The sequence below is a fragment of the Rutidosis leptorrhynchoides genome, chromosome 4 (genome assembly GCF_046630445.1).
Source record: "Rutidosis leptorrhynchoides isolate AG116_Rl617_1_P2 chromosome 4, CSIRO_AGI_Rlap_v1, whole genome shotgun sequence".
Taxonomy (NCBI): domain Eukaryota; kingdom Viridiplantae; phylum Streptophyta; class Magnoliopsida; order Asterales; family Asteraceae; genus Rutidosis; species Rutidosis leptorrhynchoides.
In genome coordinates, this window is record NC_092336.1 from 149,006,632 (window position 1) to 149,078,720 (window position 72,089).

General features: G+C 33.6%; 3 protein-coding genes across 5 annotated transcripts; all 3 read right to left on the bottom strand.

Moving 5' to 3' along the window:
* Positions 1 to 13,642: 13,642 nt before the first annotated feature.
* Positions 13,643 to 14,170, bottom strand: LOC139841120 (uncharacterized). Its single transcript, XM_071831353.1, has one exon. It carries the CDS (start codon positions 14,168 to 14,170, stop codon positions 13,643 to 13,645), a length of 528 nt encoding a protein of 175 aa, XP_071687454.1.
* Positions 14,171 to 14,422: 252 nt separating this feature from the next.
* On the bottom strand, positions 14,423 to 15,792 carry LOC139841121 (uncharacterized). Its single transcript, XM_071831354.1, has 2 exons — positions 15,309 to 15,792; positions 14,423 to 15,207 (listed from the first exon to the last, which is right to left on the bottom strand). Exons 1-2 carry the CDS (start codon positions 15,790 to 15,792, stop codon positions 14,423 to 14,425), a joined length of 1,269 nt encoding a protein of 422 aa, XP_071687455.1.
* LOC139840267 (uncharacterized) lies at positions 15,443 to 52,078 on the bottom strand. 3 transcript variants are annotated; one of them, XM_071830523.1, is made up of 6 exons: positions 51,951 to 52,078; positions 51,411 to 51,803; positions 51,264 to 51,330; positions 34,200 to 34,231; positions 16,873 to 18,227; positions 15,443 to 16,177 (listed from the first exon to the last, which is right to left on the bottom strand). In XM_071830523.1, the coding sequence occupies exons 2-5, from the start codon at positions 51,607 to 51,609 to the stop codon at positions 17,452 to 17,454; spliced, it is 1,074 nt and encodes a 357-aa protein (XP_071686624.1). In that variant the 5' UTR covers positions 51,610 to 51,803; positions 51,951 to 52,078; the 3' UTR covers positions 15,443 to 16,177; positions 16,873 to 17,451. The 3 variants fall into 3 exon arrangements, with proteins under 3 accessions (XP_071686624.1, XP_071686625.1, XP_071686623.1); XM_071830524.1 differs by lacking the exon at positions 34,200 to 34,231 and adding an exon at positions 22,504 to 22,535 and having other exon boundaries at positions 51,411 to 52,072; XM_071830522.1 differs by having other exon boundaries at positions 51,411 to 52,072.
* Positions 52,079 to 72,089: the final 20,011 nt, after the last annotated feature.

Below are 72,089 nucleotides of genomic sequence, written 5' to 3' on the forward strand. Positions count from 1 at the left end.
TCTAGCAGTTCTCAACCTTTCTTTAATTTGAACAATCTTCTCAGTAGTCTCGTGAATAATCTCTGGACCTGTAAGTTGAGCATCCCCAACCTCATTCCAACAAATAGGAGATCTACACTTCCTACCGTACAAAGCTTCAAACGGTGCGGCTTTAATACTTGCGTGATAGCTGTTGTTATAAGAAAACTCAGCTAACGGCAAATACTTATCCCACCCATTTCCAAAATCAATCACACAAGCTCGCAACATATCTTCTAATGTCTGAATGGTCCTCTCACTTTGACCATCCGTTTGAGGATGATAAGCGGTGCTCATATCCAATCTAGTGCCCAAGGCTTCTTGCAACGATTGCCAAAATCTCGATACAAATCGACTATCTCTGTCGGAAATTATAGAAACGGGAACACCATGCCTCGAAACAATCTCTTTCAAATACAAACGGGTGAGTCTTTCCATGGAATCGGTTTCCCTAATCGGCAAAAAGTGAGCCGACTTAGTGAGTCGATCTACAATCACCCAAATCGCATCGTAGCCACCCGAAACTCTTGGTAACTTAGTAATAAAATCCATAGTGATACCTTCCCACTTCCACTCGGGAATTTCTGGTTGTACCAACAACCCGGACGGTTTTTGATGTTCAGCTTTGACCTTAGAACAGGTCAAACACTTAGCCACATACGTAGCCACATCACCCTTCAAATTTGGCCACCAATACAGCTCCTTAAGATCATGGTACATCTTCCCTGAACCAGGATGAATAGAGTACCTAGACTTATGAGCCTCATCCAAAACAAGTTGTCGCAGTTCACCAAACTTCGGAACCCAAAGACGTCCTACAAAGTACCTAGTACCATCTGCTCGAATCTCAAATTTCTTAGCCATACCTCTTACGTTTTCTTTCACAAAATTCTCTTCCTTTAAGGCTTCTTGTTGTGCCTCAAGAATCTGCCTTGCGAGGTTTGATCTAACTGTCATATTCAAGGCCCTAACCCTGCGAGGTTCAGTCCTTTCCTTACGACTCAATGCATCAGCCACAACATTGGCCTTACCCGGGTGATACAAAAGGTCACAATCGTAATCATTCAACGTCTCAATCCATCTTCGTTGTCTCATGTTCAACTGTTTCTGATCGAGGATATGTTGAAGACTTTTGTGATCTGTGTACACAGTACTCTTGACCCCATACAAATAATGTCTCCAAATCTTAAGTGCAAAAACAACGGCCCCCAACTCTAAATCATGAGTTGTATAGTTCTGCTCGTGAATCTTCAACTGACGTGATGCGTACGCAATAACCTTCTTTCGTTGCATCAAAACGCAACCATAGCCTTGTCGTGATGCGTCACAATAAACAACAAAATCATCATTACCCTCCGGTAGAGACAATATCGGAGCGGTAGTCAGTTTCTTCTTCAAAATCTGAAAAGCATTCTCCTGTTCATCCTTCCACTCATACTTTTTCCCTTTATGCGTTAAAGCAGTCAGAGGTTTCGCTATACGAGAGAAATCCTGGATGAACCTTCGATAGTAACCTGCCAATCCTAAGAACTGACGAATTTGAGTAGGAGTTTTCGGGGTTTCCCACTTTTCAATCGCCTCAATTTTAGCAGGATCAACTTGTATTCCTTGTTTGCTAACAATGTGACCAAGGAACTGAACTTCTCTTAACCAAAAAGCACACTTAGAGAACTTAGCGTACAACTCTTCTTTCTTTAACAAATCAAGCACTAACCTCAAGTGTTCTTCGTGCTCTTCATCACTCTTAGAATAGATAAGGATGTCGTCGATGAAAACAATAACGAACTTGTCCAGATAGGGTCTGCACACACGATTCATGAGGTCCATGAACACAGCAGGTGCATTTGTCAATCCAAACGGCATAACAAGAAATTCAAAGTGACCGTAACGGGTGCGAAAAGCAGTTTTCGAAACATCAGATTCTTTAACACGCAACTGATGATAGCCAGAACGAAGATCAATTTTTGAATAAACAGAAGAACCCTGAAGCTGATCGAACAGATCATCAATTCTCGGAAGAGGATAACGATTTTTAACAGTGAGCTTATTCAGTTCACGATAATCAATGCATAAACGAAAAGAACCATCCTTCTTCTTAACAAACAGAACAGGAGCTCCCCAAGGGGACGAACTAGGACGAATAAAACCCTTGTCTAACAACTCACGGAGTTGACTTGACAATTCTTGAAGTTCAGAAGGCGCAAGACGATAAGGAGCACGTGCTACAGGAGCAGCGCCGGGAACAAGATCAATTTGAAATTCTACCGCGCGTTGCGGCGGAAGGCCAGGTAAGTCATCGGGAAACACCTCGGGAAAATCCCTAACAATATGAACGTCATCAACGTTCTTTACTTCCTTACTAGGATCAACAACATGAGCAAGAATAGCATGACAGCCTTTGCGAAGATGTTTTCGAACTTTCATACAGCTAATAAGGTTTAACTGTGTGCATTTCTTATCTCCAAAGACCATCAGTGGCTCTCCAATCACATTAGTAATACGAATAGCCTTATCATAACAGACGATCTCGGCACGGTTCGCGGACAACCAATCCATACCAATAACAATATCAAAACTACCAAGTTCAATCGGTATCAAATCTATCTCGAAATCCCTACCACCCAGATTAATGTTACACTTACGATGTACAGTCTTAGCAGTAAGTTCCTTACCATTAGCTACTTCAATAACATAAGTATTGTCTAAGAGAGTTAACGGCGTTTTAATTCTCGGACTTAATTTACTCGACACGAAACTTAAATCAGCCCCTGAATCAAATAGAACATAAACTGATAAATCGTTGACTGAGAACGTACCAGTAACAAGCTTAGGATCTTCCTCCGCATCCTTAGCATTAATGTTGAACGCTCGGCCGCGTGCAGTCTCTGCAGTCTTCTTGTTGGGACAAGCATCTCGGAAATGCCCCGGCTTCCCACACTCATAACAAACCCTCGGATTACCTCCATTATTCGATTTCCCATTACCGTTACCGTTACCACTTCTATTACCAACATTATTATTATTACCACCAGTCGCGGGAGTAGCAGACCCCGGCAAAAGCACTGTACAATCTTTAGCAATGTGCCCTTGCTTAGAGCACCTCTTACAAGTAACTGTGCAGTATCCATCATGAACTTTATAGCAACGAGGACACACACGCTGATTCCTGTTGTTAGCACCTGAGGTATCCTGTTTCTTCTGCTGATTTTGGTTTTGATTGCGGTTGTTATCCCACTTTCGTTTCCCATTATCAGCCTTCTTGACAACCTCCTCACTACTTTCAACAACTGTAGTCTTGCTTCTTCTCAACACCTTGTCATTAAGTTTGTGGGCCATAGTCATAGCTGCCTCAATAGTCTGGGGTTCACTGGACTCAACCCCGTGTTCAATCTTCTCGGACAAACCATCAATGTAAGCCTCAATTTTGCGGTCCTCATCCGCATAAACCCTAGGACACAGCAAAGTTAACTCGAAAAACCTTCGTTCATAGGCATCTAACTCGGTGCCATGCATTTTCAAATTCTTGAGCTCAACCTCTAGCTTCTTAAGCTCACCCCGAGGTCTATAGCGGGTGATCAATCTTTCCTTAAAATCATTCCAGGCCAAACCATAAGCTACATCGCTTCCCAAACTACTAACCAGATTGTTCCACCATGTCAAGGCACTATCCTTGAGAGTGCAACTAGCGAAACTAACTTTGTCCTCTTCACGGACCCGACTGACCCTGAAAATAGATTCAATTTTCTCGAACCAACGAGTAAGCCCTATTGGTCCTTCCGTACCACTGAATTCTTGAGGTCGACCAGCCATAAAAGTTTTGTGGGAGCATCCCACGTTGTTGTTCACATTGGCGTTAACATCAGCATTTGCTGCCATAGCAGCAGCAATTCCTTCATTGATCAGACGTTGCATACGCGCTTCAGTGGACTCTCTTGGAGGCATGATCTTCAAAATAGAATAACACATCCGTTAGTACCAAGAATAATACTAGTGTCATAAAGGAATAGATCAAAACACGAAAAGACTAACCATTAAGATATTAGTCAACTAACACTATGAGTAATAACATGACAGTTATGATTGTTATAGAAATAACCATCACATGCATACATATTTTATGATAACATCATACAACATACATAGCACCTAACATACATGAACATATATTACGCATAATATAACATGCCAAGAGCCACAACATCAGAAATAAAACATGATAATGATAATAGATGTCATAAAAATAACCATCCATACATAATGAAAAATATCCCATAACAAAATCTTAATAAAATCCTCGGCAAAACGCCGTACATAACCCAAAATGTATGTATAAAAAGGACATTAAGTCTGATGAAATAGATAATCAATATGAATAATCACATCACATTCGCTTAGAGCGGGTGTGATAAGCTGGTCCAGCATGAGTCTCAGCAGGATCCTCATACTTACGCAACTTCCCTTTCACAACATCCGACTCTTCCTTCAACACACGAACAGTGCTCTCGAGAGCCTCGAACTTAGCATTAACTTCTCGATCACGCTTGCGGTTCACATCCTCAACCCTATGCTTGAAAGTGATAAAGCTTCTCATGTCGGCACGAATCTCGTCCATAACTTCATTATGTGGCAAGGTGCGCAAACAATCACTAAGGGCGTTAATACGTGTCACCTCATTATAAGCCCGGTTCATATGAGTAATGGTAGAAAAATAGTAATGAACAGGATCATCGATCTCCGGTTGATTAGCACGACGTCTAGCAGGAGACGGTGGAGCAGGAGCAGCAACAGAGTTATCGCTCGAAGTCGACATCTGCAAACAGCAAAACCGCAAACCATATACCAAAAGATATGAAAGCTAATAATATAACTTATACGAAATGAAATGCATATTAATGCTATAGCAAAATGTTCGGGCTGTAGACTAGACTCTAATGCACCCTAATAACCACGGGTTGACCACATTAAGACCGCCTAGTTCCCTACAACCAGCGCTCTGATACCACATGTGACGACCCCGTCAAAACACTTAACGGATCCGTCAGTTGGTCCCACAGCTTGATCGGACTTAAATGAATTAAATAAACAAAGTTGCATTCTTTTATTTAAAAATGTTCCCCAAAAAGGAAACAAACCAAATTAAGTAGTTTGAAAACCAACCAACCATAATATTAAACCAAAAGTTGACACAAAACGTTGCCAACAAACCCACAATTTAAATTATCCAAAATAGAATGCAAACTTAAGTTTCTTAAATAGTTTCATAAAATCTGCCCAAATGCATGCAGACTCTTCTAACGACAGCGGAAGCATCAAATAACTCAAGTACCTGTGAAAACATGCAAGTAAACTGTCAACACAAAGGTTGAGTGAATTATAGGTTTAAATAAATAAGTAAACTTTAGACCACAAGATTTAAAAATGTTAGAAAACATTAAACATTATTCCATTATCAATGAGCCACCTGGTAACCACTTAACCCTTTATTTACCCTTGCCAAACACAATAAAAATATACACTTGGACAGTGTATCTACAACAAATTACGAAGTACTAAACATTCCGATTATAAATTGCTAGCGCGACTAGCTCGAAATGGGGTTGTCAAACCCGATAGATCTATCCGTAGGATTCGCGTTCACCGGTAGAAACCAATGATTACAGTTACCAGACTAGGGAATATTTTTGTCCAACTCACAATGAATAATTAAATTTAACTGTTACTTGTGTCTAAACGTAAATAAAAATCTGCATGTAATCACATCCCAAAAATATACTTTGAAAAGTATGTAAAAACGGGACTATAACTCACCTTAAATAGCAACTGAAGAAATCTCACAAACAAGCGAACAGCACGTAAAGTAAAGTGATCAAGAAAGATCACAACGCCGACCTATAAATAAAGCAGGTCGAAATAAATAACTAACTTAGGCCAAGTCTTAGTATGATAGCTATTGTACATGTTGCAAGTAGACATAGAACATTACTCAGCAAGCATCGGTTTGATTGGAACAGCATAAGGACACACACTTTCTATTTTTAGAAAGTTTCTATTTTTAGCAGGTTTCCATTTTTGGAAAGTTTTCTATTTTAGGAAAGTTTCTATTTTAGGAAAGTTTCTATTTTTGGAAAGTTTCTATTTTAGGAAAGTTTCTATTTTTAGAAAGTTTTGAAGTTAGGAAAGTTTCCTTATTTAGAAAGTCAACAGAAGTCAACTGAAAGTCAAAGTCAACCGAAAGTCAACTCAAAAGTCAACCTTGGTCAAACATAGTCAACATTAATTTTAAAAGTGTAAGTTATAATAATAACATAGGTTATAATGTTATTTAAAGTCAAAAGTGTATAATAATGTCTTAACATAAGTTTAATTAAATAAAATGAATTATTAAAGTTAATATAAGTTGAAATGTTATAATTAGTATAACATAAGTATTTAATTAATTAATTAAATGTCAATCATAATATAAATATTATTAATTTATAATAAATTTTAAATCATATCATAAGTATTATTAATTAATAAAGAATTATTAATCATATCATAAGTTTCTAATTAAAATTATTAAATCATAAGTATTTAATGATTAAGTCATAATTAAATAATAATTAAGTCTTATAATAATTAAATAATTATTTAACATTTATTATAAGTCTTATAATAATTTCTCATAATTAAATTTAATACTTATCATAAGTATTTTCCTTTAATAATAAAAGTATTACTAATCATAAGTTTAATTAAAATGTTAATTAAATTATAATTAATAATTAATTAATATAATAAATAATTATATTAAAACTCTTAAAATAAAATAATTACTTCTTTAACATAAGTAATTTATTTAATAATGAAATCCATAAATTTTTATCATAAGTTAAATCCTTAACCATAAGTATAAATTTAAAAGTTCGCCGGGTCGTATCTTGAGCCCCGAGCGTCGGTTTCGGGCAAGCCACATATGTAACTTCACCTACTCAAACCACCCGACACATTTATGAACTCAAGAACACACCAAGAACAGTCCCTAAGTCGTGCATATCAGCCCTGACTTCAATTGGGAAAACATTTTACTCAAAACCCTAATTCGGGCAAAACGGGTGAACCGTGGCTCGGATTTAGGTGACCCGAACATGAATATTCGTCCCACCATCAGTCCTAACCATATGAGACACCCTAAAGACACCAAGGATGGTCACAAAGTCAGACCCAACCTTGTTCATGCCAAGAACACCTTTCAATCTTTAACAAAAACCAAATTAAGCGTATCTAGGGCTCCGGGAATCGAAACGACATGAATCCGGAGTCTAAAGTTAATGTCTTGATGAGAGGAACTCATTTATGTACTTTATTTTAACATTCATATCAGTTATTAAGTCAGAATATACGTTTCAAACTGCTGTCCAAAATTTACAAACCGAAAACATGAACAAACGAGTAATTCTACGCATCCAAACAACATTACAACAACTTATACATATCATACTAATCATATAACATCAAAATACAGAAAAATAAATAAATATGAAAAGATCTAGGGTTAGGGTTTATACCCTAATCAAGAATCAAAGTATATGATCGCGTAGAGAACGACGAGAGGAATCCGATTATGCAAGCCAATTAAAGATCCAAGCAATAAAATTGATGAAGATGATGAAGGTTGGTGGTGGTGGTGTCGACAATGGGAGAGGGAGAAGAGAGAAAAAGATAAAATTTAGGTTTTAGGTTTAGGGAATAAATTAGGAGATAAAATTAAATAACCTAAATATGGAAACAAGGAAAGGCTCCCCCCCCTCCCCATGGGGTTCGGCCGAAAACTGCATGGGGGTGGGCCCCATGGGTCCAAAATTGTTAAATGTTAATTTCCTTGTGGCCCGGAATCCCGAACGAAGCCCGAAACGCGAAAACGCACTTACGCGATTAAAAATCCGGAAAGATAACAAACGCGCGAAGAAAAATAAATATAAATACACCTATTAATAATATGACCTTAAAATATCATATTTAAAATATTTAGGATTTTAAAATCCCGAAAGCTCGACCGTTGGTTTAAAAACCGAAAAGATTCGCCGGATGGAAATCCGCGGAACGTAGAAACGTATAAATTAAAATATGAATACATATATTCACATAACACATAATAATTATTATATATATATTATTACAAAAATAATAATATAGGTCATGGAAATGACGTGGCACACTAACAGTTAACGGTCGTTAAATAATTAACGGAAAAAGATAACGGAAAAAGTAGGGTCGTGACAATATCCTCCATATTTCTGAAGATATTTTCATAACTATTCTTATCTGAAATCATTAATCTCTTCGTGCTATCAGTATTACATCATATAGAAACTGTTAGTTTCTATATTCTGTAAACTTTCGAGCTTAAAATATGAATGTTATTGAAGTAATGTTGGGAACTGAAGCATGAGTTAGTATAATATAATGACACTTGATCAACGTGATTATATTACAGTAAGTTATGCTGAGTTTCTTATGGGACATGATGATTCACAGACCATAACGTCATCACGTGTCATGTTACATAACTCTTTCATTCTGCTTAACTTCGGAACATATCAATAAAGTATGTTCTTGATAGTTCTATTCTCAGTGACTCAGGTAGTTTGACAAATCAAATCGTGATATTATGTTCTTTCTCGTTTAGAACATTAAGTTCATTTGAAACTCCATACTTACGAATTCTGGACCGTTACTCGCTTTACTAGAGGGCGAGAAGATAATAAAAAGACAAAGAGCTCCAAAATATAAGAGAAAATATAAAGTCCAATAACAACACGGAGGTCACAAACCATGGATATTAATACGAATAGCAACATAAAGACACGATAGAATTAAGAATAGTATCACCCCAAGGTAATAGTAATAGTAAACAGATTTTTCTGATAGAAGATGGAAAGAAAGAATGACAGGAATGATAATTAGGAAAATATCAAGGATTAGATCTGGATTAAGCATTTTCACAATCTTCTGGATGAATGAACTAAGAAAGAAAGTATTGAGGTGGTGAAAATTAATGGAACGTAAAAAGTGAATTTATAATGGAAATATCTAATAGAGCAATCGAGACAGATCACCGTATTTAATTATAGATATCTCAATTTCTTATTCGTCGAAGAATCAAATCTTTTAGATTTCGAAGATTTTCTTTATATCCCTTGAATTCCGGAATTCAACCAAGACTACGTCAAAAGTTAACACGACACTTTATCTCTTCAATTCACTCTTTTGTGATAGCTTCACTCGTACACTTCAAGTAACCGAATTGTTTTATCTATATTATTCAATGATGATAAAACTTGATTTATCGACTCATATGCGTCATGAAAACATTCTTAGTGTTAGCTATGATGACCTCACTTAAATTTCGGGACAAAATTTCTTTAACGGGTAGGTACTGTGATGACCCGGAAATTTCCGACCAAATTTAAACTTAATCTCATTATAAATCCGACACAATAAGCAAAGTCTGTATTGTTAAAGTCTCATGATTTTGAACTCTTTTATATATTAGAAAACCCTGTGACTATTTCCAACGATTCACGAACAACTAATTGTAAATAGATACATGTATTATTAAATATATATATATATATATATATATATATATATATATATATATATATATATATATATATATATATATATATATATATATATATATATATATATATATATATATATATATATGTAATAATTTGAAATATTAATTGAAATAATATATGAGTTAATTTTTGGAAATAAATATGTAAAATAATATGCGATATAATGAAAACTATTATTACAAATGTATATATATATATATATATATATATATATATATATATATATATATATATATATATATATATATATATATATATAAATGTATATAAATACTACTTGTAAATATATAAAATAATATTAAATCTATTTGTTTAAAAATATATAATATATGTTTATGTGATAAAACTTGTTATTTAACACTGATTATATTTAGAGAGAGAGTAAATGAAAAATGATTGATTTCAAGCTTAATTAGTAAAAGTCAGTAACACTCAGTTGATGTTTTGTTAGTTTTAATATAGATATTGTACATGTTCATGAAGGATTGAAATAAAAGTCGGACTGTAAATTGATTACGAAGATTTTAGATTTGTCAAAAATATTTTTACATTTTTAAGATTAAATATTAGCACTCCGTACATATAAATTCGAACAGAAAATAAATAATTATTGAACCTTTTTGACCAGGTTTCAAACAGTTAATGAGTGAAATAATTAAATATATTTAATCTAAAAATTTGAGATTTTTAGGAACATTTTTATCCGTAACTGTTTAGCAATGGACACACCCCATGAAAACTATCGGCACATAATTACATATATGAGGCTGCTTTAATGTTGATGATTGATAAATTACTATTATGATTGATAATTGTCTCCACACGTTTAATCACATTGGAATAATTATTATTATTATATTATGTAGACTAGGGTTTTTATTTGATGTTTGTTCCTTCAACTGCATCTTGAATCTGAATTCTATATATATTCTTATAGCATATTAATGCACACATATACTATCACATATCTATCTTCTATAACATATATAAATATATGCATACTTATATGCTTGTCCATCTTCAATCGAGAACACCTTAACCCGCCATTCTATCACCATGAACGATCACCGAGAACCACCATCGTTTATGTTTTTTTTTTCCATCGTGAACTTCCTCGCCGGTTGTCACTATGAACGACTGCTCACCCGTATCACCACCATAAACCGCCACCATGAGACCATCTTCATAATCATCTCACTAATCATCCATTACCATACCTCACGGCTACTGTTCCTGTTTGATAATCATCAACACACGATCACCACTTCGAACTCAAACACCCCATTCTTTTATTTACTGCTACAGCTATTGTTGTTGCAACCTATATTTTTTTTTTCTTTCTTTCTTGTCGTTTCATTCACGCCAAAAGAAAAACCAAAACCCAAAAGAAACCTACAACTATCCCTCTCATCTCTCTCTCCCAAAACTCAAACGAAATCCACTTGCTCTACAGTTTATATTCGTTTCTATTGCTAGCCGAGTGTCATCTCAAAACGCCATGGCCTTCTGCCATTATTCGCTGTAGCTATACTCAATCTTCTCACTTCTATATCTATTATTCGAACAACTCAAACCCTCATATTCATAATCCCAGGTGTGATGTACGAAAGAGTGCTACAACCTTCTCTTGTTTCCACTTGTCATTATAGGATACGACCAACACGATTCGTTTACTGATATTGTTGATCATCTCCTTGTTTCGAGAATCTGCAACGGTTGACGATGATGATGATTCGATGATGATGATCCACTGATGATTCACGATGATGATAATTAAATTATGATGATATATGGGTGATGATGCCATTGATAATGATGATGATGTTAGATGAAAAAGATGATGATAATCGATGTTTGATGATGTTAGATGATTAAGATTAATGATGATATAATGATGATGAAGCGTGATACATTGGAACGATAAAGATGATGTTGATCGTGTTATGGTAATGACGTTTATGAATATGATTGAATTGTTGTTATGGTTATTGGTGGTATACCCCTGGTCGATTACATTTTAGAAGAAAATGAAACAGATACTTTATAGTTTATATGATTTATAATTCGATTTAAAACAGAAAGAATCAAGTGGCTAGATGGTTTAAGGTTGTGGGTGTTAACCAAGAGGTCACGTGTTCGAAACCAGGCTACAGCAATTTATTTTATTTTTTTACAATAGAAACTGTTGGGCCACTTAGGTTTAGATGGACTCGAAGCTTGGGCTTTGATTTGCTGTTGGGCTGCAAGATCCTAGTATCTGAGTTGGGCTGTGAATTGTTTTAACATGGGCCAAAAGCCTGCTGTTGGGCCAAAAGAAACCAAAGAAAGACGTGTTATATAAAAAAAGATTAGATCCTAATTCAGAAAAAACGTGACTGTTCAGATGGTTAGGGGTGTTTATGTGTATTGAGAGGTCATGGGTTCGATTCTGGGCAACAACACTATATTTTTGTTATGGTACCATAGAAGTTACACACTTAAGGTTCGTGAATCCGAGGCCAACCCTGCATTGTTCAATATCGTTAAATGTATTTTTACTACAAAATACAGTATGGTGAGTTCATTTGAATCCCTTTTACTGTTTACATTTTTGGGACTGAGAATACATGCGTTAATTTTACAACTGCTTTATTAAATGCTTTTGAACTACATTTTGAACTGCGAATACATGAAATGCTTTTATAAATGTTTGACGAGATAGACACAAGCAAAACCTTCCTCGAATGAATTATTATACAGACAGAAGTTCTGTTGATTATTATTGAATTATGTGGACATGATAATTGCCACCATTGAATTATGTGGACAGGATAATTGCCACCATTGAATTATGTGGACATGATAATTGCCACCATTGAATAATGTGGACATGATAATTGCCACCAATTGATATGAATGTTATGTATCGAGAGAATGATTTTTATACACAAGTTATGTGTATTAGTTTTTGTGCACGAGATATGTGTACGGTTACTTTGATTTATGAAAATGGTTTCGTACACAAGAAAGATGTACTGTATTTAAAAGATATAGCATGTACATTACAGGTGGGTATAGGATTCGGGCCCATTTGTACCATGCAGCATTTAAATTTTGTGGTCTATCAAAATGATGAATTTTATTGTTTTATGTTAAACCTATGAACTCACCAACCTTTTGGTTGACACTTGAAAGCATGTTTATTCTCAGGTATGAAAGAAACCTTCCGCTGTGCATTAGCTCATTTTAAAGACATTATTTGGAGTCGATCATCGCAATGGGACCAGATGTTGGTGACTTCGTCCAGATGGATTAGGACGGGGTATGACATTTGTTACACATAATAATACATAATATATACTTAAATAGAAATGCTAGTTTTCGGGGATGTAAATACCATTTCGTCTATCAACATGCAGCAATATCCATTGGGAGCTTGAGTATGGTAATTATAAGTTACCCTTTTGCAATAGATTCTTAATGCAATTGTTCGGTTCCTGTCACCGGGCGCTAGTTGTGCCTGTGGAGTAATAGCTGCCATGCTGCTAATATTAATAAATAATGATTAGTACTATATATACAAATATACAATTACTAATTGCTGTTGGTTGCTTTAATGGGTAGCATGGACAGCCGGTGCTGCCTCAAAATCGATTATCCCTGATAAGAAATCTCTGTATACAATGTTCTTGATCACATTCGGCCCATAGTTTTCGTGTTCCCTAATTAGCACTCTCAGACCCTCCGGTGACGTGGCTCTTGATAGTGCAACATACAGTTGACCGTGACCGGATATAGGCTTCGGCAGGTATATTCCAATCTTCTTTAGTGACTGCCCTTGGCTTTTGTTTATCGTCATAGCGTACGAAACTTTAAGTGGAAATTGTTGCCTTTTTAGATCAAACGGTAGTGTTGGTTCTTTATGGATGAGGTTCATTCGTGGTAAGAAAACTTTCTGGCCGATTCTTGTGCCCGTGATTATCTGAGCCTCGATTGATTAGTGAACAGTTGTGTGATAATCATTCTAGTGCCGTTGCATAAGCCCCTGCAATATTAATGTTCCGCAGTAAAATAGCAGGGATGCCTATTTTTAATTCTAATAGATGTGGTGGTAGGCCCGGGTAGTTAAGTGTGTTCAAGTATTCTGCAGGATACAACATCTCTGATTCCCCGCCATCGTTGCCATGAGGTGTTGCGCTATCGGAGCTGCTGTAAGTTATAACCGACCCTTCCACCATGTCTACTACAAGTTTGTTTATAGAGTCTACCGCATCGTTTTTTGGGCAGACTATGGCTTTTTGTTGAAGTTCTGAGGCGGTTGGTTTTTGTAGGGTTTCATGTAGGTATATGAAAGATATAAGATTTGCGAGCCCATTTTCGTTATCTGGAATGCAAAATCTGTCGAGAATATGAACCCACCGGGTATTAGTTGGATCATCTATATCGGGTGTCCCTAACTCACCGTTTCCAACACTGAGGATCCAACTTGAGAACTCTAAAATTCTTTGTTTTTGTGGGACTGTCAGATGTGGTTTCGAAAGACGCATATTTTCTGTGAGTGTAAATACCCTGAAACTCTGCCATAAATAAGAAGTTGTAATACATGAGGCTAGTATTTCTGATTTAGTCCCTTTTTTAAACAGGTAATGTTTTCTTGAAGTCGCCTCCTAAAATGAACGATTTACCTCCGAACGGCTGGTCGTCGTGACCTAGAATATCTCTGAGTGTCCTGTCTAATGCTTCAAAACAACGTTTATCATTCATCGGTGCCTCGTCCCAAACAATGACGTTGGTATTTTCTAACAGCCTCGCCATTTGAGTGTTTTTTTTATGTTACACATTGTTTCATCAGTCAGTACCAACAGAAGCTTAAAACGGGAGTGTGCGGTCCTCCCTGAGGGCAGCAGAAGGGATGCGATTCCGGATGACGCAACAGCTAGCACAATTTTGCCCCTTGCTCGTAAAGCCGTTATTATGGCTTTCCATAGAAATGTTTTAACCGTGCCGCCATGACCGTAAACGAAAGTTAATTCGCTTTTATGATTATACGATGCTGATGTTACGAGCTCGTATATTTCCCTCTGCTTTGCATTCATTTTACCCTCCAGCTCAATTAGTTCATTGTTTAGAGATTGACGATCATAGTTCCTCTCTTCCATAATTAACCGGTTGGCGAGATCTAACAACAGATTCGGTGGTAAGCCTGGTAAACCGCAGTCGGAAATGGACTTTGAACATTGGTTCAACTGTATTTCGATCTCATAAAGAACATAATTGCGGAGTTCTTCGTCGTTTATATGTAAATTTGGGATGTTTAAAGACTTAGAAGCCCGTAAAGGTATATCATCAGAAATTAATTTCCAATGTTCATTCGATAGCGCTAGCGGGTTCGTCACATCACAGTATGCTAAGATATGTGCGAAAAGTGACCGTAGTTCGGAACAGGTGGCTGATACCGAACATTCTTGTAGCACGACCGCCCATTCTTTATCATCACCAAGGAGACCAATAGCCTCACAAGCGCACCGGTATGTTTGGTGAACGATCTCGTTGACCGTTCGTATGTCTTCAAAGCTACGGCAGCCTTTTTGATGGGAGAGAAGCATTCTAAGCAAGAACGCCTCTCCAAATGCAGGATGTATGTATGATAATCTTCCGACAGAGGGCTTGTTGATATTAACACACCGCCTCCAACTTTTATTTGCGTTGTACCACAAGAATTCGGACGGGAAGTCAAGGTATGTGAGGTGACTACCGACAGAAGACGATGCATTATAGTGGAGCCATTCAGTGAGGGTTGTTTTTTTTTTTTTTTTTTTTTTTTGGCATTTTCGACAATAGATTGAAGGGGTTGTCGTTCGTGAAATTTAAGAAGTTGCATAATTTCTAGGTGTACGGCTAGGATTTGGACCGCTGGGTCACGGTAATGGATCGGGAAATTCAGAATGCGCCAGCAAGCCTCGTGTGGGCAAATAAATAGGGCGTCAATGAAGTTTTGTATTTCATCAACTGGTTGAGAAAGTTGAGGTGTACGTTGGCTTTTGCTATCGACAGGCCTTGAAATACGAGCGGCGACACGATCTGTGCCCTTTGAAATATACTTGAATAGATACTTGATTAGCATTGTAGCGCCGCAAAACTCAACATTTATATGCGCTTGGAACGTCATACATAGTAATCGATTATAAGGGACCACATACTATTATCAAGGTTAACCCCGGAACGGGTTGTATATATGTCGGTGCTGCGTCGTCGGTAGTGGGCCCTACCATCATAATCGAAGAACGTCTTTTCGTTGTACAACTTTGGGAATTTTTTTGAGCAATTGAAACCTTCCATACAAGGCGCCTTAAAATTTGGCAGACTGCATGGACCATGCATCATAGTTGCAGAAATAACCGCGTAACCAGCTGGATTGACTCTGGGATCAGGTAACTCGGCCGATATGTAATCGTCTAGATGATCGGTAATTGGATCTGCAGTTGCTGAATAAACCCACAACAGCGTATGGCAATGAGGCAGGCCCCGCTTCTGGAATTCGATCGTGTACAATACTGCAAGTCAGAAGGAAAAAAACGTAAGTACCATGAATCATTTATTGATTTTACGGAGTAGTATACATAAAAAATAACACTATACAAGGATAATGGAATTTGGGGGGGGAAATGTATACAAAGTTCGTTTTTTCGGTCACGTTTCCACAGTTTTACAAATTTTATTTTTGTGTCTACATATAAAATATCTTTTAGGTAATCATCACAAACAAAAACCAGAAAGTTCACTTACAAATTTAACCATTGGACTTGAAGTGTAAGAGCTTAAATCAGAATCCTAAAAAGTTATAAAATCACAAAAGAAAATGGAGCACAAATAAACAAACAAAAATAGATTATTGCTTACGTCGGTACCTAAAAGGCTAAAACATTATAGCCGAATCTGTTTTGCATTTATCATATTATGAATCGCAACATGAAGAGGAAGCTACATGTACGATCAAGAAATGCATACGGTACCACTACGAGTGATACAACAAATTTCCGCCATTAAAAGATCTAAAATCAGAACACCATAGTCCTCGTATCGAGAACCTCGTCTAAAATAACGCTAACAATCATGAAAAAAAGAACTCAATTTCCAAATCAAAAAAATTGTATACATATTATTATCAGGTAACTCTAGTATCATACACAAAACTATTGCTTTTTTTAAAAGTACCATGTAAATATTTTAAATATAAAACAAAGATTACCTCTTCTATAAGGGCCAAGCGATTTTTCTTCTTTCAAGAACGCTACGAATTCTATGACTTTTACATGGAACACGCGTGCAACAATATCGGCTCTATCTGAAGGTGTTAGGTGAGGAAAGGGCGTAAATATCGAGCGATTTCTGGCCACTTAACATTACAGGTAAAGGTGATGAAGAATAGTGGGTTACCGAAAACCTGAAAAATCGCGAGAGCGTCCAAATAATGGCTATACATGTAACGGGGGCCGCCAGTGAAAGCAGCGGGTAGAATTGTTCGACTACCGACATTGGCGCCAGTTTGATCGCCTCTGTTAATAACGTCTTACAAACCGGATATATACTCATTTCGTATATCTTTTCGCTTTTTCCTAATGTAATCCATCCGATCAAGTTCTATGCTGCAATAAATTGTGACAACATACTGCTGGAAGAGAAGACCCATACGTAGCATCAAACTGTAAATACCGCTCCTATCATGAATCTGGTAGCTGTAATACATGTTCATCGTCATTTTTTCGATCTCTGACTCTGTGAACCAGGTGTATCACGCAACATGAGGCCTGGACGAAACCCTGGTTCATCATAAAAAAAACATCAGCGGGAATTGTAGTGATATGTAGGAAGGATGTACTTTGTTGATTCGCCTAAGTCGATCAGACCGTGGTTCAATTATGACATCATAGTCAGAGATAGCCTCTGGACCACTATCGAATACAATGTCTCCTACTGCGTCAGAGGTCGGCAACGCATGTTGCTGAGAGCCGGTAAGACTAAATAAATGAACATTGAATGTAGGAACTTCAACACCGGTACATTTATCTCTTGCGGTGCGGAAAAGCTTTACCAATTCATTGTGTGTATCTAGCAAGCTAATCAAGCGCGAAACTACATCCTGACACAAACTACCCGAATCCAACCCGCCAAAATGAGCCATTCTGTTTTCGACCTCATGTTCAGTATCATAGATATAGAGCTGTAAGAACCTAGGAGGGGTTCCTTGTTGGGGACACAAGGAACCAATCCAATGGTAAATTTGTCCGGATATTTTGAAAACATAAGGACCACGAACATCATTTATTATGTCATCAATTCGGGCCCCAAAGGAAGTCATGCTAAACATCTGGTTGTACGCACGAATGTTGTTTTGAAACACAGCCGTTTCCAACAGCTGTTTAAGCAATACAGGAGGGTCCTCATAATGCGGTAACGAAACATGCCCGTTTTCACAGCAGCGATGATAATGTATTTTCTTGTCTTTAAAGCTAGACTTGATACGTTCAGCATGCCAGAAGAGAGCACCACATTGCGTGCAAATGCAGTCACACCCGACAGAATCACGATACAACGGTGAAAGAGCTGTTACAAAGCAAAAACATTAGGTATTAATGACAAAGTAAACAGACTGAAGATGATCAATGTACATGACTAACAGTGATGATGCGTAAACAGAGAAAGTAGCACAGTGGTAAAAATGTCACAAAGTCTTAAACTTATGTATTGATATCACATACACATTATTTTGATTTCCAAAGAAGAACTGGTGATTTGCCTGTACATAAGGAGGTTAGTTTGCAACTCTCTACATAAAGCTAATATTTTTTTGTCGTATTTTCTTCTTGTTAATTTTAAATTAGTAACTTTTAGGTGTATCAACGACAGGGTGAAGAGGTAAACTTACCTTGGATCAACTTAACATTTTTATCTATCGATTGATTCTTTAAAAATTAACCTCTTGCATTCCTCCTGTTTTATTTATTTAATTTTTTTTTTTTGGCTTACAAACACCTGAAATCTTTTATAGATTGGTAGCAACAAAACTTGTTCTTGAGATGCCATTTAAGGTTTGTACATATTATTGTTATTTTAAATCAGGCGTTCAAACTTTTTACACGAAAAACAAAAAAAAATAAAATAAAATAAAATAAATTGAAATTTAAGCATACAATACCTAAAAGAAGGCTAGTGGTATGTAAAGTTGCAACACAACAATAGCACAACAGACCCCTAAGAATAGGGCGTTTGTTACATGGGAAACAAATAGACTCGTTGTTCATGAAGATGATTGAAATGTCCCGTTCTTATTGATTAAAAACGTTCCATATTAATTGATTTCGTTGCGAGGTTTTGACCTCTATATGAGACGTTTTTCAAAGACTGCATTCATTTTAAAACAAACCATAACCTTTATTTCATAAATAAAGGTTTAAAAAGCTTTACGTAGATTATCAAATAATGATAATCTAAAATATCATGTTTACACACGACCATTACATAATGGTTTACAATACAAATATGTTACATCGAAATCAGTTTCTTGAATGCAGTTTTTACACAATATCATACAAACATGGACTCCAAATCTTGTCCTTATTTTAGTATGCAACAGCGGAAGCTCTTAATATTCACCTGAGAATAAACATGCTTTAAACGTCAACAAAAATGTTGGTGAGTTATAGGTTTAACCTATATATATTTCAAATCGTAACAATAGACCACAAGATTTCATATTTCAATACACATCCCATACATAGAGATAAAAATCATTCATATGGTGAACACCTGGTAACCGACATTAACAAGATGCATATATAAGAATATCCCCATCATTCCGGGACACCCTTCGAATATGATATAAATTTTGAAGTACTAAAGCATCTGGTACTTTGGATGGGGTTTGTTAGGCCCAATAGATCTATCTTTAGGATTCGCGTCAATTAGGGTGTCTGTTCCCTAATTCTTAGATTACCAGACTTAATAAAAAGGGGCATATTCGATTTCGATAATTCAACCATAGAATGTAGTTTCAAGTACTTGTGTCTATTTTGTAAATCATTTATAAAACCTGCATGTATTCTCATCCCAAAAATATTAGATTTTAAAAGTGGGACTATAACTCACTTTCACAGATTTTTACTTCGTCGAGAAGTAAGACTTGGCCACTGTTGATTCACGAACCTATAACAATATATACATATATATTAAAGTATGTTCAAAATATATTTACAACACTTTTACTATATTTTGATGTTTTAAGTTTATTAAGTCAGCTGTCCTCGTTAGTAACCTACAACTAGTTGTCCACAGTTAGATGTACAGAAATAAATTGATAAATATTATCTTGAATCAATCCACGACCCAGTGTATACGTATCTCAGTATTGATCACAACTCAAACTATATATATTTTGGAATCAACCTCAACCCTGTATAGCTAACTCCAACATTCACATATAGAGTGTCTATGGTTGTTCCGAAATATATATAGATGTGTCGACATGATAGGTCGAAACATTGTATACGTGTCTATGGTATCTCAAGATTACATAATATACAATACAAGTTTATTAAGTTATGGTTGGAATAGATTTGTTACCAATTTTCACGTAGCTAAAATGAGAAAAATTATCCAATCTTGTTTTACCCATAACTTCTTCATTTTAAATCCGTTTTGAGTGAATCAAATTGCTATGGTTTCATATTGAACTCTATTTTATGAATCTAAACAGAAAAAGTATAGGTTTATAGTCGGATAAATAAGTTACAAGTCGTTTTTGTAAAGGTAGTCATTTCAGTAGAAAGAACGACGTCTAGATGACCATTTTAGAAAACATACTTCCACTTTGAGTTTAACCATAATTTTTGGATATAGTTACATGTTCATAATAAAAATCATTTTCTCAGAATAACAACTTTTAAATCAAAGTTTATCATAGTTTTTAATTAACTAACCCAAAACAGCCCGCGGTGTTACTACGACGGCGTAAATCCAGTTTTACGGTGTTTTTCGTGTTTCCAGGTTTTAAATCATTAAGTTAGCATATCATATAGATATAGAACATGTGTTTAGTTAATTTTAAAAGTCAAGTTAGAAGGATTAACTTTTGTTTGCGAACAAGTTTAGAATTAACTAAACTATGTTCTAGTGATTACGAGTTTAAACCTTCAAATAAGATAGTTTTATATATATGAATCGAATGATGTTATGAACATCATTACTACCTCAAGTTTAGTAGGTAAACCTACTGGAAGTGACAAGAAATGATCTAGCTTCAAAGGATCTTAGATGGCTTGAAAGTTCTTGAAGTAGGATCATGACACAAAAACAAGTTCAAGTAAGATTTTTACTCGAATTAAGATAGTTTATAGTTATAGAAATTGAATCAAAGTTTGAATATGAATATTACCTTGAATAAGAAAGATAACCTACTGTATATAACAAAGGTTTCTTGATCTTAGATGATTACTTGGAATGGATTAGAAAGCTTGGAAGTAAATTAGTAAACTTGAAGGGATTTTTGAAGTGTTCTTGAAGTGTTCTTCCTATGATGATTATAGCTTGATTCTTGAAGTGATTTTTGATGAAGATGATGATTAACTACTGGAAAAATACGTTCATAATAGTGTGGGTGTGTTGAGAGAGAATTAGAAAGAGAATTGGAAGTGAAATGGAGTGAATGATGAGTGGTAATTGGTGAGTGGTGAGTGGGGTTAAAAGGAGTTCTAGTTAGTTGACTAGCTCATGGTAGAAGTTAAAATTGATTAGTCATACATGACATAATCAAGAGTGGAATCCCATGCTAGTTCCTATTGGTATATACCCATAGTAAGTACGTTTTGAAGCTGTGTATAATACGGGTAAGAATACGACTAGAATTCTTGATGAAAGAAAAGAATGGGAAAGTAACTGTAACCATTTTCGTTAAGTATGAGTGTTTTGATATATGTCTTGAAGTCTTCCAAAAGTATTTTAATACATCTAAATACACTACATGTATATACATTTTAACTGAGTCGTTAAGTCATCGTTAGTCGTTACATGTAAGTGTTGTTTTGAAACCTTTAAGTTAATGATCTCAATTAATGTTGTTAATCCATTGTTTATTATATCTAATGAGATGTTAAATTATTATATTATCATGATATTATGATATATTAATATATCTTAATATGATATATATACATTTAAATGTCGTTACAACGATAATCGTTACATATATGTCTCGTTTCGAAATCCTTAAGTTAGTAGTCTTGTTTATATGTATATAACTCATTGTTAATATACTTATGGAGATACTTACTTATCATAATCTCCTGTTAACCATATGTATATCCATATATATATCGTCATGTCGTTTTTACAAGTTTTAACGTTCGTGAATCGCCGGTCAACTTGGGTGGTCAATTGTCTATATGAAACATATTTCAATTAATCAAGTCTTAACAAGTTTGATTGCTTAACATGTTGGAAACATTTAATCATGTAAATATCAATCTCAATTAATATATATAAACATGGAAAAGTTCAGGTCACTACAATGATAGTATTTATATGGATGATCATAGACGAGGTAGGTCAACGACGTTCATTGAAAAGGGAAATTAAATAAAGTTACACATGAATAAATCTTGGTGTACTTTAAACTAAAAATTATATACTATCTTCATATATATCATAATCATATATACTATCGTACACCCTACAACAAATTAGATTACATCAAATCCTATATCATATATGTACAGAAAATTAGTTCCAGCATATAATCATCTCAACCATATACAAGTCCATCTAGTAACTGGTGATTACCAATACAAACTATACATGCGAATTAGAAAAATACGGAATATCATACCTGAGCAATAGAACGACGCGAACAAAGTGTATAGTGGCTGATAATGCTAAAAACGAACATATATTTCATAGCATTATTCCTCAAGAAAGACAAGCTTTTAGTTGCAATTGTTCTATTTACAAGTGATATTCGTTTAAATAATAAAAGGTGAAGACAAAAGACAGATTCGACGAATTGATGACGCAAAGGTCCAAAAAGCTCAAAAGTACAAAATACAATCAAAGTGGTTCCAATTATTGATAAGAAACGTCTCGAAATTACAAGAGTACAAGATTCAAAACGCAAAGTACGAGATATTAAATTGTACGCAAGGACGTTCGAAAATCCGGGACCGGGACCAGAGTCAACTCTCAACGCTCGACGCAACGGACTAAAAATTACAAGTTAACTATGTATATAAATATAATATAATATATAATTAATTCTTAAAATTAATATATATATTATAATATATTTATAATTCGTCGGCAAACAAAGAGCCAAAGTTGGGTGAGCTGTAAAAACAAACTCCGCGACTCGCGGAGTTTGAAGAAGGAAAATGCCGCGAGTCGCGGAGTTCACCTGGACTCAATTCCCTATAAAAGCCAACGCAGTTCGACGAAAAATATATCCTAAAATCTCCCTTTCTCTATATGTAAACGTAATATATATATATATTTTTTAATTTTAATTTTAATTTTAATTCTAATAATAAGGGTATGTTAGCGAATGTTGTAAGGGTGTAAGTCGAAATTCTGTCCGTGTAACGCTACGCTATTTTTAATCATTGTAAGTTATGTTCAACCTTTTTACATTAATGTCTCGTAGCTAAGTTATTATTATGCTTATTTAATCCGAAGTAATCATGATGTTGGGCTAATTACTAAAATTGGGTAATTGGGCTTTGTACCATAATTGGGGTTTGGACAAAAGAACGACACTTGTGGAAATTAGACTATGGGCTATTAATGGGCTTTATATTTGTTTAACTAAATGATAGTTTGTTAATTTTAATATAAAGATTTACAATTGGACGTCCCTATAAATAACCATATACACTCGATCGGATACGATGGGCGGGGTATTTATATGTACGAATAATCGTTCATTTAACCGGACACGGGAATGGATTAATAATCACTAGAATTATTAAAACAGGGGTGAAATTATGTACAAGGACACTTGGCATAATTGTTAACAAAGTATTAAAACCTTGGGTTACACGCAGTCGATAACCTGGTGTAATTATTAAACAAAGTATTAAAATCTTGTTACAGTTTAAGTCCCCAATTAGTTGGAATATTTAACTTCGGGTATAAGGATAATTTGACGAGGATACTCGCACTTTATATTTATGACTGATGGACTGTTATGGACAAAAACCAGACGGACATATTAAATAATCCAGGACAAAGGAAAATTAACCCATGGGCATAAAACTAAAATCAACACGTCAAACATCATGATTATGGAAGTTTAAATAAGCATAATTCTTTTATCTCATATTTAATTTCCTTTATTTTATATTTAATTGCACTTCTAATTATCGCACTTTTATTGTTATTGTATTTAATTGCACTTTTAATTATCGTACTTTTTAATTATCGCAAGTTTATTTTATCGCACTTTTATTTATTGCACTTTCATTATCGCTATTTACTTTACGCTTTAAATTAAGTCTTTTATTTTACATTTGGTTTTAACTGCGACTAAAGTTCTAAAATCGACAAACCGGTCATTAAACCTCACGGTCCATTATTTCGACGGGTTCTTCGATGAATTGGAGTTTTTTGTTGATTTGGATTTCATCTAACGGAATAGTGAGATCTTCTTTAGCAAAACATTTCTTCAAATTCGAGACGTGGAAAGTGTTATGTACAGCCGCGAGTTGTTGAGGTAACTCAAGTCGGTAAGCTACTGGTCCGACACGATCAATAATTTTGAATGGTCCAATATACCTTGGATTTAATTTCCCTCGTTTACCAAATCGAACAACGCCTTTCCAAGGTGCAACTTTAAGCATGACCATCTCTCCAATTTCAAATTCTATATCTTTTCTTTTAATGTCAGCGTAGCTCTTTTGTCGACTTTGGGCGGTTTTCAACCGTTGTTGAATTTGGATGATCTTCTCTGTAGTTTCTTGTATAATCTCCGGACCCGTAATCTGTCTATCCCCCACTTCACTCCAACAAATCGGAGACCTGCACTTTCTACCATAAAGTTCTTCAAACGGCGCCATCTCAATGCTTGAATGGTAGCTGTTGTTGTAGGAAAATTCTGCTAACGGTAGATGTCGATCCCAACTGTTTCCGAAATCAATAACACATGCTCGTAGCATGTCTTCAAGCGTTTGTATCGTCCTTTCGCTCTGCCCATCAGTTTGTGGATGATAGGCAGTACTCATGTCTAGACGAGTTCCTAATGCTTGCTGTAATGTCTGCCAGAATCTTGAAATAAATCTGCCATCCCTATCAGAGATAATAGAGATTGGTATTCCATGTCTGGAGACGACTTCCTTCAAATACAGTCGTGCTAACTTCTCCATCTTGTCATCTTCTCTTATTGGCAGGAAGTGTGCTGATTTGGTGAGACGATCAACTATTACCCAAATAGTATCAAAACCACTTGCAGTCCTTGGTAATTTAGTGATGAAATCCATGGTAATGTTTTCCCATTTCCATTCTGGGATTTCGGGTTGTTGAAGTAGACCTGATGGTTTCTGATGCTCAGCCTTGACCTTAGAACACGTCAAACATTCTCCTACGTATTTAGCAACATCGGCTTTCATACCCGGCCACCAAAAATGTTTCTTGAGATCCTTGTACATCTTCCCCGTTCCAGGATGTATTGAGTATCTGGTTTTATGAGCTTCTCTAAGTACCATTTCTCTCATATCTCCAAATTTTGGTACCCAAATCCTTTCAGCCCTATACCGGGTTCCGTCTTCCCGAATATTAAGATGCTTCTCCGATCCTTTGGGTATTTCATCCTTTAAATTTCCCTCTTTTAAAACTCCTTGTTGCGCCTCCTTTATTTGAGTAGTAAGGTTATTATGAATCATTATATTCATAGATTTTACTCGAATGGGTTCTCTGTCCTTCCTGCTCAAGGCATCGGCTACCACATTTGCCTTTCCCGGGTGGTAACGAATCTCAAAGTCGTAATCATTCAACAATTCAATCCACCTACGCTGCCTCATATTCAGTTGTTTCTGATTAAATATGTGTTGAAGACTTTTGTGGTCGGTATATATAATACTTTTGACCCCATATAAGTAGTGCCTCCAAGTCTTTAATGCAAAAAAAACCGCGCCTAATTCCAAATCATGCGTCGTATAATTTTGTTCGTGAATCTTCAATTGTCTAGACGCATAAGCAATCACCTTCGTTCGTTGCATTAATACACAACCGAGACCTTGCTTTGATGCGTCACAATAAATCACAAAATCATCATTCCCTTCAGGCAATGACAATATAGGTGCCGTAGTTAGCTTTTTCTTCAATAACTGAAACGCTTTCTCTTGTTCATCATTCCATTCAAATTTCTTCCCTTTATGCGTTAATGCAGTCAAGGGTTTTGCCATTCTGGAAAAGTCTTGGATGAACCTTCTGTAGTAACCAGCTAGTCCTAAAAACTGGCGTATGTGTTTCGGAGTTTTCGGGGTTTCCCACTTTTCAACAGTTTCTATCTTTGCCGGATCCACCTTAATACCTTCTTTGTTCACTATGTGACCGAGGAATTGAACTTCTTCCAACCAAAATGCACACTTTGAAAACTTAGCGTACAATTCTTCCTTCCTCAATACTTCTAACACCTTTCTCAAATGTTCACCGTGTTCTTGGTCATTATTTGAGTAAATAAGTATGTCATCAATGAAAACAATGACAAACTTGTCAAGGTATAGTCCACACACTCGGTTCATAAGGTCCATGAACACAGCTGGTGCATTAGTTAAACCAAATGGCGTGACCATAAACTCGTAATGACCGTAACGTGTTTTGAAAGCAGTCTTTGGAATATCATCTTCTTTCACCTGCATTTGATGATACCCGGAACGTAAGTCAATCTTTGAATAAACAGACGAGCCTTGTAGTTGATCAAATAAGTCGTCGATTCTCGGTAGTGGGTAGCGGTTCTTGATGGTAAGTTTGTTCAACTCTCGGTAGTCGATACACAACCTGAATGTACCATCTTTCTTCTTGACAAACAAAACAGGAGCTCCCCACGGTGATGTGCTTGGTCGAATGAAACCACGCTCTAAAAGTTCTTGTAATTGGCTTTGCAGTTCTTTCATCTCGCTGGGTGCGAGTCTGTAAGGAGCACGAGCTATTGGTGCAGCTCCTGGTACAAGATCTATTTGAAATTCAACGGATCGATGTGGGGGTAATCCCGGTAATTCTTTCGGAAATACATCGGGAAATTCTTTTGCGACGGGAACATCATTGATGCTCTTTTCTTCAGTTTGTACTTTCTCGACGTGTGCTAAAACAGCATAGCAACCTTTTCTTATTAGTTTTTGTACCTTCAAATTACTAATAAGATGTAGCTTCGTGTTGCCCTTTTCTCCGTACACCATTAAGGGTTTTCCTTTTTCTCGTATAATGCGAATTGCATTTTTGTAACAAACGATCTCTGCTTTCACTTTTTTTAACCAGTCCATACCGATTATCACATCAAAACTCCCTAACTCTACTGGTATCAAATCAATCTTAAATGTTTCGCTAATCAGTTTAATTTCTCGATTCCGACATATATTATCTGCTGAAATTAATTTACAATTTGCTAATTCGAGTAAAAATTTACTATCCAAAGGCGTCAATGGACAACTTAATTTAGCACAAAAATCTCTACTAATATAGCTTCTATCCGCACCCGAATCAAATAAAACGTAAGCAGATTTATTGTCAATAAGAAACGTACCCGTAACAAGCTCCGGGTCTTCCTGTGCCTCTGCCGCATTAATATTGAAAACTCTTCCGCGGCCTTGTCCATTCGTGTTCTCCTGGTTCGGGCAATTTCTAATAATGTGGCCCGGTTTTCCACATTTATAACAAACTACATTGGCATAACTTGCTCCAACACTACTTGCTCCGCCATTACTCGTTCCGACACCATTTGTTCCTTTCGTTCTATTAACCCCTGGTCCGTAGACCTCACACTTCGCCGCGCTATGACCATTTCTTTTACACTTGTTGCAAAATTTGGTGCAGAACCCCGAGTGATACTTTTCACACCTTTGGCATAGCTGCTTCTGATTGTTGTTGTTGTTGCGGTTATTATTGTTGTTGGGATGATTGTTGTAGTTGCTGTTGTTGTTGTTGTTGTTGGGCCGTTTGTTGTAGTTGCGATTGATGTTGCGATTGTTGGGATAATTGTTGCGATTATTGTTGTAATTGCTGTTGTTGTTGTATTGGTGATTCTTATCACCGTTTTCCTCCCACTTTCTTTTGACTTGCTTCACATTGGCCTCTTCAGTAGTCTGTTCTTTAATTCTTTCTTCAATCTGGTTCACTAGTTTGTGAGCCATTCTACATGCCTGTTGTATGGAGGCGGGCTCATGTGAACTTATATCTTCTTGGATTCTTTCCGGTAATCCTTTCACAAACGCGTCGATCTTCTCTTCCTCATCTTCGAACGCTCCCGGACACAATAGGCACAATTCTGTGAATCATCTTTCGTACGTGGTAATATCAAATCCTTGGGTTCGTAACCCTCTAAGTTCTGTCTTGAGCTTATTGACCTCGGTTCTGGGACGGTACTTCTCGTTCATCAAGTGCTTGAATGCTGACCATGGTAGTGCGTACGCATCGTCTTGTCCCACTTGCTCTAGATAGGTATTCCACCATGTTAACGCAGAACCTGTGAAGGTATGCGTAGCGTACTTTACTTTATCCTCTTCAGTACACTTACTTATGGCAAACACCGATTCGACCTTCTCGGTCCACCGTTTCAATCCGATCGGTCCTTCGGTTCCATCAAATTCCAAAGGTTTGCAGGCAGTGAATTCTTTGTAGGTGCATCCTACACGATTTCCTGTACTGCTAGATCCAAAGTTATTGTTGGTATGTAGCGCAGCCTGTACTGCAGCTATGTTTGAAGCTAGAAAAGTACGGAATTCCTCTTCATTCATATTCACGGTGTGTCGAGTAGTCGGTGCCATTTCCTTCAAAATAGTTAAATGGAACAAGTTAATCATACAGAATATTAAGAGTAGTTAATAGTATTTCATAGCATAATAGGAACTCATTTATAAAAGCTTTTTCTTCATATTAGCGTTTTATAAGTTTAAATTCGGGTAGTACCTACCCGTTAAGTTCATACTTAGTGGCTAATATACAATTCAACTACTACAATTCTATATGAAAAACTGATTATAATAATATTTCGCGTTCAAACTTTTATACAATATTTTACAAACTTACAATACCGCTTATTTTACATAAAGCATGAAATATAGCACACAATAACTTTGATACAAGATAGTTGTGAAGATAATTCTAGCTAGTACACAAGTCGTTCAGCAAAGGCAATAAAGACACGTAATTCATACGTCCAGAAACAAGTCATGCATTCTGGTTTTACTAGGACTACTTCCCATCTAAAAAGTCTTGTGGAACATAACCGTTATGGCCGTTGATAAGACAGCGTGTTGTAATGTCGTCAAAGGGACGAGGGTTACGTAATGTCCAACAGTCCCGTAACAATCTAAAAACCTCATTTCTTACCCCAATTACCGACTCCGTCACTTGTGGGAACGTTTTATTTAATAGTTGTAGCCCGATGTTCTTGTTCTCACTTTGGTGAGAAGCGAACATTACTAATCCGTAAGCATAACATGCTTCTTTATGTTGCATGTTAGCCGCTTTTTCTAAATCACGAAGTCCAATATTCAGATATATTGAGTCAAAATAATTTCTTAACCCATTGCGTAAAATAGCATTTGGGTTCCCCGCAATATATGCGTCAAAGTAAACACATCGTAACTTATGGATTTCCCAATGTGATATCCCCCATCTTTCGAACGAAAGCCTTTTATAAACCAAGGCATTCTTGGAACGTTCTTTGAATGTCTTACAAACTGATCTCGCCTTAAATAGTTGTGCCGAAGAATTCTGACCGACTCTAGACAAGATTTCATCAATCATGTCTCCGGGTAGGTCTCTTAAAATATTGGGTTGTCTATCCATTTTGTGTTTTTATACTGTAAAATAGACAAGAGTTAGATTCATAAAAAAAATACTTATTAATACAAGCAATTTTTACATATATCATAAAGCATAAGCACACTATATTACTTATATTACACCACACGAATACAACTATCTTATTCCGACTCGCTTGTTTCTTCTTCTTCGGTTTTGGTTCGTTTTGCCAAGTTTCTAGGGATATATGATGTTCCCCTAATACGAGCCGTCGTTATCCACATTGGTTTAGAAAAACCTGGTGGTTTAGAGGTTCCCGGGTCATTGTTACAACTTAAGGACTTCGGGGGTTGACGATACATATAAAGTTCATCGGGGTTGGAATTAGATTTCTCTATTTTTATGCCCTTTCCCTTATTATTTTCTTTTGCCTTTTTAAATTCAGTTGGGGTAATTTCTATAACATCATCGGAATTCTCGTCGGAATCCGATTCATCGGAGAATTGGTAATCCTCCCAATATTTTGCTTCCTTGGCGGAAACACCATTGACCATAATTAACCTTGGTCGGTTGGTTGAGGATTTTCTTTTACTTAACCGTTTTATTATTTCCCCCACCGGTTCTATTTCTTCATCCGGTTCCGATTCTTCTTCCGGTTCTGATTCTTCTTCCGGTTCCGACTCTTCTTCCGGTTCCTCTTCGGGAACTTGTGAATCAGTCCACGAATCATTCCAATTTACATTTGACTCTTCATTATTATTAGGTGAGTCAATGGGACTTGTTCTAGAGGTAGACATCTATCACATAATATCAAACGCGTTAAGAGATTAATATATCACATAATATTCACATGTTAAAAATATATAGTTTCCAACAAAATTTGTTAAGCAATCATTTTTTAAGTAAACACGGTCGAAGTCCAGACTCACTAATGCATCCTAACAAACTCGATAAGACACACTAATGCAAAATTCTGGTTTTCTAAGACCAACGCTCGGATACCAACTGAAATGTCCCGTTCTTATTGATTAAAAACGTTCCATATTAATTGATTTCGTTGCGAGGTTTTGACCTCTATATGAGACGTTTTTCAAAGACTGCATTCATTTTTAAAAAAACCATAACCTTTATTTCATAAATAAAGGTTTAAAAAGCTTTACGTAGATTATCAAATAATGATAATCTAAAATATCCTGTTTACACACGACCATTACATAATGGTTTACAATACAAATATGTTACATCGAAATCAGTTTCTTGAATGCAGTTTTTACACAATATCATACAAACATGGACTCCAAATCTTGTCCTTATTTTAGTATGCAACAGCGGAAGCTCTTAATATTCACCTGAGAATAAACATGCTTTAAACGTCAAAAAAAATGTTGGTGAGTTATAGGTTTAACCTATATATATTTCAAATCGTAACAATAGACCACAAGATTTCATATTTCAATACACATCCCATACATAGAGATAAAAATCATTCATATGGTGAACACCTGGTAACCGACATTAACAAGATGCATATATAAGAATATCCCCATCATTCCGGGACACCCTTCGGATATGATATAAATTTCGAAGTACTAAAGCATCTGGTACTTTGGATGGGGTTTGTTAGGCCCAATAGATCTATCTTTAGGATTCGCGTCAATTAGGGTGTCTGTTCCCTAATTCTTAGATTACCAGACTTAATAAAAAGGGGCATATTCGATTTCGATAATTCAACCATAGAATGTAGTTTCAAGTACTTGTGTCTATTTTGTAAATCATTTATAAAACCTGCATGTATTCTCATCCCAAAAATATTAGATTTTAAAAGTGGGACTATAACTCACTTTCACAGATTTTTACTTCGTCGAGAAGTAAGACTTGGCCACTGTTGATTCACGAACCTATAACAATATATACATATATATTAAAGTATGTTCAAAATATATTTACAACACTTTTACTATATTTTGATGTTTTAAGTTTATTAAGTCAGCTGTCCTCGTTAGTAACCTACAACTAGTTGTCCACAGTTAGATGTACAGAAATAAATTGATAAATATTATCTTGAATCAATCCACGACCCAGTGTATACGTATCTCAGTATTGATCACAACTCAAACTATATATATTTTGGAATCAACCTCAACCCTGTATAGCTAACTCCAACATTCACATATAGAGTGTCTATGGTTGTTCCGAAATATATATAGATGTGTCGACATGATAGGTCGAAACATTGTATACGTGTCTATGGTATCTCAAGATTACATAATATACAATACAAGTTTATTAAGTTATGGTTGGAATAGATTTGTTACCAATTTTCACGTAGCTAAAATGAGAAAAATTATCCAATCTTGTTTTACCCATAACTTCTTCATTTTAAATCCGTTTTGAGTGAATCAAATTGCTATGGTTTCATATTGAACTCTATTTTATGAATCTAAACAGAAAAAGTATAGGTTTATAGTCGGATAAATAAGTTACAAGTCGTTTTTGTAAAGGTAGTCATTTCAGTCGAAAGAACGACGTCTAGATGACCATTTTAGAAAACATACTTCCACTTTGAGTTTAACCATAATTTTTGGATATAGTTTCATGTTCATAATAAAAATCATTTTCTCAGAATAACAACTTTTAAATCAAAGTTTATCATAGTTTTTAATTAACTAACCCAAAACAGCCAGCGGTGTTACTACGACGGCGTAAATCCGGTTTTACGGTGTTTTTCGTGTTTCCAGGTTTTAAATCATTAAGTTAGCATATCATATAGATATAGAACATGTGTTTAGTTAATTTTAAAAGTCAAGTTAGAAGGATTAACTTTTGTTTGCGAACAAGTTTAGAATTAACTAAACTATGTTCTAGTGATTACGAGTTTAAACCTTCAAATAAGATAGTTTTATATATATGAATCGAATGATGTTATGAACATCATTACTACCTCAAGTTTAGTAGGTAAACCTACTGGAAGTGACAAGAAATGATCTAGCTTCAAAGGATCTTGGATGGCTTGAAAGTTCTTGAAGTAGGATCATGACACAAAAACAAGTTCAAGTAAGATTTTTACTCGAATTAAGATAGTTTATAGTTATAGAAATTGAATCAAAGTTTGAATATGAATATTACCTTGAATAAGAAATATAACCTACTGTATATAACAAAGGTTTCTTGATCTTAGATGATTACTTGGAATGGATTAGAAAGCTTGGAAGTAAATTAGTAAACTTGAAGGGATTTTTGAAGTGTTCTTGAAGTGTTCTTCCTATGATGATTATAGCTTGATTCTTGAAGTGATTTTTGATGAAGATGATGATTAACTACTGGAAAAATACGTTCATAATAGTGTGGGTGTGTTGAGAGAGAATTAGAAAGAGAATTGGAAGTGAAATGGAGTGAATGATGAGTGGTAATTGGTGAGTGGTGAGTGGGGTTAAAAGGAGTTCTAGTTAGTTGACTAGCTCATGGTAGAAGTTAAAATTGATTAGTCATACATGACATAATCAAGAGTGGAATCCCATGCTAGTTCCTATTGGTATATACCCATAGTAAGTACGTTTTGAAGCTGTGTATAATACGGGTAAGAATACGACTAGAATTCTTGATGAAAGAAAAGAATGGGAAAGTAACTGTAACCATTTTCGTTAAGTATGAGTGTTTTGATATATGTCTTGAAGTCTTCCAAAAGTATTTTAATACATCTAAATACACTACATGTATATACATTTTAACTGAGTCGTTAAGTCATCGTTAGTCGTTACATGTAAGTGTTGTTTTGAAACCTTTAAGTTAACGATCTCAATTAATGTTGTTAATCCATTGTTTATTATATCTAATGAGATGTTGAATTATTATATTATCATGATATTATGATATATTAATATATCTTAATATGATATATATACATTTAAATGTCGTTACAACGATAATCGTTACATATATGTCTCGTTTCGAAATCCTTAAGTTAGTAGTCTTGTTTATATGTATATAACTCATTGTTAATATACTTATGGAGATACTTACTTATCATAATCTCCTGTTAACCATATGTATATCCATATATATATCGTCATGTCGTTTTTACAAGTTTTAACGTTCATGAATCGCCGGTCAACTTGGGTGGTCAATTGTCTATATGAAACATATTTCAATTAATCAAGTCTTAACAAGTTTGATTGCTTAACATGTTGGAAACATTTAATCATGTAAATATCAATCTCAATTAATATATATAAACATGGAAAAGTTCGGGTCACTACAATGATAGTATTTATATGGATGATCATAGACGCGGTAGGTCAACGACGTTCATTGAAAAGGGAAATTAAATAAAGTTACACATGAATAAATCTTGGTGTACTTTAAACTAAAAATTATATACTATCTTCATATATATCACAATCATATATACTATCGTACACCCTACAACAAATTAGATTACATCAAATCCTATATCATATATGTACAGAAAATTAGTTCCAGCATATAATCATCTCAACCATATACAAGTCCATCTAGTAACTGGTGATTACCAATACAAACTATACATGCGAATTAGAAAAATACGGAATATCATACCTGAGCAATAGAACGACGCGAACAAAGTGTATAGTGGCTGATAATGCTAAAAACGAACATATATTTCATAGCATTATTCCTCAAGAAAGACAAGCTTTTAGTTGCAATTGTTCTATTTACAAGTGATATTCGTTTAAATAATAAAAGGTGAAGACAAAAGACAGAGTCGACGAATTGATGACGCAAAGGTCCAAAAATCTCAAAAGTACAAAATACAATCAAAGTGGTTCCAATTATTGATAAGAAACGTCTCGAAATTACAAGAGTACAAGATTCAAAACGCAAAGTACGAGATATTAAATTGTACGCAAGGACGTTCGAAAATCCGGGACCGGGACCAGAGTCAACTCTCAACGCTCGACGCAACGGACTAAAAATTACAAGTTAACTATGTATATAAATATAATATAATATATAATTAATTCTTAAAATTAATATATATATTATAATATATTTATAATTCGTCGGCAAACAAAGAGCCAAAGTTGGGTGAGCTGTAAAAACAAACTCCGCGACTCGCGGAGTTTGAAGAAGGAAAATGCCGCGAGTCGCGGAGTTCACCTTGACTCAATTCCCTATAAAAGCCAACGCAGTTCGACGAAAAATATATCCTAAAATCTCTCTTTCTCTATATGTAAACGTAATATATATATATATATATATATATATATATATATATATATATATTTTTTAATTTTAATTTTAATTTTAATTCTAATAATAAGGGTATGTTAGCGAATGTTGTAAGGGTGTAAGTCGAAATTCTGTCCGTGTAACGCTACGCTATTTTTAATCATTGTAAGTTATGTTCAACCTTTTTACATTAATGTCTCGTAGCTAAGTTATTATTATGCTTATTTAATCCGAAGTAATCATGATGTTGGGCTAATTACTAAAATTGGGTAATTGGGCTTTGTACCATAATTGGGGTTTGGACAAAAGAACGACACTTGTGGAAATTAGACTATGGGCTATTAATGGGCTTTATATTTGTTTAACTAAATGATAGTTTGTTAATTTTAATATAAAGATTTACAATTGGACGTCCCTATAAATAACCATATACACTCGATCGGATACGATGGGCGGGGTATTTATATGTACGAATAATCGTTCATTTAACCGGACACGGGAATGGATTAATAATCACTAGAATTATTAAAACAGGGGTGAAATTATGTACAAGGACACTTGGCATAATTGTTAACAAAGTATTAAAACCTTGGGTTACACGCAGTCGATAACCTGGTGTAATTATTAAACAAAGTATTAAAATCTTGTTACAGTTTAAGTCCCCAATTAGTTGGAATATTTAACTTCGGGTATAAGGATAATTTGACGAGGATACTCGCACTTTATATTTATGACTGATGGACTGTTATGGACAAAAACCAGACGGACATATTAAATAATCCAGGACAAAGGAAAATTAACCCATGGGCATAAAACTAAAATCAACACGTCAAACATCATGATTATGGAAGTTTAAATAAGCATAATTCTTTTATCTCATATTTAATTTCCTTTATTTTATATTTAATTGCACTTCTAATTATCGCACTTTTATTGTTATTGTATTTAATTGCACTTTTAATTATCGTACTTTTTAATTATCGCAAGTTTATTTTATCGCACTTTTATTTATTGCACTTTCATTATCGTTATTTACTTTACGCTTTAAATTAAGTCTTTTATTTTACATTTGGTTTTAACTGCGACTAAAGTTCTAAAATCGACAAACCGGTCATTAAACGGTAAAAACCTCCCTTTATAATAATAATATTACTTTTATTTATATATTTGTATTTTTATAAAATTAAACTCATATAGCGTTAAGCTTTGTGAAAAAGATTCCCTGTGGAACGAACCGGACTTACTAAAAACTACACTACTGTACAATTAGGTACACTGCCTATAAGTGTTGTAGCAAGGTTTAAGTATATCCATTCTATAAATAAATAAATATCTTGTGTAAAATTGTAGCATATTTAATAGTATTTCGTTGTAAAAATAAAGCTATTTTATATACACCTCGCATAACATCAAGTATTTTTGGTGCCGCTGCCGAGGAACATCTAGCTTAAACGTCGGAAGCGCAACGCTAATATAATATAAAAAAAATTTATTTTTAGTTTACTTTTATAAAAAAAACGCTTTTGTAAAAATACGTTTTAAATATTCGAAAACATAAAAAGAAAACAAAAATATAAATATTTTTAAGAGATTGTTAAATATTTAAGTTTTATAAAGTTTCTTTATTTTTATTTTATAAAAATATAAGTTTTATATAAATATTTTGTTTTTATTTAAAACATAAAATCAAAAACCGAAAAAAATATATATATAAATCTAGTTTTAAGATTTTTATTTATAAAATTATAAAGTATTTCTATTTTTATTTTAGTTTTTAAATATAAGTTTTTATTATATAAATATTTTTATTAAAACAGAAAATATAAAACATAAAAAAAAAAACAAAAACGCGTCGAATTTAAATCAGCCTGTCATCTGAAATTTGGAACCCCGCGACTCGCGGAGTTTTTCAGCTTCGGGAACCGCAACTCACGGAGCATCCCTGACACAGGTGACCAGAAACCCTAACTGCATCATTACGGTGTAATTATTATTATTATTATTTTAATTAAAACCCTAATTAGTTTTTTAGTTTTTAATTACTTAATTTAAGTTATTATTATTTTGTATATTTAGTTTAATTAATTTAAATAAATTATAAAATTAACACTTTTATAAAATAAATAATATAAAAATAATATTTTTATAAAAATTGTACTTTTTGCAACTTTTAGTATATTTTTATATTTTGTCCCTTTTTATTTGTTTTTAGCGTAACTTTTGTATTTTCCGCTCATATTTAATTTTAATCCATAGTTTTTGCCATAGTTATTTTTTATTTCTAGATTTTTAGGCTTTGCCGTAAAATCCCTTAAGTGCTTTTTCTTTAGACTAAGATTTAGGTGCTTTAGAATTTTGCGACGCCGTTTTTATATTTTAGTACCTTTTTAAGTTATTTCCACTTGGGATATAGTTTTACTTGTAAGTTTTAATATTTTTAGACGCCTTTTACCTATGTATCAATTATCATTTCAATTAGTAATCTCAATTTGTGATTATAATTTTAAGTTAGTGATAGTAATAAGGTTAGGTTAGTCGAGTGTTTTTAAGTTTTATAGTCATTCTCTTTTTCTTTCTTATTTTTCGACGCCTTTTATTTTTCAATCTTTTCTTTTTCTTTCTTATTTTTCGACGCGCTCTTTTTCTTTCTTATTTCTCGCCATCCTAGTTTTTAGGACATAGATTTTTATTCTACTTCTTATCTAAATTTCTTAAAATTACGAAAATTTATTTTAAGTGGTTAAATTGATAGACATCAAAATTTTCAGGTTCGTAGTAATAGTTGGATTTGTACGTGGACCGGGTTATTGGAGCCAAACAGTCCTCAATTATATTGAGACCAAACGAATCCTGCCCATCTGCTGCATCTTTTAGCTATTCGAAACGTGGGCAAAATAAGAAAAGTCTATTAATTGGATAACTTATATAATTCTTATTTCCTTTTAAAAACTAATAGGATATTCAGTGAATGCACCGAGCAAGACGTTCACCACCTTTTGTACGTTCACCACCTTTAACTAGATCAAGACATCTAGCTAATATTACCACCGTTGATTTTTCTTTAGAATCGTCATCCAGTCGACCAAGTACTCCAATTCAAATTTCCGATAATCCATTTTTTGAAGCCGACCTCACAATTGAGAATCCGGAGAATATTCAGGGACAATTCATAGATCCTGAACCATTAAATTTTCCTCCGGAACCACCAATCATTCAAACAGAGATTGTTGAGGAACGAACCATTAAATCAGAATCCTCTAGTGATTCAGATTCAACAAATTCAATTATGGAAGTAACAGAACCTTTAAGTATGGAAGATCGAATGAGAGCTAAACGCACTGGCCAAGGTCACGCAATTACTCATCCAGACATTAATGCGCCAGATTATGAAATCAAAGGACAAATTCTACATATGGTGACTAATCAATGCCAATTTAGTGGTGCGCCGAAGGATGATCCAAACGAACATCTTCGTACCTTTAATAGGATCTGCACACTATTTAAAATAAGAGAAGTTGAGGATGAACAGATATATCTCATGTTATTTCCCTGGACTTTAAAGGGAGAAGCCAAAGATTGGTTGGAATCATTACCTGAAGGGGCGATTGATACATGGTACATTTTAGTTGAAAAATTTCTTAAACAATTCTTTCCGGCATCTAAAGCCGTAAGACTTCAAGGAGAAATTGTTACGTTCACACAGAAACCGAATGAAACTCTATATGAGGCATGGAATAGATTTGGAAAGTTATTAAGAGGATGTCCGCAACATGATTTAGACACCTGTCAAATAGTACAAATATTCTACCAAGGATGCGACATCACTACAAGGAAAGACATCGATATAGCAGCTGGTTTCTATTATGAAGAAAACCGAAACTGATGCTTATAAAATTATTGATAACACTGCTTCCCACTCACATGAGTGGCACCAAGAAAAAGATATCGTTAGATCATCTAAAGCAGCTAGAGCCGATTCTAGCCATGACTTAGATTCCATTTCTGCAAAGATAGATGCTGTCGAGAGACGAATGGAAAAGATGACTAAAGATATCCACTCAATACGAATTAGTTGTGAGCAGTGTGGAGGACCACATTTGACAAAAGATTGTCTCAGTATTGAACTAACAATGGAACAAAGAGAGAATGTTTCATATCTAAACCAAAGCCTGAAAATAATTATCAGAATAATTATCAACCGCCAAGACCGATTTACAATCAAAACCAGAATTATAATCGAAATATTCCATACAACAACCAACAAGGTCCTAGCAATCAACAAGTATCCAATAATACTTACAACCAGCAAAGACCTAATTTTCAAAACAAACCACCACAACCCGATGATAAAAAGCCGAATTTAGAAGATATGATGACAAAGCTAGTTGAAACTCAAACGCAGTTTTTCACATCTCAGAAACAAACTAATGAACAAAATGCTCAAGCATTTAGAAATCAAAAAGCTTCTATTCAAAACTTGGAACAAGAAGTAAGTAACCTAGCAAGGTTAATAGGTGAAAGAAAACCGGGAAGTCTACCTAGTGATACAAATGCTAACCCCCGGAATGAAACAGCTAAAGCCATTACCACAAGAAGTGGTACAACACTTAAATCACCTGAAAAACCTGAAACTTCTGATGAAACTATTCCTACTCCACAAGAACCACAACCTGATCAAGATAAGGAAAAAGAACCGGTAGTTGAAAAGGTTAATGAAGATAACACAGTTAAGGCTAAACCTTATGTTAAACCATACCAACCACCACTTCCTTACCCGAGTAAAATGAAAAAAGAGAAACTTGAAGCCGAGCAATCCAAATTCTTGGATATGTTTAAACAGATAAATATAAATCTACCTTTCATTGATGTAATTTTAGGAATGCCTAGATATGCTAAATTTCTGAAAGATCTAATCTCGAATAGAAAGAAAATGGAAGAACTCTCGGTTGTTACTATGAATGCTAATTGTTCTGCAGTGCTGTTGAATAAGATACCAGAAAAACTATCTGATCCAGGAAGTTTCACAATTCCATGTTTTCTGGGTAGTCTTAGTTCAATAGAAGCATTGGCAGACTTAGGTGCTAGTATAAATCTAATGCCGTATTCACTATACGCTAAACTAGACCTTGGAGAATTGATACCAACACGAATAAGTATACAACTAGCAGATCGATCAATAAAATATCCTAGAGGGATAATGGAGAACATGCTAGTTAAAGTTGGTACTTTAGTATTTCCAGTAGATTTTGTTGTTCTGGACATGAAAGAAGATTCTCAAGTTCCTCTTATATTAGGAAGACCATTCTTAAACACGGCTAAAGCAATGATAGACGTGTTTGGTAAGAAATTGACCCTAAGTATAGAGGACGAGAGTGTTACCTTTTCATTTGATAGAGCAATGCAATAACCGCAATCTGCAGATGATACCTGTTATTATATTCAAACTATAGATTCACATGCAGAATTGTTAGAAGAATTCCCAGAATTACAAGGAACGGGAGAATGTTCTTTAGGAGAAGGAACTGAACCAATTGATGAAGCTGAAATGTTAGCTACACTAATAGCTAATAGATATTGACCAACAACAGAAGAAATTCAAATGCTAAAATAAGAAGACAGATATCGATATAAATCATCGATAGAAGAACCTCCAACATTAGAGTTAAAGCCACTTCCAAACCATTTGGAATACGCTTATTTACATGGTGAATCTGAATTACCTGTAATAATATCGTCTTCTCTTACTGAAAATGAAAAATCACAACTCATTTCTGTGTTGAAAGCTCATAAACCAGCTATTGCATGGAAGATTCATGATATTAAAGGAATAAGTCCTTCGTATTGCACACATAAAATCCTTATAGAAGAAGGTCATAAAACGTATGTGCAACGCCAACGAAGACTAAATCCTAATATGCAAGATGTAGTTAAAAAAGAAATTATTAAACTGCTAGATGCAGGTTTAATTTATCCAATTTCTGATAGTCCATGGGTAAGCCCAGTTCAATGCGTGCCTAAGAAGGGTGGCATGACTGTCATCACAAATGAAAAAAATGAGCTTATTCCTACTAGGACTGTAACAGGATGGCGTGTATGTATTGATTATAGAAAATTAAATGACGCCACCAGAAAAGATCACTTTCCCTTACCTTTCATTGATCAAATGTTGGAAAGATTAGCCGGAAATAGTTAATATTGTTTTCTTGATGGTTTTTCCGGATATTTTCAAATTCCAATAGCACCCGAGGACCAAGAGAAAACCACATTCACGTGCCCTTATGGTACTTTTGCTTACAAACGCATGCCATTTGGACTTTGCAACGCCCCTGCAACCTTTCAAAGGTGCATGATGGCGATTTTTCACGACATGATAGAAGAATGCATGGAAGTTTTCATGGATGACTTTTCAGTCTTCGGTGATACATTCAAATCATGTCTAGCTAATCTTGAAAGAATGCTGATTAGATGCGAACAATCAAATCTAGTACTTAATTGGGAGAAATGCCATTTCATGGTTAAAGAAGGCATCGTTCTTGGTCATAAAATTTCAAATGAAGGAATTGAAGTGGAGAGAGCTAAAGTAGATGTAATTGCTAAACTTCCACATCCCACCAATGTTAGAGGAGTTAGGAGTTTTCTAGGGCATGCCAGTTTTTACCGACGTTTCATAAAAGATTTTTCTAAAATTGCCACTCCTATGAATAAACTCCTAGAAAAAGATGCTCCATTCATCTTTTCAGATGAATGCATCAAATCTTTTAATATTCTTAAAGAGAAACTCACTAATGCGCCGATCATGATAATACCAAATTGGAATCTACCATTTGAACTAATGTGCGATGCAAGTGATTTTGCAATGGGAGCCGTTTTAGGACAAAGGATTGAAAAATGATTTCAACCTATATATTATGCTAGTAAGACTTTACAAGGAGCACAAACAAATTACACAACTACTGAAAAAGAACTCCTTGCTATTGTCTTTGCTTTCGACAAATTTCGTTCATATCTCGTTCTAGCAAAAACGGTGGTCTATACCGACCATTCTGCTGTTAGATACTTATTTTCGAAACAAGATGCCAAACCAAGATTAATCCGTTGGATCTTACTCTTACAAGAGTTCGATATTGAAATCCGAGATAAAAGAGGAGCAGAAAATCTCGCCGCTGATCATCTTTCTCGTCTTGAAAATTCCCGAATTAGAAGTTCTAAATGAATCGGCCATACAAGGCAACTTTCCTGATGAATATCTATTGAAGATAGATTATAATGAAATACCATGGTTTGCAGACTATGCAAACTACTTAGTATGTGGATTCCTTGAAAAAGGATTATCGTACCAAAAACGAAAGAAATTCTTCAGTGATATAAAACACTATTTCTGGGAAGATCCACATCTGTTTAAAAGTTGTCCAGATGGAATAATACGCCGATGTGTATTTGGAGATGAAGCTAGTAAAATTTTAAACCATTGTCACACAGGACCAATAGGAGGGCATTATGGGCCTCAACTCACAGTAAGAAAAGTTTATGATGCTGGATTTTATTGGCCAACAATTTACAAAGACGCACACCTTCTTTGCAAATCCTGTGATGCTTGTCAAAGGGCCAAAAAAATAAGTCAACGTGATGAAATGCCACAAAATGTCATTCAAGTATGTGAAGTATTTGACATTTGGGGTATTGACTTTATGGGTCCATTTCCAAAATCTCATAATAATCTCTATATTCTCGTAGCCATTGATTATGTATCTAAATGGGCGGAAGCACAAGCTCTCCCAACTAACGATGCACGAGTTGTAGTCAATTTTTTAAAACGTCTTTTTGCAAGGTTTGGAACACAGAAAGCTTTAATAAGTGATCGGGGAACTCATTTCTGTAATAATCAACTTGAGAAAGTTCTTAAAAGATATGGAGTAACTCATAAAATCTCCACCGCATATCATCCACAAACAAGTGGACAAGTTGAAAATACCAACCGAGCTTTAAAACGTATTCTAGAAAAAACCGTAGGATCAAATCCGAAGGAATGGTCCATTAAGTTGGAGGATGCACTCTGAGCTTTTAGAACAGCCTACAAAACTCCAATTGGAACCACATCTTTCAGACTCGTTTACGGAAAAGCATGTCATCTTCCAGTAGAAATTGAACACAAAGCATTTTGGGCTTTGAAGACATGTAATCTTGATTTACATGAAGCCGGACGTCTACGATTAAGTCAATTAAACGAATTAGAAGAATTAAGACAAGAAGCATACGAAAATTCATTAATCTATAAGGAAAGAACGAAGAAATGGCATGATAAAAGAATCAGAAGTTCAAAAGAATTTAAAGAAGGAGACAGAGTTCTTCTTTTCAATTCACGATTCAAGCTATTTCCTGGAAAATTGAAATCAAGATGGTCTGGACCATTCATAGTCAAAAGAGTTTTCCCATACGGAACGATAGAATTAATAAATTCAAATGAGATTGAATTTAAGGTTAATGGTCACAGAGTTAAACATTACATAGATAGTCCGATGGAAGTCGACAACGAAGTTAATCACAATTTCGATACCACAGCTGATTAAGTGTGGGGAGAATCAAGTCTTTAAAGGATAATATGTATTTCTGTTAGAGTTAGATTGTCTGTTTTCGTGTAGTTCTCGAAAATGAAACCCGAATGGTCTATCCCTAGCAGACCCTAAAGAACTAGTCTTCTCCCCCCATTCTGAATTTTTTTTTTTTTAGGTTTTTACGAAATGAAGACTGCCTGTGAACTAAACCATGGTCTAATGCTACACGCTTTGATCACTAAACGTAATAATGACACACTTCCGAGTGATCTAGTATCAGTAATCAGAGAAAGATTGGACTGAGTAAGAAAAGAATCCAGATGCGAAGATAATAAGTTACAATTTGGTAAAGGAAAATCAAAATCCGCAGCGAAAAGAAGAGCACGACACCTTGAAAGATGTCACAAATGCGGAAAATGGTCACATGGAGGTAAATGTTCAAATAATCAAACCTATTCAAATACCGAATTTGTTACTTTATGCAGAGACGGACCGTTCATATGTTTAGAAGAAAAATCATTGAATGCTCGAGGTTACGCCTTTGTAGCTATGGAAAACCAATTAAACCGACTATCTTATGAGTGGGATAGATCATATAACTAAGAATACTATCTCACAGGTAGGTCTGTACAGTTTTTATTTTTATTTTTATTTTTATTTCTAACCTTTTGATAATAAACGCTAATTTGTTCGCTATAAAGTATTAAATTGGTATTGAATAAAATTAGGTTTGGCGACCGAAATTGTTGATATCATACAAAAATTTATTACATCACTGCGAAATTTAACGTTTATTCTTAAGGTATAAATATCTTTAATCAATCAACCCAAAATATTTCAAAAATTCGTCATAAGTTCAATTAGGTCATGGAACCGAAATTACTTTACCGAAAAGAGGGGCGTATATTTTTGATAATATTTGATTGATAAAAGTGGGATAAAAAGCCAAAAAAGATTTTTAATTTTATTTTTACCATGTTTTAAAATTAATATATAAAAATTAAAATAATATTGTAAACTTTTTAAATTAATATATTTAAAATTGTAAATATTTGAACAATTGATATTTTTAATATAAGTTTGTATGTATAAAAACAAAATTTAATATAAGTTTGGTGTGAATTTATAATATGAATTTTTAAATTAAGTTTGGTGTGAATTTTTAATTTTTAAAATATGAATTTTTAATTTTATGCATTTTTAATTCAAGTTTGGTGTGAATTTAAAAACAAAAAATTTACTTTATTTCGCTAAGTTAAAAATATGATCTTTAAAATTCGTCGTAAGTTGAAGACTAGGTCTTTGAACCGAAATTGCTTTACCCGAGAGAGAGACGAGAACTTTTATTATCATTATTTTTAATCTTATTGAATTAAAGTATGCCAAAAACATTAAAAAACCCAAAAATCTTAGCTTTTAAAACAATCTCTACAAAAAGACAAATTTTAAAATTTTGTCGAAGGACGGACTAGGACATCGATCCGAAACGACCTCGTCCTAAAACAAAGGAAAACAAAATTTTAAATTTAATTTATATTTGTTTTATAAGTTAAGGTTTATTTAAAAAAAAACAAAAAAACAAACACCGCGACTCGCGGTATTTGAAACCGCCAAACGCCGCGACTCGCGGAGGGTCCAAAATACAGAAAAAAAAGAAAAGGAACGAACAGATCAGTTCACACCACCACACCCCAAAATAACTGCGAAAAACACCCGAAAAACACACCACAAAATCGAATTTTTTCACCATTTTTCATCAAATCTTTCACAAAATCTTGTTGAGAAGGATGCTATCAAGGAATTACTCAAGGAAAATGGTAAATTTCTACACATAAACACCATTTAATCCGAAAATTGGTGTTCTTGAGCAATTTTTTCCCCAATTCGATTTTGATGCTTTTTAGTGTAATTATGCTTAAATTGCTTATGTATTATGCTTGTATAACCTAGATTGATGATATTTAACATGATTAGAAGCCTTAAACTTTAAATTTTGTGTAATCTAGAGTTTGTGTTCTTGAGCAATTTGGGGCTTTTTGATATAAACAGGTTATGGCCGATTTTTGTCATGAATTGTTGCTAAATTAAGTAGTGTAACATGTTTAGGTAGTTAAATGATCCAAACTTTGAGCCTAAACATGATTTTGAGAATTAAAGTGGACTTTTTCAAGTCTAAAATTCATGAATTTGATTTTTGAGAGATAATGCCATTTGAAACTTGTTTAAATGCTAGTAATGATTATTTTGACATGTTATTTGAGTTGAATGCTTATGAACTTGGTGAACATTTTCGTATATGCTTATTTGAAAAAGTGTAGATTTGATAAAAATATGAAAATGAGCATAAGTTTGATATAAATTGAACATGTCATTGTAATTATTTTGATTAATGATTTTGCTGACACTAATGCATATTTGGATGCACAAAAATTGTGTTTGATGTGTTTTGCAGACTGAAAGGGGTGAATCTTCATCCCAAGCTCGCAATGCTCCTGCTGAGAATGCGGAACAACAAGAGGTGGATAACTACTACAAACAAGATATACCTCATCCAGTTATGACATTTTCAGATATGCACTTGGAAAAGTTGCACCCGAACTTGAGATTTGACAGACGTTGGATAGATTATCCAAAATACCAAAGGGGCTTGCATACTCTTCATTCTAAAGCTGTTGAAGTACCTAGGGTAATAGAATGGGAACCATTAGAAGTCGTAGAATTGGCCGGGCTAATTAGGGAATTACTTGCACAGAGGTATGATAATTCTATTTTTAACGATTGGGTACGTTTATTCAACATGCGTAGACCTGTATATAAAGTATGGTGTGAAGAATTATTGTGTAGTATAGAGATAAATGATCGGGTAGCTACTTTAACCGATCAATCTTTTATTAGATTTTTGTTAGGAGGTTCGATGCGCCATATGTCTTTACTAGACATGGCTCAGGCCTTACGTATATATACACCTGAGGTGCTAGCATCTGCCGATTGTCGATGGTTGATATTAAATGGTAGAAAGATTGATGAAAATTTTGATACACATGGTGTATGGAGTCAAATGACTAGCCATCACCGATTTAAAGGGGGAAATTACTCTTATTTGGATATAGATAGAGCTGAGTTAAGAGTAATTCATAGGTTTTTAGCCAATTCGATTACACAAAGAGGTAAGAATAAGGAAAAGGTAAATGAACAGGATTTGTTTTACCACATGTGTATTCGAGACCCACAAAGCGCTGTAAGTATACCGTATTGTGTGGGTTATTATTTATCAGCTATGGTTAGGGGGATGAGACCGCACAGTATAATAGGAGGTGGTATATTTATTACACTAATTGCTGAGTATCTCAATGTGGATATAAGTCGGGGGGATTATTAGTCGAAGAACCAGAACCCCGCGATACAATAGGTTTAAATGTATACCATGGTGCGAAGGTTTTGAAAAGGCGAAATAACGCCGCAGTAGCATACCATGGAAGACATCCACAGGCTGAGAGAAATCAACAGCAAGTTAATGTGGGAGAGGGAAATGAAATGACAGAAATGCAAAGGTTTATAGCTTCACAAGAGTACGAAAATGCTAGACATCGAGCATTTGAAGATTGGCAAGTTCATCAAAACCAAATCATAGCTTATTGCCAACATATAGGTAGAAACTATATTCCTACTCCAACGCCCATATTTCCTCCCTGGTCTATAGAGATGCAACCACTGTATCCTACGTATAACCCTGCCGAATCATTCTATAACATATACGGTTATGCATTGAACCCCTACTGGTATCAGTATCATCCCTAGTGTACTTAGTTTTATTTATTTTATTATTTGTAATGTTGATACATTTAATACTTATGTTGGATTTGTATTAGTTTTTATAATTTTCTAACTTTTATTATTAGATTTTAATAATTTTTGAATGTGGGGTAATATACCAATCTTCAAAAATATGTACATATATTTGCAGTTTATCTTATGTACACAACAGGGTAAAACAACGCATTTTCAAATACTGGTATTAAGTTCAGCAAAAGCAACTAATTTTGACGACAAGATGCAAAATAAATGTGATATAACAACAAGACGGAATGAACAAATGATATGCACCATTTATCATTCAGAAAAAAAAACAACAATATGTTTGGTAACTTTGGTAAAATTTAATCATTTCTACGCTAATCGCCCTCAATAATTTAAATTGTTACTGATTTCTTGCAAATGAGGGCATTGCAAGATCTTAAGTGTGAGAAGGGGTTAAATTCTTTCGGATTTTTAAAATTTTTACTTTAAACACTTGGTTACCATTAAAAATACTAGTAAAACAGTACTTGTATTAGAATCTAGTGCTCTCTGATAATAAAGAACGGCCCTAGTCTTATATACTGACTACCCAATTCTAGTAAAATTTTTCAAAATTTTCAATTAAATGAATTCAAAATTATGTTTATACATATTTATGAACGATGAAAACTAGGTGTTAATACCAAAATTATTGTTACCTTGGAAAGGACATAAATTGAGAAACAAACCAAAATCTTAGAATTCATTTAAGAATGGAATAGAGGAGAACAAAAAGGAAAATAAAAGCCAAGTGTGGGAAATTTTCACCAAGTTATTCAAAATATATATCACATATTTTTGTACAAATAATTGAAAATACTTTTGTTTTGGACGATAATTAACTGTTTTACCCGATGAAAGAAAAGAAAAGATGGATCTACACGTTGAATCAATTCCATCATTAAAAGGAAGTAAAGTCTTCCGAAAAAGACACGCACTTCTTGATTTAGGTCAAGAAGTTGTCGTCCAGACCAGCTGTAGGTTGACGAAAAATCTTGAAAAGTCATCTCTAAAATCAGCAGGAAATCCACGGACCTCGGCATCAAACAGGGTCGCCAAGTGTTCAGATTTATCCTAACCATGAGAAGGATTTATCTCGTATAATGGGGGGCACCGTGCAAATTAGCTTGATAAGACTAATGAATCAGATCCCCAGAAAGGATAATCTCCTTAAAGATTAAAAATCAGCTTTTAAGACTGATATTACTCAATCCTTGAGATTGACCTTAAAGATTGAGAATTCAAACTCATGGAATTCAATGATATCTAAACTCGAGCTTGAACGAGAAAATATTTTGATAAAATTACAAACCGATTTGTTTTCTGAAAACCCTATTTTCAATGCGTTCATTACCATTGAACGTAAAATCCTAAGAATTCACCTGGAATTCATTAGGTCACCTGAACCAAATCGGGTGTCAACCGCAAGAACGGTGGTTGCATGGCATGGTTAAAGACAGGACCTTGTGCCAGACCGAAAAATTATAAGGGTGAGCTTTACTATTGCTCCTACAAAGGATTGTAATTGCGTCCGACACGTTATAGACCATAATTAAAAGCATGTCAGGGGACATTGCCTTAACAGTTGCTTGTTCAACGCTTTCCTTTACAATCGGACGGTAGTTTATCGAAAGGTAATATTCGGAGCAAGTATACTGGATGTGTTGCTTTCCTAATACAAGGTTGGCAAGTGGGTGACACAAAACCATAAGTTTTGAGCTAAAATTTTCAAATCTGAAACCCACAAAACCCACAAAAATATTTTGCAAACACCGGTGAAGGGTTATTCCGGAAAACTTATCTAGGGTAAAAGCTAGATTGAATTTTCAAAAGATCAAATGTTTTCATAAAGATCCAATTTCCTTAAAGGATCTAAATTTTTATAGTCATGTGGGACTGTAAACCATATCGTTACTACCATTGTTTATACCGCCGTATAGAAATCACTGATGTACAAAGTGTGAAGAATAAAGAAGTGATTCTAGTATTTCAAGACTATATTGCTTGAGGACAAGCAACGCTCAAGTGTGGAAATATTTGATAATGCTAAAAACGAACATATATTTCATAGCATTATTCCTCAAGAAAGACAAGCTTTTAGTTGCAATTGTTCTATTTACAAGTGATATTCGTTTAAATAATAAAAGGTGAAGACAAAAGACAGATTCGACGAATTGATGATGTAAAGGCCCAAAAAGCTCAAAAGTACAAAATACAATCAAAGTGGTTCCAATTATTGATAAGAAACGTCTCAAAATTACAAGAGTACAAGATTCAAAACGCAAAGTACGAGATATTAAATTGTACGAAAGGATGTTCGAAAATCCGGGACGGGGACCAGAGTCAACTCTCAACGCTCGACGCAACGGACTAAAAATTACAAGTTAACTATGTATATAAATATAATATAATATATAATATATAATTAATTCTTAAAATTAATATATATATTATAATATATTTATAATTCGTCAGCAAACAAAGAGCCAAAGTTGGGTGAGCTGTAAAAACAAACTCCGCGACTCGCGGAGTTTGAAGAAGGAAAATGCCGCGATTCGCGGAGTTCACTGGACTCAATTCCCTATAAAAGCCAACGCAGTTCAACGAAAAATATATCCTAAAATCTCTCTTTCTCTATATGTAAACGTAATATATATATATATATATATTTTAATTTTAATTTTAATTTTAATTTTAATTCTAATTCTAATTCTAATAATAAGGGTATGTTAGCGAATGTTGTAAGGGTGTAAGTCGAAATTCTGTTCGTGTAACGCTACGCTATTTTTAATCATTGTAAGTTATGTTCAACCTTTTTACATTAATGTCTCGTAGCTAAGTTATTATTATGCTTATTTAATCCGAAGTAATCATGATGTTGGGCTAATTACTAAAATTGAGTAATTGGGCTTTGTACCATAATTGGGGTTTGGACAAAAGAACGACACTTGTGGAAATTAGACTATGGGCTATTAATGGGCTTTATATTTGTTTAACTAAATGATAGTTTGTTAATTTTAATATAAAGATTTACAATTGGTCGTCCCTATAAATAACCATATACACTCGATCGGATACGATGGGCGGGGTATTTATATGTACGAATAATCGTTCATTTAACCGGACACGGGAATGGATTAATAGTCACTAGAATTATTAAAACAGGGGTGAAATTATGTACAAGGACACTTGGCATAATTGTTAACAAAGTATTAAAACCTTGGGTTACACGCAGTCGATAACCTGGTGTAATTATTAAACAAAGTATTAAAATCTTGTTACAGTTTAAGTCCCCAATTAGTTGGAATATTTAACTTCGGGTATAAGGATAATTTGACGAGGATACTCGCACTTTATATTTATGACTGATGGACTGTTATGGACAAAAACCAGACGGACATATTAAATAATCCAGGACAAAGGACAATTAACCCATGGGCATAAAACTAAAATCAACACGTCAAACATCATGATTACGGAAGTTTAAATAAGCATAATTCTTTTATCTCATATTTAATTTCCTTTATTTTATATTTAATTGCACTTCTAATTATCGCACTTTTATTGTTATTTTATTTAATTGCACTTTTAATTATCATACTTTTTAATTATCGCAAGTTTATTTTATCGCACTTTTATTTATTGCACTTTCATTATCGTTATTTACTTTACGCTTTAAATTAAGTCTTTTATTTTACATTTGGTTTTAACTGCGACTAAAGTTTTAAAATCGACAAACCGGTCATTAAACGGTAAAAATCCCCCTTTATAATAATAATATTACTTTTATTTATATATTTGTATTTTTATAAAATTAAACTAATATAGCGTTAAGCTTTGTGAAAAAGATTCCCTGTGGAACGAACCGGACTTACTAAAAACTACACTACTGTACGATTAGGTACACTGCCTATAAGTGTTGTAGCAAGGTTTAAGTATATCCATTCTATAAATAAATAAATATCTTGTGTAAAATTGTAGCATATTTAATAGTATTTCGTTGTAAAAATAAAGCTATTTTATATACACCTCGCATAACATCAGTGGCGCAACTCCCCGTTGTACAAACATGACAGGCAATTGTACAGCAGGCCTAGAATTAACAGCAGCTACACAAACACGATTATAGAAAAATAATCATCAGAACACCAAAGTAGCAATAAAAAAGGAAAATTAACAAAATTCTCACCATTAACATAAGCAACATAATTAGGATCCAGAGGAGCCGAGGTCGACGAATTATTGTTACAACGACACAAGGCGGCTCGTTTAACAACCTGCCCGGAGGAAACAACAGACCCTACAGGCCATTGACTTGACAAAGGAACATAATCATCAAGCGCATGTGCCTTACCGTTATCTTTCTTTCTTTTTCTCAAGGGTCTCATTATGAAAATCAGCAAAATAATTTACGAAGACAAAAAAATACAGCTTTAAAAGGATGAAATAATCGATCAATAAAAGGCAGCCCATAGCATCCATAAGAGAGGGCAACAAACAGCCATTAAAGATACTGAATAACATCAATGGAAAACAGTAAAAAATCGTACCTGAGTTGCAGATAAAGCGGGATATACGAAAGCTACATGAAAACAATAGAACATCATACCAAAATAAAAAAAAATAAAAAAAAAACCTAATCTATGTACCAGTAAATTAAGTACGGGATTCTGTATATACAGCAAACAAATTGCATTAGAAAGCATATGAATAGAGCAATTTGAAGTACCTGTAAAAACTGTAGGGAAGAAGAAATTGAAAGAGAGCAAGAAAGGTGATTGTTGTGGCGCGAAAAAAAAAGAATTAAGAACAGGGATGATTAAAACCCGAGAGACGATAGATAAGTGTAAACGTGGATACTGGAGAGAATGCGTTGATGACGTCCAATCACCCTTTACAGCATGACAAAGATTAAGTAAAAACTCTGTTTTTTTTTCAATTCGCCATTAAACAGGGGGAAAAAAATACGCTGTGTTATTTAACCCTTTTCGTAATAAACAGCAGCCGAAAAAAAAAAAACCTTGAACAGTGTTCGGCCCAATAGAAAATCTGTATTAACTGAGTGGCCCAATGGGAAGAAAACTTAGTCGGGGGTAATTTGAGATAGGGTAATAATCCGTATATAGCCCCACGCATAGAATTTGAATAGTTTCAATTAATAATTAATAAAAATAATAATAACAAAAGAATAATCAAGGCCGGTCTTGAGAATTTAGATGCCCAGTGCATTCATCTCAAAAATATGCCACCCGCCCCCCCTGAAAAAAACTAATAACACAACACAAAAATTTAGGGGTTTGGAACCTAGTCAAGCAAGTCAGCTCACCCCACCCCCCCCCCCCCCCCCCCCCCCCCGCGATTTATATTAAATAAGTATAATTCAAATATACATGTTCGGAACTACAAATCATCTAAAATGATGTCTATGTGCATTTCTTGATGCAAAAACTTCAATCATTTTATCATAATCTACATTTGATAGAAACCTATTTTCAATACTTAAAATTGCTAACCCGTTTAACCGTTCTTGACTCATTGTATTTCGTAAATAAGACTTCAATAACTTCAGTTATTAAAAACTCCGTTCTGCAGATGCTACGGTGACTGGTACGGTTAGCAAAATCTTGTATGCAATTAAGACATTTGGAAAAATATCCATTTTTTTTTTTGTAAACTCCATAATATCAAGTGAAGTCCAAGGCCTTTCTCTCTCATATGCTACTTTCGGCAACATTTTTTGCAAAGATTGTAACTCCATAAACAAGTCATGTCCATCAATATCCGAATCTTTATCGTATGTCAAAGCAGTTTCAAGATTCAAACAACTTGTTTTTAAAAGGTCATCATCTAAATAATATAACCTTTATGCATCAAACATGAAACCAAAAATAGATTCAAATTTTTTCATTTGTTCAAATCTAGTATTTAGTTGTGAAAGAGCCATATCAACTAAAACAAGAAAGTAATCAGTCTTAAACTTTTCTTTAGCAGATTGTTGTTCTCTTTCGGTATTTCGAATCTCATCAAATTGTTTTTCGACAAGAAACACGTCTAACGGGAAATTCAGGTTCAACATCAATGGTTTTTGCAATTTTTTTTAGCTTCAATAATAGCTTTTTCAAATCCAGTTTCCCTATAATTATTAAAAAAAAAGTAATCAGTCCATCTAAACATTGAAGCAAAACATCAAGAAGCATATCTTTTGATTGAAATTTTTTACTAATTAAATTTATTTTAAATAATACCTCATAGCAAATAACCAAACTTATAATAAATTCAAAACTTGAAAATTCACCATCTATCAACGATTTCGCATCCCTACACACTTTTCCATCTTCACATACTTCGAATAATTGTATTAAAGCTTCTTTTATTTGAGGTATTTGAGTTATTATAGATTTTACACTTTCTACATGACTTTCCGAACGAGTAACATACAATGATTTTAAAGTCAAATCATCAATATATTTAAGTAAAACAGTCCACCGTTTTGTAGAATTAGAAAACACGTTATATATTGTTTGACAAGTTCCAAATTTTTTTTTTGCTTTAAGACAAGAATTTGTCATATCACATAACACTAAATTGAGACAATGACAACAACATGGCACATAAAAAGCTCTAGGATTTATTTCAAGTAGGTCTTCTACTAACACCTGAATGTTTTCCTTTCATGTTTGATCCATTATTATATTCTTGGCCTCTTACATATTTAATATCTAAATCAAGTGTTTTCAAAACCTCTTGTAGTACTTTGAAAAGTCATAACCCTGTTTTATCTTCTACGACTAAAAACTCTAAAAAAAACTCTTCTACTTTTATTGGTGAGCTAGCTACATCAACACATCTTACAATTAAAGTCATTTGTTCTTTGTGGCTTACATCGGGAGTGCAATCGAGAATTATTGAAAAATATTTTGATTCTTTAATTTTTTTTAATTATTGTATTTTTTACCTCAGTTGCTAACATTTCAATTAATTCATTTTGAATTTTATGACTAAGATAATGATAATAAGTTTCTATTTTAATTCGATGAAAATGTTGTTTAATTACAGGATCAAACTCGACAATCATTTGAAGTATTTCTAAAAAGTTTCCATTAGAATTTTCATAAAGCTTTTCATTTTTATCATGAAAAGGCAAATTATATTGTGCTAGACATTTAACAGTAGCAATTATTCTAACTAAAACTTCTTTCCAATGATCGGTATCGTTTTTAATAAGTTCTTGTAACTCTTTATCAATTGTTTTATTCATATTCAACCTCAACCGCAACTCATCCCAAGTTCGCAAATTAATCATATGTTCGGAACTATTTTCATGATTCTTTAATCTTTCTCTAAGATGCCTCCAATCATTTAATCCATCATTTCCTAATTGACTTTTACTTTTAGCAGTCTTAAATAACTTACAACAAAAAGAAAATACTTTATCAAGCTCTTTTGAATAAACTAACCATTTTCTATCAATTGAGTCTTTATTTGTATAATATATATCAGAAAGTGTCTATTTGATTTATCAAATGGATAATCTAAATTAGTTTCTTTAACAGACCATTTAATTACAAGTAAATCTTTCATGTTAGAACTTAAACCATCGCAAACTCTCACATCAAAAATATTGCAACTAAATCTACTATCACAAGAAGTTTCATGACATTCATTATTTTCTTTAATAGGGCTTTTATTTGCATCATCTCCAAATGTTCTATTGTTTTCGTTTTCATTTTTGTTTCTGTTTTAATTTTCATATATATTATTCTTTTCAACACAATTTTCACAACCATCATTAACTTCAACATCATTTTTTTCAACTATATTTTCTTCAACTAAATTTTCATTACCATTAACATTACTTTGAGGTTTAACAATAAACTTATTCATAGATCCTTGTAAAGATTGAAAAAATTCTTGTTGTTGTTTTTTTCTTTTTCTATTTTGAGCACCGGATGTTTGTATACGAGGCATAATTTTTTACATACTAACAAAATCTATATAAACTAACAATCAATGTAGATAATCAAAAAATCAAGGAAAGATATCACCTTATCTTTTCTAGTTTTCTTGTTCAATCTTCCTTGATCCCTTATTTATGACCTTAGCAAATTATATCAAGTTATCAACCTTCAAATCGTTTCTTCTTCCTACAAACTAAAACAAACACGAAAAAAAAAAAAGAACACTAATGTTTAATAACATAAATTAACAAGAATTAAGAAAAATTAACAATAAAATAACAGAAATAGAATACTCATATATATGTAATATGGTATTAACAACTACTAAACAATCATATTGGAAAAATAGAAACTAAGATATATACTAAGATAAATTAACAGAAATACAGAAAACTAATAATTTAATAACAGAAATTAACACTAATAATTTAATAACATAAAATTAACAAAAGTTAACAGAAATTAACAATAACCAAACACTCATATTGAAAAACAGAACAATATGATGAAAGGGATTATTAACAAGAACACAACAATCATATTGAAAAAAAACCATTAAAATAACAGAAATTACCATAAAGGAGAATTGTTGCAGGCAGCAGACAGCAGCAGGCAGCAGGCTTGAGTGTAACGAAATTGATGAACCAGGCAAGAAGAAGATCGAACCAAAATGCAAATAACCAGAAAAGAAAATGATGAAGGATTAACCGATGGGGAAAACGATGAAGGACTAAACGATGAAGGATTAACCGATGATTTTGATTTTGGGAACAAAATGGGGAAAATTATAGAACCAATTGTCAATTGAACCAATTAACCAAATATACTCTTGAATTGGTGATAATTGATTTAATATGGTTAATATAAAATGTGTATGATTGATGAGCAGGGCCGGTCCTGAGAATTTGGATGCCCAGTGCGTCCATCTCAAAAATATTCCCCCTGCTGCCTGAAAAAAACTAATAACACAACACAAAAATTTAGGGGTTTGGAACCTAGTCAAGCAAGGCGGCTCACCCCACGCCGATTTATATTAAATAAGTATAATTCAAATATACATGTTTGGAACTACAAATCACCTAAAATGATGTCTACGTGCATTTCTTGATGCAAAAACTTCAATCATTTTATCATAATCGACATTTGATAGAAACCTATTTTCAATACTTAAAATTGCTAACCCGTTTAACCCTTCTTGACTCATTGTATTTCGTAAATAAGACTTCAATAACTTCAATTTTGAAAAACTCCGTTCTGCAGATCCTACGGTGACTGGTACGGTTAGCAAAATCTTGTATGCAATTAAAACTTTTGGAAAAATATCCATCTTCTTTGTAAACATCATAATATCAAGTGATGTCCAAGGGCTTTCTCCCTGATATGCTACTTTCAGCAACATTTTCTGCAAAGATTGTAACTCCATAAACAAGTCATGTCCATCAATATCGGAATCCTTATCGTATGTCAAAGCAGTTTCAAGATTTAAACAACTTGTTTTTAAAAGGTCATCATCTAAATAATATAACTTTGATGCATCAAACATGAAACCAAAAATAGATTCAAATTTTTTTCATTTGTTGAAATCTAGTATTTAATTGTGAAAGAGCCATATCAACTAAAACAAGAAAGTAATCAGTCTTAAACTTTTGTTTTGCAGATTGTTGTTCTCTTTCGGTATTTGGAATCTCATCAAATTGTTTTTTTCTACAAGAAACACGTTTAACGGGATATTCAGGTTCAACATCAATGGTTTTTGCAATTTTTTTAGCTTCAATAATAGCTTTTTCAAATCCAGTTTCCCTATAATTATTAAAAAAAGTAATCAGTCCATCTAAACATTGAAGCGCAACATCAAGAAGCATATCTTTTGTTTGAAATTTTTTACTAATTAAATTTATTTTAAATAATACCTTATACCAAATAATCAAACTTATAATAAATTCAAAACTTGAAAATTCACCATCTATCAACGATTTCGCATCCCTACACACTTTTCCATCTTCACATACTTCGGATAATTGTATTAAAGCTTCTTTTATTTGAGGTATTTGAGTTATTATAGCTTTTACACTTTCTACATGACTTTCCCAACGAGTAACTGACAATGATTTTAAAGTCAAATCATCAATATATTTAAGTAAAGCAATCCACCGTTTTGTAGAATTAGAAAACACGTTATATATTGTTTGACAAGTTGCAAAAAAAGTTTTTGCTTAAGACAAGAATTTGCCATATCACATAACACTAAATTGAGACAATGACAACAACCTGGCACATAAAAACCTCTAGGATTTATTTCAAGTAATCTGGTACTAACACCTGAATGTTTTCCTTTCATGTTTGTTCCATTATTATATTCTTGGCCTCTTACATATTTAATATCTAAATCAAGTGTTTTCAAAACCTCTTGTAGTACTTTGAAAAGTCCTAACCCTGTTGTATCTTCTACGACTAAAAACTCTAAAAAACAAACTCTTCTACTTTTATTGGTGAGCTAGCTACATCAACACATCTTACAATTAAAGTCATTTGTTCTTTGTGGCTTACATCAGGAGTGCAATCGAGAATTATCGAAAAATATTTTGACTCTTTAATTTTTTTAATTATTGTATTTTTTTACCTCGGTTGCTAACATTTCAATTAATTCATTTTGAATTTTATGACTAAGATAATGATAATGAGTTTCTTTGTTTTCAATTCTATGAAAATGTTGTTTCATTACAGGATCAAACTCGGCAATCATTTGAAGTATTCCTAAAAAGTTTCCATTAGAATTTTCATAAAGCTTTTCATTTTTACCACGAAAAGCAAATTATATTATTGTGCGAGACATTTAATAGTAGCAATTATTCTAACTAAAACTTCTTTCCAATGATCGGTATCTTTTTTAATAAGTTCTTGTACTCTTTATCAATTGTTTGATTCATATTCAACCTCAACCGCAACTCAGCCCAAGTTCGTAAATTAATCATATGTTCGAAACTATTTTAATGATTGTTTAATCTTTCACTAAGATGCCTCCAATCATTTAATCCATCATTTCCTAATTGACTTTTACCTTTAGCAGTCTAAAATAACTTACAACAAAAACAAAATACTTTATCAAGCTCTTTTGAATAAACTAACCATTTTCTATCAATTGAGTCATTATTTGTATAATATATATATATATATATATATATATATATATATATATATATATATATATATATATATATATATATATATATATATATATATATATATATCAGAAAAGTTTCTATTTAATTTATCAACTGGATAATCTAAATTAGTTTCTCTAACAGGACTTTTAATTACAAGTAAATCTTTCATGTTAGAACTTAAACCATCCCAAACTCTCACATCAAAAATATTGCAACTAAATCTATTATCACAAGAAGTATCATGACATTCATTATTTTCTTTAATAGGACTTTTATTTGCATCATCTCCAAATGTTCTATTGTTTTCGTTTTCATTTTTGTTTCTGTTTTCATTTTCATCTATATTATTCTTTTCAACACAATTTTCACAACCATCATTAACTTCAACATCATTTTCTTCAACTATATTTTCTTCAACTAAATTTTCATTACCATTAGCATTACTTTGAGGTTTAAACAAAAATTTATTCATAGATCCTTGTAAAGATTGAAAAAATTCTTGTGGTTTTTTTTTTTTTCCTATTTTGAGCACCAGATGGTTGTATACGAGGCATAATGTTTTATATACTAACAAAAGTTATATAAACTAACAATCAATGTAGATAAGCAAAAATCAAGGAAAGATATCACCTTATCTTTTCTATTTTTCTTTTTCAATCTTCCTTGATCCCTTATTTATGACCTTAGCAAATTATATCAAGTTATCAACCTTCAAATCGTTTCTTCTTCCTACAAACTAAAACAAACACGAATCAAAAATACCAGAACACTAATGTTTAACATAAATTAACAAGAATTAACAAAAAATAACAGAAACAGAATACTCATATATATGTAATATGGTATTAACAACTACTAAAAAATCATATTGGAAAAATAGAAACTAAGATATATACTGTAATGACCCGGAAAAGTTTGACTTATTTTTAACTTAAATCTATAAAGGATTTCATAATTCAAACACGATAAGCAAAGTCTGTTATCCTGAGTCTCAAAAATTTTAAACTGTTTATATGAATTCAATTATCCTTCGACTGTTTCCGACGATTCACGAACAACTATTTATAAATAGATACATTGTCAATAAAAATATATATTATATATATAAATATATCAACTACCCTATATTTGTATATATACATATAAATTATTACATTATTAGCATTATTATTTTTATACTTATTAATATCATTATTAATATTAATATTGTTATAATTAGTAGTAAAATTTTGACTTTAGTTATTATTATGATTATTAATATTATTATCAAAATTATTATTATCATTATCATTAATAATTAATATAGTTATTATTAATATAAAAATAATACTATTTATAATTATTATCATGAATAATAATTTATCATTATCATTATAATTATTTATTATAATTATTTCTATTATTATTATCAATATTATTACTTTTATTTTTATTAATAATATTATCAAATTATTATTATTAATATATTTATTAATAATTAATATCAATTAAAAATATATTAAAAAGTCAAATAAAATGTACTAATAGTTAAGATTCAAAACATAATATTCAAAAGTTAATCACTTTGTTTTGATGATGACACACAAGAACCTAGTAATTAATCATATGTAGGACGACATGAGTTCATGAGCCTAAACTATCTCTAGCAAAAGACCAATACTTAAGTAATTATCTTGGGAAAAATGCTACACGGCTGCACCACGGTCGACCGTGACACCAACCGTGTGTGTCCTGCACTAATGAGTTCAAGTTTTTCTACAACTGTAAACCTACGGCTGACATCACGGACGACCGCAGCCCGACCGCAGTTTTATCTGTTACCATTCTTGAGCAAATAAAGTTTGACTAGTTCCCGACATCTATAATTTACAAAACCTTTTTTAACATGCTTATAATAGTTGCCCTCTTTGATCTAAAAAGAGTTTTGAACCAAAAGATGTTAATTTTCACTAATCACACCTAATGACATCTTAATGACACTTTAAGCTTGATTTAGGCTAAAACACTCAAGTGTCATATCTCCTTACCCCAATACATAGTATCATTTAAACATACTAATAATGGTCATTAAAGTCCCAATTAAAGAGTTGCTCTCTCATTAGCTCTATGTATCATTATTTGTATAAGAATGTAATTAGTTCAAGTCTGGTTAAGATATAACAAGAATCATTGTGTTCAAACTAGATTCAAACTAGTTCATTTAAGTTGTAACAATGTTCTAAAGGGCAAGATACTCCCATAAGCTAAATGACAAGTAATTAAGAAAGGTTGATGAAGCTTTTGAAAGATAATGATTTGTCAAGAGACAAAAATCTGCAATTACCTCTTTTGGTAATCAATGACAAATGGTCAAAGATTGAAGACTTTCTTCTTTAGAGGACATGTCAACTTCCAAGCTTATGTCCAAAACATAAAGGGTAATGAGGATAATTTCAGAAGTAATTGGCCTCTAGTTACAGCTATTCAACAAGGGAAAATGACAATTTTCAAAGGAGAAAAATGGCCATAAGAATCAGATGTCAGAGGTACACGGTCGAACCACGGTCGATCTTGCAGTGAGCCGTATGACTTCCAGGCAGATTTCTGTTTCCTATAAAAGCCAAGCCTTGAAGCATTTGAAGACTCACCTCTTGCACTCATATTTTCTCATACTTACTGATATCATTCTTATACTTAATTTGTAATCTTTTAGAGTGATTCTAGCAAGAGTACTTGTAAGCTTAAAGTTGTAAGTTTACTTGTAAACTATCTTCTTAAAGGGATCTAGAGGATAGTTGTGTTTTCACTAGGATAAGTACATTGGGATCTTATGGTAAGAGTTATAGGTGTTTGTGAAGTCTTCAAAGGGACGTAAGAGTTCACAAGGTGCGGCTTATCGAAGTACTAGTGTTGTATCCGGACACTCCACCTAGTTTGGAGTATCATAGTGAAGAAAAATCTCAATTCGTAGAATTGAGGAGTGGGTCAAGGAAGATTAGTTAACATCTTCCCAAACCACTATAAATCGTTGTGTTTGTTCTCTCTTCCCTTATTTTTTACTTACAATTTAACATATATTTGTGTTGCTAGCATTATTAGAGAATAAACATTTCAAATCACACTATATCAAGTTCAAGTTCAACAAAACGCTAAAGAAATTTTTTAAAAATTGACTAAGTAATTATTCACCCCCCCCCCCTCTCTTCTAGTTGCATACAAGGGGTATTCATTATCATTATTATTATCGTTAAGGCTTGTTACCAAGTGCCCATGGTTGTAGAATCTTTTTATTTACACTGCGGTGTAAGGATATTTATGAAAACTGAAATCTTGAGATCTATTACTATTATCAAAATCATTAGTTATGATAAACCTATGAACTCACCAACCTTTTGGTTGACACTTTTAGCATGTTTATTCTCAGGTACTTTTTGCTTTCGCTGTTGAACTTTGCTGTTACATAGAATTCAAGTCAAGCACTAGGACCAGAGTTAACATCGCAGTTAATGGATTTTGACGGGTGTTAAATATACTAAGATAAATTACCAGAAATACAGAAAACTAATAATTTAATTACAGAAATTAACACTAATATTTTAATAACATAAAATTAACAAAAGTTAACAAAAATTAACAATAACCAAACACTCATATTGAAAAACAGAAAAATATGATGAAAGGGACTATTAACAAGAACAGAACAATCATATTTAAAAAAAAAAACCACTAAAATAACATAAATTACCATACAGGAGAATTGTTGCAGGCAGCGGACAGCAGGCAGCGGGCTTGAGTATAACGAAACTGATGAACCAGGCAAGAAGATGATCGAACCAAAAGGCAAATAACCAGAAAAGAAAACGATGAAGGATTAACCGATGGGGAAAACGATGAAGGATTAAACGATGAAGGATTAACCGATGATTTTGATTTTGGGAACAAAATGGGGAAAAAATTATAGAACCAATTGTCAATTGAACCAATTAACCAAATATACTCTTGAATTGGTGACAATCGATTTAATAGGGTTAATATAAAATGTGTATGATTGATGAGCAGGGCCGGTCTGAGAATTTGGATGCCCTGTGCGTCCATCTCAAAAATATGCCCCCCGCCCCCTGAAAAAACTAATAACACAACACAAAAATTTAGGGGTTTGGAACCTAGTCAAGCAAGGCGGCTCACCTCACGCCGATTTATATTAAATAAGTATAATTCAAATATACATGTTCGGAACTACAAATCACCTAAAATGATGTCTACGTGCATTTCTTGATGCAAAAACTTCAATCATTTTATCATAATCTACATTTGATAGAAACCTATTTTTAATACTTAAAATTGCTAACCCGTTTAACCGTTCTTGACTCATTGTATGCATGCCAAGTTGACAATATAAAAAGAATAGCATTCTATGTCTTGACGTTTACAACTTTAACTTCAAAATGTTTGTAAGTTTTGCTATGCTTTTTTTTGGTTAATGATATTTTGTAGTGGTGACCAGGCTGGTTCACTTCTTGTGTGATTTGTGTTGACAAAAATGATCCCAAACATATATAGTTTAGACACTTCAATTAACTCACAACTCGAACACCTAAACTTTTGACTTGTAACAGTCATGTTATACAAAATAATATACTTATAAAAGTAATTTACGTTTCAATCTCTAAGTTTAAAACTTGAAAGACCCGACTATGAAGAAGAAATACCGAAAGGTATAACATAAAGGAACTAAGATGTTTTTTCGGTTGTTAAAATAAAGTGCATAGTTACAACCTTTTATGGGATATTACTAGGTTTTTAATTCTAACCAATGTGAGGGATTGTATTCACTCCCATACATAAGATTAATAACGGCTATCTCGAACCCGCTATAGCTCAATTGTTAGAGCTCTAATTTAGGTCATTCAACAGCATAATCTATTGGAATTCAAATATCTCGTGCATATCTCATACCATATTAGATAGATTTCAGGCTCATATTTAATTTATTTAGTTTCTTATTTAGAAGGATTTGTTTTCATGATAGGATTCTTGTCCCGGTTATAAATATAAACCGATTGTATCTGCTTCGATATCAGTTCAGTCAAATAAAGAATTAAATATTCATCAAAAAATTTATGGTATCAAAGCTAGGTTGCTCATCGATTTTAACCCCAAACCCACGAATCTCTTCTAGCCAAAGCCATGGCTGGAGATGATACCGAAAGTAGCACAAAAAACACCACCATCGACTATTCCTCACCTTATTTTCTTGCACCTGCAGATCATCCTCGACTCAACTTTGTTGGTGAAAATCTCCTAACAGATGGGAACTATGGTGACTGGAATAACGAGATGACAAACGCCTTGTATGCCAAGAAAAAGATTGGCTTCGTTGACGGCACCATTTCTATGCCAAATGAAGATTCAAGTGAACTGGAAGCGATGCAATGATATGGTGCGAGGATGGCTCGTTAGTGCCATGGAAAAGGAGATAAAAGCTGGCGTAAAATATGATATCACTGCACGTGACATATGGATCGACTTGGAAGAGAGATTTGGTAAGGAGAATGCACCCTGAGCATATGAATTAAGAAGGACTATAACGATGATACGTCAAGAAGGAATGATTGTCTCATCTTATTACACTAAGTTACAAGGTGTGTGGGATGAGATTCAGTCAATTAGCCTGACACCAGTCTGTAAATGCAATTGGTGCTCGTGCGGATTAGCAAAGGAGATCACAGCTATACGAGATAAAGAAGGGCCATATGACTTTCTAATGGGTCTGAACGAGGAATTCAATACATTCAGGACCCAAATTCTTAGCAGCAGTACACTTCCATCAGTACTGCCTATCATCTTGTTAGTCAGGACAAGCAACAAAAACAAATAGGTATGTCACGAAACAACATTCCAGAAATCTCAGCCTTTCAAACTTATGGAAGGAACCCGCCAAGATCTAATCAAAACAGGAACACTAACCAAGTCATTAACCGAAGGGAAGAAAAAGAGTCAAAAACATGTACCTGTTGTCAAAAGATTGGCCACACAATTGATGGATGTTTCGAAATCGTGGGATATCCAGAATGGTGGACGAAAAAGAGTACCAATTCTAAACAACAAAACAACAAGTATAAACCACAACCTCGGGCAGCAGCGGTTAGCGAAGAGAAGCATGGATCTAGCATAACCAGGGAAGAATATGATCATATAATGCGGCTACTTCATGGAACAAAGATGAAAGATGCAACACCCTCGATTAATATGACTGGTAAGGTTGATCCTCAAAAGGCATGGGTAATTGACTCGGGTGCTAGTGACCACATCATTCACCAAGAGGAATCACTCACTAATGTTGAAGATCAAAAAGATCACTCCTCCGTATCTATACCCGACGGGAGATTAACTCCTATAAAGGGAATTAGAAGTATTCGCTTAACAGATCATCTCAAGTTAAAAAGCGTGCTAAATATTCCATAATTTAAATGCAATCTGTTGTCAGTAAATAAATTGAGCAATGATTTAAATGCTTTACTAACCTTTTTCTCAAATAAATGTTATATACAGGACTTACGTTCGAGGAACCTGATTGGGATGGGTAAAGAGCAAGATGTCCTGTATTATCTTGTACCGCACAGAAAGACAAAGAAGGCAATGGCGGTTTTGAGACAACATGAGAATTGGCATCGAAGACTTGGGCATGTATCAGAAGATACTATTATTAAAAAAAATAAGCAATTAGAAAGTTAGATGTTTTTAATTATTTTTTTTTATTTTATTCATGTATTCGAGAAAAACAAAATAAACTTGCTTTTCCTACTAGTTTCTTTAAGACAAAAGAATGTTTTGAGTTGATACATGTAGATATTTGGGGTCAATATCAACACGCTTCCATGAATGGTGACCACTATTTTTTGTCAATTGTTGACGACCATAGGTGTGGAGTTTGGGTGTACATAATGAAAAATAAATCACAAGCATCTTACTTTTTGGAGTCTTTCTACAACATGGTAGAAACACCGTTTGGGAAACACATTAAGAGATTGCGAACGAATAATGGTTCAAAATTTAAATCCAACTACATGTTTGAGTTTTATAAAGGAAAGGGTATCTTATTGGAAACCTCATGTCCATATACGCCTCAACAAAATGGGGTTCCAAGCTTCATTACCAATCGAGTTTTGGGGGTTTGTGTCTTGATAGCTGCTTATATTATAAACAAATTACCCACCAAAGTCCTTGAATATAAGACTCCACCTGAAATACTTGTTTGCACAATTCTTGGCGCACCTTATCGAAGAGATAAGTATACCAACTTCAGATCACGGAAATGATTAAATATGGGTGAATTAAAGGTGAATCTCTCTTCATTGGCGATTCCCTGAAGGTAGCGAGTATACGAACTGTTTTACGCCACGGAAAGAGAGTTAGAGTCGTTAATGTATGACATTCGATTGATGGATTGAATGAAATCTTGTTCCTTTTTGTGTTTCTATTTGTAGGGTAGTTTTCTCTTCCTTTGAGGTTGCTAGTTCCCAATGCAACTTGGAAGCATTAGTTGAATTTCCCTTTTCGGCTTCTTACAAAGCGAAAGCTTCATTGTCTTTTTTCTATCTTTGTATAGTTGACCCGCCAATCTAGTATGGGAGCACTGTAGTTGATTCTTGTAAGTTCTAGGTTCGGTGCGTGAAAATCGATGCCACTGCTTCGCTATGGCGACACTTCGCGTATTCCCTTCGTTTCTTTCTTCGTACATATTTACTTCGTGCTCGGTGGGGTACCGTGTTGTTGATTTGACGTCTGGAGTGGCTTTCTTTTATCTTCTATTACCGTTTTGCCCCTATTGGTCTTATATATATATATATATATATATATATATATATATATATATATATATATATATATATATATATATATACCCACTCACTTTCACTTCCCTCTTGATCGGTCTCGTGAATATATATATATATATATATATATATATATGTACAAGAGGAAATCGGATAAATGTAATGCAATCCGATAGCTACGAGATGCGATTAAGTACAATGGGTTGCAATCAAGTAAAACAGGATGCAATGAAATTAACATATTAACCGCCTATGTATAACCCACGAATCTATGGTGACGGTGAGGATGCATCTTGAAAAGTAGGGATGCGTCACGAGATAAATTGAGAGAAAATAACTTTTAGACATTTTGGTTATAATTAGTGTGTTTGTTGTTTTGACGTTTGTTGGTACGTATTTTCAGCTAGCATTAATACGTATCAGTACAATACTAGAACTACTACGTGTGATGAGGTGGAATGCCAATTGATGTTTACCCTCGGGACGAATCTTTACAGACCCGTTTCACGATCTAGGAGTCGTGGAGTGGCTTTATTAATCTTCCGGAACCAGGATGTGAAATGGTACGTTTAGCGCTATGTGGTTAAGCGGTTCAGTTCTAGTGATAGAAAGTATTATGTGTAAGAGAAAATGTGTTCTTTGCCACAAGTTCAGTTAGTTGTAAAGTGATAGCCTAGGTGACCTATTTATAGGAATGAATGCTCCGTGATATTCGGAGACACGTTTCATGATGCTATTGGTTGATTTGCGAGATTTACGTAACCAACTTTATGCTAAATAGTGACGCGGCAGGTGTGCTGCTCACGTGCTTACTTAAGGGCTTAAGCATAGAAAGCTGCCTTCAGGGCTTACACAAAATGCTGGACATCCTGATATGTAATTTATTTACTGTTCATGACGGTGCACGCTGAATGGGTATATAATAAAAACTTCTTTAACACTGTTTTTGTGTGTTCCGAACATTTTATCCGTACAGAAATGATATTTTAATAAGTATAAACCATAGGATACACCATTAAGTCCTCCCAGTTTAACGTCTTCATTTTGTAAAAACGGAGATATCAAACTATAAATAAGTTATAAAATACCTTTTACCTTGAGAACACGTCTCTGCTATCGCTACCTTTTGTTTGAAATGATCAGGCTTCTAATGATTAACTTTATTATATTGTTAATTAGCGTTACTTAAAATAATTTAAAATTCAATTTTAATTAATAATAAAGGCGGCTATTTTTATAAAATGTTTTTACTTACTTGAATAACCACCATCCACATGTTCAGTGGAGTGGATTGTGTATTTACTTTTATTTTCTTATTTATTTTTACATGCCCTAACTTCTATTTTTTTACCTTTTCGATCTGTCAGATTTTGATTGTCTTCTTCATAACTTACTTCATTATTTCCATCTCAATGGCTATTCTTGACTTTTCTCAAGTTCATAGCTCTGTTACTTCAGCTTATTTGGAAAACCTTAGTAAATTGTATCCTCGTTTATTGACCGTGGATGCAATTCCGCCACATTCAAGCCATCGTGCATCTCGACCACCTCCAGATAAAGTGGCAATCTATGCTCGTGCATTTCCATCTCTAATTTGTGTCTTCCTTTCACTAACTTCTTTTTATCTGTTTACAATTTTCATGGCGTAAGTGTTGGTCAATTCGACCCTCCATCTATTCGAAAGATCTTAATATTCAAGATGTATTGTCGAGCTCGAAATATATCTGCTTCTCTTCGCATTTTTTCTCATCTTGTACATGTTGATTCTTGTGATAAAGGACGGTTTTTTCTCGATAAATCTCATGCACTATATCGACCATCTTTAGATGTTGCCAATGACTGCAATACTCCTTTTTCTTTATTAATAGGGATGTAATTCCTCAATCTTTTGTCAATACACGTTTCTGGTGTGGTAATAGTATGCCTCGCAGTATTGTTCATCAAAGGCTATCTCCAAAAGAGCGAAAATTATTGAATATTATCAAGAAAGACGAAATTTCTGATCGAAGTTATGCTGAACACTTTCTATCCCTTACATCAGTGAATGTTGAGTGGGATGTAACGACCCGGAAATTTCTGACCAAATTTAAACCTTAAACTCTATATGTTTCCGACACGATAAGCAAAAACCTTAATGTTGAGTCTAGAAAGTCTGAAATCTATATTTGGATGATTAGTTACCCTTTTGACCAAGCCTGACGATTCACGAATAGTTGTGTGTAAATATATAAATATAAATATAGTTTATATAACAATATTGTTACTACTTCCAATATTAATGTTATTAATAAATTATTGATATGAACTTATTATATATAGATTAATAAAGTATTATTATTATTATTATTGATATTAATAATATTAGTATTATTGTTATTAACAATATTATAGTTATGTATTTTTTTAGTAATAATATTCTTATAAATTGGTCTTATTTTAATATTAAGTGTATTATTATTATAGTTATATTTAATATTAAGATAATCTAAAAAAAAAATATATATATATATATATATATATATATATATAATAATAAAATAAATAAATAGATATACAAATACTATGATATGTAAATACAAATGGACATATATATATATATAGATATAGATATTAAAAAAAAATCAGTATTATTTATTATTATTATTTATTATTTATTATTATTATTTATTAGTATTATTATTATATAAATCAAGGAAATCGTATGAGATCGTAATCCATATCTATATGTTTTGTCTTCTGTCCCTAAAACTGTTTACCAGTTCCTCTACATCCAATTAAAATTGATGTCAGTACCAATTTACAACAGTTTTTTTTTTATTTTTCTAAGTTACTCCTGTTCTTGATTGATGACTCTGTCAAGGAATAATTTCTTATATAAGACAACCCACTCAAGGTTAAACGAATTGCATAGCTTTCTAAATGTTAAATATCACCTACATCCACACTTAATAGGATCGAATTTAGCTGGAATTGAGAAAGAACCCGATTGTCCCCTGTACCTTCACTTTTTCATCAATTAATTGAATTCGAATCCGTTTTTAAAATCTAAAAATGCAGATATGCTAGGAATTCCCTAGTGAATCGTTCTGTAAAGAATCAACTCCCAATCGTTATTATCAAATGTAAATTTCGAAGTCAAACTTATTTCCAAAAAGTCAAACTGTTTTGTTTATCAACGAATTTGAAGTTTATGTTATGATTTAAGTTGAATAAACGATTTTAGTAGTTTCTATAAACAGTTTATAAACTAATTCATGTTATAACCTTGATCAATAAAGCATTATAAATTGAATTTTTTTTTTTTTTTTTTGTGGTTATGTTCGCTGCTAACAGCAGCACCCTTAAAACTTTTAATTTTTTTTTTATTTTATTTTCACAAACAACCTTATTTGACAACTGGTTTCCAGCTTTGCGAAATATTTTAAAACTTAAACTAGTTAATATGTGTGTTAATGGGTCTCTGGTCGATTTATAAGTTGAAAGGAAGAAGATGAAACAGAAAATAGGATAAATAGAGTTAATCGTGGTTTAAAACAGAAAATGAGCAGTAGCTCAGCTGGTCTAGGGTGCTTGTGTTTAACCGAGAGGTTCTGAGTTCGAACCTGAGCTACTGCAACTTATTCTTTTTATCATCAAATAGGATTAGTTGGGCCGAAATCCTTTTATTTTAGTTGGGCTACCATTCGGTTTTAATATCCAATTTGTAGATTGGGCCGATGTTGGGCCAGAAGTATGGAAAGGGAACCGGGTGACTGAATCACCTTTGTAGAAGATAGAGTTACATAAAATGCGGGTTATATATACGGGGATTCTATTAAAAACAGAAAAACTATTATGGCAGAGTGGTTAAGGAGGTACTTGGGTTAGCCAGAGGTCTCGGGTTCGAGTCCCATATGAGGCAATTCTTTTTACAAAAGGCTTTAAAGGGTATATTTTGTTACTCCTATTTCAATTATTATCATTATGATTATTATTAGAAATATAAGTATTATTATTAACATTTTTTTTTTTTTAATTAAAATTTTCATATTATCATCATTAACAATATTAGATAAATTATTATTTTTATCATTATTATCATAATTAGTATTATTATTAATCATTATTAGAATTAGGTATTATTAACAATATGATGGTTCTCATTATAAAAATAAAATAATTTATTAAAGATTAACATTATCATTTTGTTATTGGTATTATCAGTATTAATAAAGTTAAATCCTTATTTTCAAAACTATCATTTTAACAAATAACTATATATAACATATAATGAGAGATATACTATAGGCATACGTTTTAAATGGAGTTTTGTATGAATCTATAAAACCACCAATATCTAAATAATACATATTAATAAGTGAAATTATGTGATTTTCATTACATGTTTTAATAGATGTATAAATGATTTAGGTTCGTGAATCGAAGGCCAACCTTATAAGTTACCAATGGTGTTATATGTATTTTTACTACAAAATACATTAGGTGAGTATATAGTCCCTTTTAAACTTTAAATATTTTGGGCTGAGAATACATGCGCTGTTTTTATAAATGATTTACGTTATGGACACAAGTGATCAAAAATAAATTCTACGTTGAGTTGTACCATGACATATTTCTTTATACTTGGTAGCTAATATTTACGTGAGGAGCGTAAACGCGAATCCTGTTGATAGATCTATCGGGCCTGACAACCCCAACCGGGCTGGACGACCAGTTTTAAACGGTTGCACAGTACTTCGTTTCGTTACTACACTTGGTACGGTATAGGGTTTATTTAAGAATATGCTACTGTGATTTAAATGTTAAGTATGGTTACCAAGTGCTCAACGACTTTTCCATACACTTGCGAGTGTATTATGTATGTATGTGAAATCTTGAGGTCCATAGTTATAACGCTGCTAGCATCAAACCTATATCTCACCAACTTTATGTTGACATTTTAAAGCATGTTATTCTCAGGTACGAATTAAGTCTTCCGCTGTGCATTTGCTCATGTTAAGGACAATACTTGGAGTCGATCATCGCAAAGGAACCAAATGTTGATGACTTCGTCCGGATGGATTAGGACGGGTCCTTTCAGTTGGTATCAGAGCGGTGGTCTTAGTGAACCAGGTCTTGCATTAGTGTGTCTAACTAGTAGCTGTTAGGATACATTAATGAGTTTGGACTTCGACCGTGCCTGCATGTCAAAAGTTTTGCTTATCATTTCTAGTCGTAAAATATTTGCTTATCATCCTTAGGGAATTGCCTGCTTATCATTCATAAGTCTAGACACGTCTTACTGCATTTAGTGCATCGATGGTGTATAGACAAAATTCATATCTTAGCATATCTGTTACTTTGGACTTTAGTTGACATCTTTTCAAAGATTCTCCGTAATTTACGGGATTTTGGTATTATATATACATATGTAAAGTATGTATAGAAGAGTACCAAATCTAACTTCTATAATCTATTTCATACCAAAAATTCATTTTTCCGATTATACAAGATGGATTCCGCATCTAGTTCGAATTCCTCAGATTATGACAGCTATACCGATATGGATTTTCATTCAAGCTCCGAAGGCAGCATCACCGGAATGGATCAACCAATCTCCCATCATCTATTCTGGATGAATTGGGGGTGGGTTCGTAATATACTAAGTCACTGGAGACATGAAGAGGGTGATCCCTTCCATCCACCAAATTGCCCTCTTGGCGATGAACCTGAAGCACTTACCGGCGAACCTGTTCGAGAAACCATTTTCTCTCTCATTTCTAGAGTATCTCGTCACGATTATATATTATCCCATATTTCAGATCTTGTTCATTCGCTCACTCCAACCACCAATCATCCCGGTGTACTAGCAGAAGTTAACGAACTTCGCGCTCGCGTGACGGCTTTGGAGAATATGGTGCGAAGGTTACAAACACCAGCAGCAGCACCAGCA

What these genes read in the sequence shown, in the direction of transcription:
- LOC139841120 (XM_071831353.1), bottom strand. Translation starts at nt 14,170, where the DNA reads ATGCGTCTTTCGAAACCACATCTGACAGTCCCACAAAAACAAAGAATT.
- LOC139841121 (XM_071831354.1), bottom strand. Translation starts at nt 15,792, where the DNA reads ATGACGTTCCAAGCGCATATAAATGTTGAGTTTTGCGGCGCTACAATG. An exon ending in GCAAATAAAAGTTGGAGGCG is followed by an intron (nt 15,208 to 15,308) that starts GTGTGTTAATAT and finishes CCCATCAAAAAG; the next exon opens with GCTGCCGTAGCTTTGAAGAC.
- LOC139840267 (XM_071830523.1), bottom strand. Translation starts at nt 51,609, where the DNA reads ATGAGACCCTTGAGAAAAAGAAAGAAAGATAACGGTAAGGCACATGCG. An exon ending in TTATGTTGCTTATGTTAATG is followed by an intron (nt 51,331 to 51,410) that starts GTGAGAATTTTG and finishes GTGTTTGTGTAG; the next exon opens with CTGCTGTTAATTCTAGGCCT. An exon ending in CGCGTCGTTCTATTGCTCAG is followed by an intron (nt 18,228 to 34,199) that starts GTATGATATTCC and finishes GCTTTGTAACAG; the next exon opens with CTCTTTCACCGTTGTATCGT.